The sequence below is a fragment of the Delphinapterus leucas genome, chromosome 4, assembly GCF_059928025.1.
Source record: "Delphinapterus leucas isolate spDelLeu-1000000601 "Yukka" chromosome 4, BTC_Dleu_Yukka2, whole genome shotgun sequence".
NCBI classification, from domain to species: domain Eukaryota; kingdom Metazoa; phylum Chordata; class Mammalia; order Artiodactyla; family Monodontidae; genus Delphinapterus; species Delphinapterus leucas.
The window spans coordinates 120,384,186-120,456,274 of NC_143132.1; the positions used below are offsets into that span (position 1 = coordinate 120,384,186).

The 72,089-nt window shown below is 42.9% G+C and overlaps 2 long non-coding RNA genes across 2 annotated transcripts; one reads left to right on the plus strand and one right to left on the minus strand.

Annotated features, from left to right (window-relative positions):
• The first annotated feature begins 27,337 nt into the window (after positions 1–27,337).
• On the plus strand, positions 27,338–44,555 carry LOC149749415 (uncharacterized). The gene is made up of 3 exons (XR_016393119.1): positions 27,338–29,023; positions 29,670–29,733; positions 30,250–44,555. It is a non-coding gene; the product is annotated as an uncharacterized LOC149749415 (long non-coding RNA).
• Positions 44,556–59,985: 15,430 nt separating this feature from the next.
• LOC115802696 (uncharacterized) lies at positions 59,986–66,416 on the minus strand. The gene is made up of 4 exons (XR_004023221.2): positions 66,031–66,416; positions 65,040–65,119; positions 64,680–64,772; positions 59,986–64,427 (listed from the first exon to the last, which is right to left on the minus strand). It is a non-coding gene; the product is annotated as an uncharacterized LOC115802696 (long non-coding RNA).
• Between the last annotated feature and the right edge of the window lie 5,673 nt (positions 66,417–72,089).

Here is a 72,089-nt window from a genome sequence, read left to right on the forward strand (position 1 = left end):
ACCATCTGCACCTGACTGTCTGCCCTTCCTGGACCTCTGTTCCAGGAGCCCATACCCTTGGTGTGGTCCTCAAAATTTATATCTTTATTAGAAGCCGTTAACATTGAAATGTTATTTAATATTCCAGAATCATATCTGAATATCACTTTTTCACTCATAATACACATTGAAAAAAATTTTCACCAAAAAATTTTCTTTAAGAATTAAAAAACTGGAAGATCATTTATAACCTAGATCAGTTGTATTCCTTGATGCAACCGTAAGTCCATGTTTGGTCTTATACCATGATACACACAAATACTTGGACATTGAAACTAACAAATAATATGACTGTAGAGCATCGAGTGTTCCTACTGCAGAGGTACCAGAAGGATGTATTATATGTATTAACATTTTTTTCAAGTTGTAAAGAAAGTATTTGAACTCAGCATCATTTGAAGTGTGATAGCACATAAACAGGATATTTAATTCCAGAGAAAAACCATGCATTGGCACCTGCTAACTAGCCAAATTGTGGTGTGTGTTTAATAAACTGTTACTTATATTCCAGTTTTACTTTTTGACCAGTGTGCATTTAAATGCATGTCTTAACTAGATGTTTTTTAATACAATATTTATTTGCTACTCACCAAAGACAATATCCCTTGAAACTCAGCATGGAAAGTGACAGAGAGGCTGAGAAGTGAGTAAGTTGTCAGTACTGATGACTTTATGGTTAGGTTTGTGGACAGAGAAAAAAGCAGGAGAAAGTCATGCAAAACAAACGATTACCTGTCAAATTCTTTCTTTCTTTTTTAAAAAATTTAACATTAGAGATCAGAGCCCCCCCAAAATGAATTTTTTTTCCTTTCTGCTTTAAAGCACTCTCCCCTAGTTGATGTTTAATGCTTACAGTGACCACAAGGGACACCTTTGTTTGCATCCATGTAAGCGGCCTTCATTTAAGTTTAATGTTATAGCCCTGGAGGGCAATTCATTTATTTAGTTGCCTCTGGTCAAAATGGTTCCTGGGCACTTTAGAGGAGTATTGATCATTCAGCCGCTAAATTATTTGCAGAAAGGTAGATGAAACCACTTTGTGTCTTTCATAAAAATCATTTCAATGACAGTTGAAAGAGTTTTTTTTACACCTGCCAATGCTGCCTTTTATGTCTATGTTCTACTTTCTGCAGAGTTTATCTATCTTCACTCCATCATATATTTAAATAGCATAGGTCTCAGTGATTACGGTAAAACTCACGAGGAAATGTGGGACTCCCATGGGGGAAAATTTCAGTTGCTTTTTGAGGTAGTTATTAGAGCTGTTCCCAAATATTCCAGCCTCCTTCCTTCCCGACTCACCATAGGACTGTACTTCCCTGCAGTGGGAGGTTGGGAGTGGTCAGGAGACTTGCTCTGATGCACAGATGGATGTGGAAGTTGTGTGTGTCACTTCCAGACAGAAGGTTTAAAAGCCAGTGTGTGCCTTTATACATTCTCTCTCCCCACTGCCATCACAACCAGTCTCAATCCAGAGACTGGCTTACTTTTCAGCCTGAGTCCCAGACAGAGGACCATGAAAAGACCCCTCTGACAAAGCTCCTGCTGACATTTGATAGACACGTGGCATAATTATAAATCTGAGCTGTTTCAAACTACCGAGATTTGGGGGCTGTTTGTTATGGGAGCATAACCCACACTCTCCTATTTCATCTTTTTTTTTTAAGTCTCAAAGAGAAACTACCTTGTAAGTGCCAATTAAAAGGCAATCTTGTTTCACAGTAACCAAATGAGAGCATTAGCTCTTATCTAAATTGAGCAAATTAAATAAAGTTTTGTATTTATATAATGACCCAGTTGCTTCTCCCTATCAGTAATCTTTTCATTCTTAAATAGAAGGAGAAATCAGGGAAGATTTGGGGCCACAAACTGTCATTGCCACTTTCATTTTGAAATTTTTTTCCATGCCATTTTATTACTAAAGAACACACGTCCCTGGGTAAGTCACTTCATTTTTCTAGACCTCGGTTTCGCTATTATGGAGAAGGAAGGTGTTGGAGGAGACTTACTGGATGATCCCTGAGGTATCTTGCGGCAGTAACATTCTGTGCTTAATGCACAGTTCACAGAAATCAATAGGAAAATTAAGTGGAAACTAGAACTCAGATCTTTCAGCTCTTCTTCTAGTTTCTGAAAAGTGTTATCAAAGCTTAAAATAATTTTGCTATGAGACTATATCCTTTTATGAGAGAGAGGCCTAAAGTGAAAGAAAGAGGATTTTCAAAGAAATAAAAATGTTGGAAATTTCTGGGTTTTTTTTTAAACGTTTTATTTTTTGTTTGATTTTTTTAGTGAATGTTTACATATAATCTACATCCGGAAAAATGCACAAGTCGTAAGTGAAGAGCTCGGTGAATTTTCACAAAGTGAACATGCTCTTTTTCTTTTCATTGAAGTATAGTTAATTTACAATGTTGTGTTAATTTCAAGTATACAGCAAAGTGATTCAGTTACACATACATACATACATACATATGTATGTATGTATTCTTTTCCATTATAGGTTACTACAACATACTGAATACAGTTCCCTGTGCTATACAGTAGGTTCTTGTTGTTTATCTATTTTATATATAGTAGTGTGTATCTGTTAATCCCAAATTCCTAATTTATCCCCCACCACACCCCTTTCCTCTTTGGTAACCATAAATTTGTTTTCGAAATCTGTTTCTGTTTTGTAAATAAGTTCATTTGTATAATTTTTAAGATTCCACATATAAGTGATATCATATGGTATTTGTCTTTCTCTGTCTAACTTACTTCACTGAGTATGATAATTTCTAGGTCCATCCACGTTGCTGTAATTGGCATTATTTCATTCTTTTTATGGCTGAGTAATATTCCATTGTATATATGTACCACATCTTCTTTATCCATTCATCTGTCGATGGACACTTAGATTGCTTCCATGTCCTGGCTATTGTAAATAGTGCTGCAATGAACATTGGGGTGCATGTGTCTTTTTGAATTATGTTTTTCTCTGGGTATGTACCCAGTAGTGAGATTGCTGGGTCATATGGTAATTCTATTTTTAGTTTTTTAAGGAACCTCCATACTGTTTCTCCATAGTGGCTGTATCAATTTACATTCCCACCAACAGTGCAAGAGGGTTCCCTTTTCTCCACACCCTCTCCAGCATTTGTTGTTTGTAGATTTTCTGATGACGAATGGATAAAGAAGATGTGGTACATATATACAATGGAACATTACTCAGCCATAAAAAGGAACGAAATTGGGTCATTTGTAGAGATGTGGATGGATCTAGAGACTCTCATACAGAGTAAAGTAAGTCAGAAAGAGAAAAACAAATATTGTATATTAACGCATATACGTGGAACCTAGAAAAATGGTACAGATGAACTGGTTTGCAAGGCAGAAACAGAGACACAGATGTAGAGAACAAATGCACAGACACCAAGGGGGAAAAGTGGCGGGGAGTGGTGTGGTGTGATGAATTGGGAGATTGGGATTGACATGTATACACTAATATGTATAAAATAAATAACTACTAAGAACCTGCTGTATAAAAAAATAAATAAAATAAAATTCAAAACAGAAGAGAAACTGTTCTCCACAAAGTGAACACACTCTTGTAACCAGCCCCCAGAAGCCCTCTGTGCCACTACCCCGGACACAGGGTTACCACCTTCCTGACTTTCACTAGGCTGACTTCTAACGGCAGAAACTAGTCTTGCTGCTTTTTAACATCACCGAAGAGCACCACATGCACTCTTTTGTGCCTCCCCTCCTTAGTTAATGGTAGATTCATCGGTGTCTTTGCCTGAAGTTGTACTCTGTTTATTCTCATTGCTCTGTAGCGTTCTACTGTGTGGATTTACTGCAGTCCGTCCATTCCACTGTGATGGACACTTGGGATGTTTCCAGGTTTGGGCCAGTATTTTTTTTTTTTAACATCTTTATTGGAGTATAATTGCTTTACAGTGGTGTGTTAGTTTCTGCTTTATAACAAAGTGAATCAGTTATACATATACATATGTTCCCATATCTCTTCCCTCTTGCATCTCCCTCCCTCCCACCCTCCCTAGCCCACCCCTCCAGGCGGTCACAAAGCACCAAGCCGATCTCCCTGTGCTATGCGGCTGCTTCCCACTAGCTATCTACCTTACGTTTGGTAGTGTATATATGTCCATGCCACTCTCTCGCTTTGTCACAGCTTACCCTTCCCCCTCCCCATATCCTCAAGTCCATTCTCTAGCAGGTCTGTGTCTTTATTCCCATCTTGCCCCTAGGTTCTTCATGACATTTTTTTTTCTTAGATTCCATATATATGTGTTAGCATACGGTATTTGTCTTTCTCTTTCTGACTTACTTCACTCTGTATGACAGACTCTAGGTATTAATAGTGGACATTTTAATGCATGGCTTTTGGTGGATATTATTTCCTTATATCTTCAAGTTTAGGGTTCAGGAGGTAGACATCCTTAGACCTAAGCAAGAGGATCTGGCTCTGTTGCAGAAGATTGCATTTTGGAGCATCTCACTAGGAATAGAGGGGAGTAAGCAATTCTGGAGTCCCAGGTAGGAGAAGGGAGAGAGGGAGGGGGTGGAAGTTCTGTGGAGTTAGAGGATTGAGTTCTACTGTTCCCAGCAGGAATGCTATATCCCTTTAGTTTAATCCTTTGAACCCTCAGGCAGTGACACCATGTGGAATTCCCTAAAAAGCATTTCCCGGAGCAGCATTGTTGTGTCAAAGTAGGAAGTCAGCAAAAAAACGGTAGATGCTTAGAAGAAAAATATTTTTTCTAGACTTGCTATTCAAAATGGAAGGAATCTGTAAACAAACACAGTATGTCAAATACTAAATAAAAATGCGTTAAAATTCATAAAGGAGAGGGAGAATGTGAGCAGCTGCTAAGCACCTGATTCCCTTTCTGATAGATCTTGAAACTTGCAGCCTCCCCAAGTCCACCACCAATCCCATCTGGGGTGTGTAGTCATATTAAAAAATGGTAACATACCATTAAGTGTGATTTTTTTATTTGTTTTCTCCATAAAACCATGAAATTATGAGAGAATAAGTAACAGGCAGCAGGCCCATAAGCTTGTTCAAATGTCATTCTTGTTTTCATTTCTGAAACTTGGGTTTTTTCTTGGCCTCCCAGAATGCAAAAGCCTTCTGCCATCAAACCCATCCCAGTTCACCCTGAATTTCTAACTCCTCTCTTTCGTCATGTTTTCTTTATGCATGTTTGGGTGAATTGACGCACTAGCTATTGGCCCAAAGAAAGCAGTGGTTTAGTTAAATTAATGTAACTTATTGAGTTCTTTATGTACCTTCTCCCTAATCCTCCCTGCAATTTTGAGTGTTATGGTCTCAGTTTTGCACAGGAGAAAAATGAGGCTCAGTGACCTGTGGCTTAAAAGATGCAAGATCGAGGTTTGGACATGAATCTGCACTTGACTTGCATCTTTCCACCGGGGCAGGGGTATGTCTGTGCTGCGACTTATATTCTCAACCCAAAGCTGTAGAGATTTAACAGATTGTGCCTGGTATCCTTAGAACACTGTTTTTTATCTGAAGACTATTTTGGCCCCCACGGGACATTTGGCAATGTCTGGAGACAAGCAGGAGGGGGATACTACTAGCATCTAGTGGGTGGAGGCCAGGGACACTGCTGAACATCTTCCAATGTGTAGGACAGCCCCACGACAAAGAATTATCTGGCCCCAAATGCCAATAGTGCTAAGGTTGAGATACCTGCCTTACAGGGGTTTTGTGCATCACAATGATGTTTATTAAGCTTAAAAGAGTGATAAATTGCATTTAAAGGGGGCAATGAGGGATAGTTGAAAATACATTAAGCGTCAGAAGATCTGTGTTCTGGTCCCAGGTCCACTGTTAACTAGCCTAACTTTATGAAAACAGACTCTGTAAACCGCAGTTACCCTATGACTGAATGATGATAATAGTATCTGTCTCACCTGTTTATTTATTTATTAATCCAACAAACTTGAATGTATTACCCACTATGTGCCAGGCACTGTATTAGACACTGAATATGCAGAAAGGAACAAAATGGTCACTGTCCCTACCTTTATATAACTTAGTGGAAAACAGAGATAAGAATTATGAGGTGCTCTGGTAATCTAGAGAAGGGACACATAATCTAGTCCCGGGCAATCAGAGATGTGACATGTAAGCTGACAACTGGAGAAGAAGAAGTTAGGTAGGCAAAAGAGAAGGGAAGAAAGTAGAGGATACAGTGTTTGCAAAAGCCCAGAAGTGAGAAAATGCATGGGACCATCAAGAACCTGAGAAACGTTCAGTATGACTAGAGTATAGAATTCGATGGGAAGAAAGAGGCATGCCTGGGGAGGGAACCCCTGGTCAGCTCTTGGAGGATTCTGTGGGCCAGGCTAAGGAATAGCAACTTCAGCCTGGGGCAGAGGGGAGAAAACGAAAGGTTTTAAAAGCAAGGGGATGACATGATTACATTTGAGTTTTAGGAAGATCATTCAGGCTGCAGGGTGGAAAATGGATTCTAATGCTAGGGACTGGGAGAGTAGGTGGAAGTTTGCTGCTGCTGTCCCAGCAAGAGATCATGGTGGCCTCAACTGGGGTAGAGGCAATGGGATTGACAGCTGCGAGTGCATTTAAGAGAAGATCAACCAGTTCCTGCTGCTGAGGGGTTGACAGGATACCTCTGTCATGGAGCAGCAAAGCTTCCAGAATGAGGCATGACTGCCAGTGCTATGTCTAGAAGCTGGAAATATCGATTGGACTCTATGAGGACCTGTATCTTTGTCTCACTAATGTGAAGTCTTTATGGTGTCTGATTGGCAGAGCCTAGGTCACATGTCTGCATTCAAACTACAAGGGATGCTGGGAAAGTGAGTATCTGGCTTCTCCCTGAGGAGAAAGCCATTAACTTAGGAAGGATGTTTAAGAAAGAAAGACAAATATGCCCTACAGTACCAGTGGAAAGTGATTTGTTAGAGCCTATTTAAAAGCAAACCTGAAAATATCTTTCAAATTAAAAATAGTCTTCCTCTTACAAACCCCACTTCTCAGAATCTATTCCATAGAAGTAAAATTCCCCATACATAGCGAATATATGCATAAGGATATTATAGGAACAAAATGTTTTGCTATTCTTAGTGGCAAAAATTTTGTAACAAAGTGAGTTAGAGCTAAACCGCCTGGGACTGGGATTCTATGAAAGGCTGAGAGGGACATGCTAGGGCACCTCAAATAGTAACCTCCTCATATTTCACACAAATCTTGATTCATAGCATCTTCCGAGGAACGAGAGGAGGAAGGTTTTTTTCTTAGTTCCACTGACTCGCCCCTTTTTCTTCAACAGCCCTGTCCAGCTCCAAATCACTGAATATTTTGCTCATAACAGCAGCTTCACTCAGGAATGAAGTGACCACTGATAGCTGGGAAGGTACCGAGCTTTAGTTTACGCAGCTTCCCACAAAAGTCTAGCTCCTGGTCTTGGATCAACCTTACATCACCCTTGGGCCAAGCGATTCTCTGTGACCTATCCTGCAGGAAGCAAGGTACTCACAGCGAAGCCCCTGAAATAAATCCCTGGGTCTCAGCTGAAACTCTTCTGCCTACAATTCCTTGACTCCGTGGGTAACAGCTTGGTTGTAATAGTTTTGCGGTCTTACTCTTCTTGGGCTGCTGTAACACAATACCAGAGACTGGCTGACTTAAACAACAGAAATTTAAGGAATTCCCTGGTGGCTCAGTGATTAGGACTCTGTGCTTTCACTGCAAGGGTGTGGGTTCGATCCCTGGTCGGGGAACAAAGATCCCGCAACTCAAGAGAAAAGAATTAAAAAAGAAAATTTATTTTCTCACCGTTCCGCCCCTCACTGTGTCCTCACATGGTGGAGAGAGGGAGGTGTGGTGTCCCTTTCTCTTTTGATAAGGGCAGTAATTTCAGCATGGGACTCCACCCTCATGACCTCATCTATACTTCCTAAAAATCCCACCTTCAAATACCATCACATAGGGGAGTTAGGACTTCCACATATGAATATTGGGGGTACACAAACATTCAGTTCCTAACATGGTCTCTGAGTGTGGTCATCAAGAACACAAGCTTTGGGGTCAGACTGAATCCTGGTTCTGCCACTTATACCAGCTATATGTCCTTGAGCAAGTTAGTTAGCCTTTCTGTGCTCCAGTCTCCTCATCTATAAAATGGATTAGGTACCATATCAATTTCATAAGGTTGTTATGAGGATAACTTAGCTAACACATGTGATATGATATAGAGCAATGTCTCAAATGTACAAAGAGCTCAAAAATGTGATCACCGTCATTCCCTTCTCAATCCAGGTATGTATTAAGTTAGTATCTTCCCCAAGTACTCAGCCTGGTCGAAGTACTCCAGCAGCTTTCTTTCTCTCCCAACCTTTGTTTGATCCTTTGGTTTAAAAACAAAACAAAACTGTATTTATTACATAAGCAATATTATAATAATGGGGATTCATAAAGGACACATGGCTAAACTTCTTGAGGGAAGGAGGAATTTCAGGAATTCTCTAGATCCAGCCCAGTTTGGGAATGGTATGGAGGGTGTTCTACCCCAGTACTCTTCTGTACTTGCAATGTTGCTATTTTCCATTTTCTAAAGCTCTATTTAACCATCGTAATTTGTGGCTTTCTTCAAAGCTAAGTATAGAGCAAGACATAATAACGCAAAGTGGTTCCTGCTGAGCTGAAATGAGTAGTGTTCTCTCCCCAAATTCTCTTGCGAGCTTTAATAACTTCTTTAATTTCTCTGTTATTTTCCAATAGTGTATACCTGTTCCAGAAGTACTCATTTTGGCTTTCCTAAACTGGCTTTCCCCTGCTGGGAAAACGACCAAATTATTCTGCTCCCGTCCTGCTGCCACACCTCTATTTTTTGGTTTTCAGCTCTCATTCTGGGTTTATAATCAATTTAGCAGTTGTTGATCATGGTAAGAGGCTATAATTGAGTCAGCACTGGAGATTGAATGACTTGTCAGGACCATCCATATGCATTGTACTTGCTTAGGAAGTAACAGAGTAGATTGCAAAGTAAAGTTAGCTTGGGTCACGTTCTTTGTTTTTTGCGGTTTTTAAAAACTTTTAATTTTATATTGGGGTATAGCCAATTAAAGATGTTGTGATAGTTTCAGGTGCACAGCAAAGAGACTGAACCATACATATACAGGTATCCATTCTCCCCCAAACTCCCGTCCCATCAGGCTGCCACGTAACACTGAGCAGAGCTCCCTGTGCTATACATTAGGTCCTTGTTGTATCCATCTTAAATAGAGCAGTGTGTACATGTCAGGGTCATGTTCTTTGACTCCATGACACACTTCCTTTTTTTGTTGGTTTGTTTTAAAATTTAAGATTACCCTCTAACAGAAGGGAGGAAAATTTCCCTGTCTCGGTTGCGGCATGGACACTATGTTTAGACTGTGAGCTCTCAGAAAGAGCAAAATATTAATGCTCAGCATGTCATGGGAACTCAGAAAACATGAATTCAAATCTACAGGGAGAAAGAAAGTGCCATGCTTGAAAAAGACAGTGGGTTGGTCAGTGGTTACCATATGGCTGCTTTTATAGATAATGTGTAGCTATGTCTGTTTCTATATTCGGATTCCTACGAGAAGAAGAATGTCTGGCCATTTCAAAGTACCAGTGTAAGAAGGGTAAGGAACTGGAGCTGAAGTTTAGGATGAAAGTGGCCAGAGAGAACTGCCTCCTTGCTGGAATGTGTGGGGCTCTGGAGTACTTTCCGGGAAAGTCTGAGATACTCTTCTACCCACATTCCCTCTGGACCCAATTGCCTACAATTCCCTGAGCACGTTGTGTTCTTCAACACCATCGTGCCCTTGTTTGCTCTGCCTGAAGCATCTCTTCCCACAGGTGCACTCATTGCCCCCACCTAGACCGCATTCAAATGATGCCAAGTCTTCTCCAGCTAGAATTAATCCCCTTCCCCTCTGCATTCTCATAGCTCTCTGTTCATACCTCTCGTACTTACCACACTCCAGTGTCCATGCTTCTTCTAAAATCAGACCCAGAGTGATGGATTTGGGGAGAATAATTTATTTGGGAAGAGATTCCAGGAAGCACTGTGACAGAGTAGGAAGTGAGACCAAGAAAGGAGAAAAGCTAATAAAGGGTACCTTAATGAGCAGGTTACTACTGTGAGCATCTGGGCTCAGCTCCATTGGGGACCCCCTGAGAGTCTGAGTGGCATGTGCTCAAAAGTGTTCTACTGAAGGGCAAGGAACTGCCACCTTCATTTGATGTGAGTTGTTCTGGAGATGTTATTTCTCTGATCATTCCAGCCTGCCTCTAAGGTGCTGAGCTACTCCAAGGCTAAAGAATGCCTTCATGTGAAGTGATGCTGGAAGCCATAATTCCTGGTGGAACTATCCAGAGTGGGAGGAGGGGGAGCCCGAGGGGATATGGACTTGACAAAGACAGGCTGCTACAATGATTGACAGTTGTGTAAGCTCTTGGAAGGCAGGGAATGAACTACACTCATCTTCATACACCCCAAATACCCAATATGCAGCCTTGTACCTAGTAGGTGCTTAATCACTGTTAAACGAATGAAGTTAATTAATATTTAACATATCTGATGAACCAATGATGCATTCAACCAATATATATTGAAATACTGACCATGTGCCGGAGAGTAATCAGTCAGGCCTTGTCCCTGCCTTTGGGGAGCTGACAGTCTCACAGAAAAGACGGGCAACCAATAGTTACCGGGAGGGGGATGAGTATATTGACTGACATCATCAGTGTACTTAGCACTCCTTGGTACCCCCTCTATCACCCACTGGTACAAAGCCTATCATTCGAGTCTCAGCAGATCAGATTTTTATCTTCTAAGTTTATTTTTCAGATAGAGAGTAGGAACAGAGACTAATTTTGATAGAGCTTTTTCGACGTGATTCCACATTCTGGGTTGATGGACTTGGACTTGGATTTGAAATAGACATAAAAGGACATGATAAATGGAAATGTAGAAATACAAATTCCTGATTCCTTTCCATTTTTTACTTGAAAAGTGATCTGTTAAAATAGCAAAGTAGATTCTTGATTCAAGAAACCAGAAGAAAAAGGTTATTTTCTTGCCTTGCCTGATAAATAATACTCAGTGAATGCTGAAAAGAAGCTCAGAAATGGAAGGAAAAAGTGTCCCCCAAAGTGGGCTTATCTGTTCTGATTTCAATTTGATATGAGGAGGCTGAACAATATAACCAACAGAACTTTTGACCATAGTATTTTAGTTTTCTAGAAATTTAAAAAATAATGCCTTTAAGGACTTCCAGTTTCCAGCCTGGTATGTAAGGGCCTTGGTGTTTACCCAGATGAAATGAAAACTTATGTCCACACAGAAACCTGTGCACAGATATTTATAGCAGTTTTATTCATAACTGCCCAAACTTAGAAGCAGCCAAGATGTCTTTCAGTAGGTGAATGGATACAGAACTGTGGTACATCCAGATGATGGAATATTATTCAGGCTAAAATAAAATAAGCTATCAAGTCAATAAAACGACACAGAGGAAACAAATGAATATTGCTAAGTGAAAGAAGCTGATCTGAAAAAGCTTTATACTGTATGATTTGAACTAAATGATTTTCTGGAAAAGGTAAAACTATGGAGACAGTAAAAAAAAAAAAAAATCACTGGTTTCCAGGGGTTGTAAGGGAGGGAGAGATGAATAGGAAGAGCACAGAGGACTTTTAGGGCAGTAAAACTATTCTGTATGATACTACTGTGGCGGAATTAGATACATGTCCTTATAAATTTGTCAAAACCCGTAGAACGTACAGCACCATGAGCGAACCCTAATGCAAACTATGGACATTAGGTGAAATGATGTTTTAGTGTAGGTTCACTGATTGCAACAAAAGTACCACGGTGGTTTGGGATGTTGATTGTGGGGAGGTTGTGCATGTGTAGGGATACGGAGTATATGGGAACTCTCTGTACCTTCTGCTCAATTTTGCTGTGAACCTAAAAATTAAATTTTATTAATTGAAAAATGATTGAATTGTTAGAAATACAAACCTGTATTCCGCCAAATTAAAAAGAATTCTTTTTTTGAATCATGGTACAACTAATTAACTTCTGGGTGACATAATTTGACATGAGAATTCATGGTGCCTTTTTACATTTATATTTAAACTAAATATAATTCAATAAAGTACTTATTATGGATTCTACTGCCACTCACTTTGACAAGTACTATTGAGAAATATTAATCTTAAAATACATAGTTCAGAGATGCTAGATCATCTTTATTCATGAAATTATGTTCCCAGAAACAGTCCAGATTTCATTTACACAATTTGTGCTTCCCTGCATCTCATTCCCACATTTGTATTCTCTGCCTCTCTTCATAAGCATAAGGGCTCCACATAATGGGACGTGATTTGAAATATACATTTAGAGAATGGTCCTAAATTGCTTTGGATTGTCAGCTCAGAGTATATATTGGTGGGTAATTGTTAAACTATTATATATTATTCTAAATACAGATGATAACTGTTTTACCAGTCTTATCTATCAACAAAGAAATTTTATCCACAGGGAGATTAGGCAACTGAATGATCATCTTGTGTCAGACTTTGCAAGAATAAAAGAATGCCGTGAATTTGGGGGCCAGCTCTTGCCTAACTTTCCCTTAGATTCAGAGAACATTTCATTAGTTCTGATGACTTACCCTGAATAACACACACGTTTTTAAGTGAGATCACCAAGACTTTTGTTTTTGTTTATCTTTTCTCTCATTACTTTGTCTTTGACGAGCATGCATTAAGGATGTAATAAAAACATTTTTAAAGGGGCAGAATTTTTATTTGTTTGTTTGAAGAGCTTATGAATGAGAGATTTTACTCAGGAATTCTTAACAACTTCTGCTCCATGCTGCCCCTAGGCAGTCTGGGGAAGGTTATGGACACCTTCCCAGAGTTAGAACTGGAAGAAGAAATGTTTACTGATTTGAATAGAATGTAAGCCTGGGATCATACCCTAAGCTGAGTCAGGCAATGAATGAATGAATGAATCACAAACAAGAGAAAGGAAGCTGGTAAAGGATTTTCCTGAAGCTCATGAAAAGCTTCTGATGGAATCCCTGCTGCTTTGTTACAACAAATGTTTTTTTAGGAAGCCAAGCTTATCTTTTTCATCATATGTACATTCCAATCAAGACATTTTAAATATGAAACATCCCCATTTTCAATAAGGCTGGTTTAATTTGCAGACATTCACAGAAAAGAGGTTAGACCCTGACAGATGACATTGCTCCAAGTGCGTCCCTCCCAGTTGGGGTTGCGCAGGACTCCAAGCTGAGCACCATCAAAGGTCCTGCCGGGGGGTTTATGCCTTAAGTACATGAGAATGACCTGGCCCTGGTATTTGGCAGGGCCTCAGGGTATCTGGGGGCAAGACAGGAATTCACAATGAGAAAGTTACTTGGGGTCTGTGTTGGAGATCCTTTCAATTAAAGCATTTAACATTTTTCACAAGCAACCTCTGGGGATTCAGTCACTCATCACCAGCTTTGATGGACGGCAGGCTAACACAGCAAATGGCTCACCCAGGTCACTTGCAAATACCATCAAACTCAGATACTCTGCCTTCTCTAGAAATCTCCCCACGCTTCTGATAGGGACATAGGTCAAGAAGCTTTAAGAAATGTTGATTTCACTTAAATAAGTGCATAAATGCAGTTTTCAACAGAAATTATTCCTGTGGCTTGTTTTGGTCAGAACAATGTTCATTCATCTTGTGGTCTCTTCATAAACTGGGCAGCAACCTGGTATCAGGAGCAGAACAGCCCAGCTACTTATTTTGTGACTCTAGGCAAATCACTCACCTTCTCAAAGCCCACTTTCCCTCATCTCTGCAATGGGAGTAAAATACCCGGCTCATAGTTTTCATTCTGATTCAAAGGAGGGTCCTAGTCAGTACCTAAGTCACTATTATTTATGAGTCTAACTCGAAGGAGCCATATGTATGAATGGAGTTATCTGTGTTTCTATATGTGTATACATTTGTTAAGTACATTATCTATCTACCTATCTATCTATCTATCATCTATTTATCTATACATATACATGAGCCAACGTTTAAGAACTGAAAAATTGCATACAAAAAGTGCAGATTTCCTGTTTCTTTTGAAAGTAAAATTAGAAAATCTGGCAACATTGGGTAAGTGGTGACGACTCCCTGAGCCATGGCAAGTACACACAGTCCCCCCACTTCCTGGGCCACGCCCCTTCCTCTGTCACCAGCTCTTTGGTCATTTGACGGTGCCATTTTCTATCGGTGCCTGCCACCATCCCGCCCTCTACCACAGGTCTTGGGGCAAGAATTCTTCAGAAAGGCAGAAGCAGACTCCAGCTTAAATAGAGCGGGGATGGGTATTTACTTTCAGTGATGGACCTCCTTGTTCTCTCAACTTGGTTAGTTAAACTTAGAAGAGGGATTCGGAGGAGATGAGTCAATTCTTTAAGTTAAAAGTTACCTCTGGGGCTTCCCTGGTGGCGCAGTGGTTGAGAGTCCGCCTGCCAATGCAGGGGACGCGGGTTCGTGCCCCGGTCGGGGAAGATCCCACATGCCGCGGAGCGGCTGGGCCCGTGAGCCATGGCCGCTGAGCCTGCGCGTCCGGAGCCTGCCACAACGGTGAGAGGCCACAACGGTGAGAGGCCCGCACACAGCACAAAAAAAAAAAAAGTTACCTTTGGCCTAACCCTGTTCAAGCAGGCCCTCTGCTTTTCTCCATAGCTGCCCGGCTGAGCAAATGGTGTTGCTGGAGATGGGGATGAAGCGATGGGTCCCTGGGCATATTTCAGCTCTGACACTGCTTCTCCAACAGGGCAACTCCATCCTTAGGGAGTGTGTTGGTAACTTGTGAGACTTTTTGTTTTGACTGTCACATGATTGGAGGGTACCACTTGCCTTCAGAGGACAGGGTGAGGGTAGTAGATGCCCTGCAATGTACAGGAAAATGCCCCACAATAAAGGATTTGCTGTATCTCCCACAGCTTTGGAGTGTTCTGCCAGATATTCGTATAGGTGAAAAACATAATGATCTTAACCTAGAACCCACCTCCATTATACACACTAATACAAAGTGCTCTCAAATGATTTTAATAAGCACCTCCTTTTCTAGGAGTTCAGGTACCGTACAAATTGAGGGAACAGTGTACTTTCTTTGTTCAGAAATTTACCAAGTATTGGTCTCCATTTCAGAAACTATCTGAAAGCATCACTGTCCAATGTATTTGAGGTGACAGTTCAACCAACTGAGTCAGTCTGTGGGTATAGATGCTTTATTCAGGGTGTCTTTACCTATAGTGGTGAACGTCTGATTACTTCATTAAGGATAGTGTAGGCAAAAATTTGTACTTCAATGAAAAACTGTGTGCTATCTACAGCACACCGCTCTGAGTTATCTGATTCCATGGGAACAATTCTACAACTCTGTAAAATGTAGATAAGTGATAACAATGCAAGATAATTTTTGTCTGTAGACATCTGTGTTCTGTCCTGTCTGGTAGAGGTTCAATTAACCTCTCTTCCCCACTGCTGACGAAACTAGTTTTTCCTCCATTTATACATCATTTCAATATTCCCAATTTATAAATATATCCATTCTTTCTCTCTGGAATGGGTTATAACATTTGCCTGGTTCCTCTTTATGAGTTAATTACCATAAATACATTTTTTATCTGGGCGAGGGTCATGATTTTATCTGTTTGGTTTTTTAAATTATCTTTTAACAGTTGCTTTGCCTGAGTATTTGCAAATTGAGAAACATCTCTTATTGAAAATTACTTTCCTTAGTTCTTTTATAACAAAGTGTTTTATTTTTTAATGTGTAATATTTAAATTTCATTTCAGGATAATAAAAAGAGCATTCAAATATGTGTTATAAAAGGGAGCATGGGGTCTGAAAGGATTGCAATCACAGATTCCATCAGAAATTCTCTGAACAAGCCCATATGTAACTGATCAACTGGGTCATTATTTTTCCCAGTCAGACAGAAAGTTCTAGAGCTCCAAGCTATTTAGAGAAACCAGTAAGCTGTAAATTGTTTTGGGAACCACTCTCCTTCCCCCAAACTCCAGCTTGGTTTGGAGAGATAGAACAGTTATAAAGTAGCCATTTATGGGTACCAATGACCCAAGTTTCTTTTTTCAATATTTTCCCCCAGATCGTGAAAAGCCAAGAGTATTCCCGACAAACTGCATTGTCTGGCTATCTTAGGTAATATCAAAAAATATTAAATAAAGGCACTTTCCCTTATTCACCCTTCCTTGATTCATATTTTTTCATCCCAAAATGGGAACACCCCATGAGTGCTTTCCCCACATCACCTCCAGGGAATTCTGATTCTGACTTGCAGCCCTGCAGTAAGTCTTAGGCCCAACTATTGTAATACATGTATCTGGTGTCACATTTTAGAATCCAGAAAGCGTGGAATTTCAGGCTGAAATTTCTTTAAGCTCAAGAAGAAACAGCGAAGTGGCTCACCCATCTAGACGCCATCAATTTCACCCCTAGCTGCAGGCTGAGAATGTCTTCAGCTGACAATGATGAATGAAAGAGAAAAAAGATCCACTCCTGGCTGTTTACTACCAAGATATCCTTATTTCAAGATATCACTTTTCTTTTTATTAAATAAACACTTATTCCCCCCAAAATACAGAAAAGCTTGGCAAATAAAAATAAACTTTAGAAAATTTATGAGCCTGGTTTATATATTGCTTTATTTAGAGGATAATTCTCATGTATTTTTTTCTTCCACCTACTAAAAGGAACATGCATAATAAATGAAACTAAGCTTGGCAGGAAATCCGTCAATAAGGTTAATTTAAAGTGTAGGCAAGATTGCAAATCTCCATATGGATATCAAGGGGTTTGTTCTTGTTTCAAAAACCAATTGACTCCCAGACATCTGAACATGCCTCTCTGAAGAACCACCAGACAGAAGGAAATTCCAGCAACTTAAACATCCACGTCCACATCCTGATGGTACGTTCTCCGAGAATTCATTTTTAGGATCACTTAAAACACAAAAGTAAGGCTTAGGCTAGATAGTGGGCCATTTGCCATAAGCAGGCACGCAGGACTTGGGCTGCCGGGGTTCTAAATCTGGCACCATTACTCACAAGTTCTATGACTTTGGATAAGATATAAAAATTTTCTGGGCCTCAATTTCCTCATCTGAAAAACAATGACAGCATACAATGCTGTATAACATCATATATCATATATATGGTTGAAATAACTGTATTGGAATCCATAAATAATTCTTAGCATTGGCTGTGCATTCTAACAATTATGAAATATTTAAGACAATTTTTAAAGTATCGTAACTGGTGAGGGGGGATATGTGCAGAAATACGGGAGAGTGTAACTTTAGAGATTATTTTAGAAGAGCAGCTCTTTTTAGAGGAGGTAAGGACATAAGGCCTCAGAAAATGGTAGAAATAATTTGTTTTTCAGCATGAACAAACTTGGTTCTCTGCAGAGCTTTACTATTTTCTTGACCTAAGTCCTCCACCAAAGAGGACTTAGGACCGGGGAGGACTCTGACCCCTGGGTAAAAGACAGCTTTCCTGCTGATTCCATCGGGATTAAGTGTGTGCATAAAACATGAAAAACAAGAATCTTGGGAAATGAAGGTCTTAAATGTTTGGAGTAGTAAGACATTTCCTAACACCTTAATGTTTTAATCCACAAACTGAAGAGCACTAAGGCAAGGAAAAGAAATAAAACACATCTAAATTGAAAAGGAAGAAAAAAAGAATCTCTTCACAGATGACATGATCTTATATGCACAAAGCCCTAAAAATTCCACACAAAAAATACCCTGTTAGAACTAATAAGCAAATTTGTCAAAGTTGAAGGACACGAAAGCAAGACACAAAAATCAGTTGTGTGTCTGTACACTAACAATGAACAACGTAAAGAGGAAGTAAAGAAACAATTCTGTTTATAATAGCATCAGGAAGAATAAAATACTTAGGAATAAATGTAACCAAGGAGGTTAAAGACTTGTACACTGAAAACTACAAAATATTTCTGAAAAAATTAAAGAAGACACAAACAAATGGAAAGACATCCCATGTTCATTGATTGGAAAACTTAATATTTTAAGATGGCCACACCACCCAAAGCAATCTACAGATTCAACACAATCCCTGTCAAAATTCTAACAGTGTATTTTGCAGAAATGGATAAATTCATCCTAAAATTCATATGTAATCTCAAGGGATCCTGGATAGTCAAAACAATTGTGAGGAAGAAGAACAAAGTTGAAGGACTCACACTTCCTGATTTCAAAATATATTATGGAGCTACAGTAATCAAACAGTTTTGTACTGTCATAAAGACAGACAAATAGACTAATGGAATAGAACAGAGAGCCAAGATATAAACCTTTGCATAAATGGTCAAATGACCTTTGACAATAGTGCCAAGAGGTGTCCTCTTCCCAATGGGGAAAAGGTAGCCTCTTCAGCAAATGGTGTTGGAAAAACGGGATAACTACATGTAAAACAATGAAGTTGGATCCTTATCTTACACTATACACAAAAATTAACTCAAAATATAAGACCTAAAACTATAAAACTGAGGAAAAACCAAAGGGGGAAATTTTCATGACATTGGATTGGCAGTGATTTCTTGAATATGACACAAAAAGCACAGGTAACAGAAGCAAAAATAGACAAATGGGGCTACATCAAATTTTAAAACTTTTATGTATCAAAGGACACAGTCAAGAGTGAAACGGCAACCAGCAGAACAGAAGAAAATATTTGCGAGTCATATATCTGATAAGGAGTTACTATCCAGAATATATAAAGACCTCCTACAGCTCAGCAACAAAACATCAGATAACCTGATTTTAAATGTGCAAAGAACTTGAATAGTTGTTTCTCCAAAGATGAAATGTAAATGGTCAGCAAGCATATGGAATGATGCATAATGATGACTAATCATCAGAGAAACACAGATCAAAGCCACAATGAGATATCACCTCAAACCCATTAGGATGGGGAAAGAAAGAAAGAAAGGAAGGAAGGAAGAAAGAAAGAAAGAAAAAGAAAGAGAAAGGAAGGAAGGAAGAGAAAGAGAGAGAAAGGAAAAAAGAAAAGAAGTTTTGATCTTCATGCGGACAAATTGGAACACTTGTGCACTGTTGGTAGGATTGTAAAATGGTGCAACCACTATGGAAAACAGTTTAGAGGCTTCAAAAAATTAAAAATAAAACTACCATATGATCTAGCAATCCTACTTCTGGTTATACATCAAAAAGAACGGAAAATGGGGTCTTGAAGAGATATTTTCACACCCATGTTCATAGAAGCACTATTCATAATAACCAAGAGGTGGAAGCAAACCAAAGGTCCATCGACAGATAAATACATAAACAAAATGTACTATATACACATAATGGCATATTATTAAACCTTAAAAAGGAAGAAAATCCTGTCATATGCTGCAAAACGGATGAAGCTTGAGGACATTATGCTAAGTGAAACAAGCCAGTCACAAAAATACAAATACTGCATAATTCCACTTATATAAGGTATCTTAAAATAGTGAAATTAATAGAAACAAAGTAAAATGCTGGTTATTACTGCCTGGGGGAAGTGGGAAAAAAGGCGTTGTTATATAATTGGGTATAGTTTCAGATTTGCGAGATGAAAAAGTCCTGGATATCTGTTTCACAACAATGAAAATATATTGCTGAACTGTACACTTAAAAATGGTTAAGATGGGGCTTCCCTGGTGGCGCAGTGGTTGAGAGTCTGCCTGCCGATGCAGGGGACACGGGTTCGTGCCCTGGTCCGGGAAGATCCCACATGCCGTGGAGCGGCTGGGCCCGTGAGCCATGGCCGCTGAGCCTGCGCGTCCAGAGCCTGTGCTCTGCAACGGGAAAGGCCACAACAGTGAGAGGCCCGCGTACCGCAAAAAAAAAAAAAAAAAAAGTTAAGATGGTAAATCTTATTTTTTTTTAACACAATAAAAAAATGAAGAGAGTTAAATGAGATGCGTGTGAAGGATTTGTGAGGGTGCTTGGCATGTAACAAATGCACATTAAATACTAGCTATTAGCTATTAATGGGGTTATCAAATGCAAGTTCTCCAACATGGTTCTTTCTGTACCACCCCCTCCCCAGCCTTTTCTCCATAGGTACAATGTGTTCTTTTTCAATCTGCACTTGTATTCTGTCCTGTTTCATAGCTACGTTTATACCTTCATACTGTCAAAGACAGGAGCAATGAATTGTTGAACACTGGGTTCCCTGCTGAGTTCTACCCACTGCTAGGAATATAGTAGATACACATATTTTTAAAAGTTAAGATTTAGTTTGAAGTCAGGGAGCCTGATTCCTCCAGCTCTGTTTTTCTTTCTCAAGATTGCTTTGGCTATTTGGGGTCTTTTGTGTTTCCACACGAATTGTAAAACTTTTTGTTCTAATTCTGTGAAGAATGCCATTGGTAGTTTGATAGGGATTGCATTGAATCTGTAGATTGCTTTGGGTAGTACAGTCATTTTCACAATATTGATTCTTCCAATCCAAGGACATGGTATATTTCTCCATCTGTTTATGACATCTTTGTTTTCTTTCATCAGTGTTTTATAGTCTTCTGAGTACAGGTCTTTCCCCTCCTTAGGCAGGTTTATTCCTAGGTATTTTATTCTTTTTGTTACAATGGTAAGTGGGATTGTTTCCTTAATTTCTCTTTCAGATTTTTCATCATTAGTGTATAGGAATGCAAGAGATTTCTGTGCATTAATTTTCTATTCTGCAATCTTACCAAATTCACTGATTAGTTCAAGTAGTTTTCTGGTGGCATCTTTAGGATTTTCTACGTGTAGTATCATGTCATCTGCAAACAGTGACAGTTTTACTTCTTCTTTTCCAATTTGTATTCCTTTTATTTCTTTTTCTTCTCTGATTGCTGTGGCTAGGACTTCCAAAACTACATTGAATAAGAGTGGAGAGTATGGACATCGTTATCTTTTTCCTGATCTTAGAGGAAATGCTTTCAGTTTTTCACCATTGAGTAACGACGTTTGCTGTGGGTTTGTCATATATGACCTTTATTATGTTGAGGTAGGTTCCCACTTTCTGGAGAGTTTTTGTCATAAATAGGTGTTGAATTTTGTCAAAAGCCTTTCCTGCATCTATTGAGATAATCGTATGGTTTTTATTCCTTAATTTGTTAATGTGGTGTATCACATTGATTGATTTGCATATATTGAAGAATCCTTGCATCTCTGGGATAAATCCCACTTGACCATGGTGTATGATCTTATTAATGTGTTGTTGGATTCTGTTTGCTAGTATTTCGTTCAGGATTTTTGCTTCTATGTTCATCAGTGATATTGGTCTATAGTTTTCTGTTTTGTTTTTTTTTTTTTTTTTGCGGTACGCGGGCCTCTCACTGTTGTGGCCTCTCCCGTTGCGGAGCACAGGCTCCGGACGCGCAGGCTCAGCGGCCATGGCTCACGGGCCTAGCCGCTCCGTGGCTTGTGGGATCTTCCCAGACCGGGGCACGAACCCGTGTCCCCTGCATCGGCAGGCGGACTCTCAACCACTGCGCCACCAGGGAAGCCCCCTATAATTTTCTTTTTCTGTGATATCTTTTTCTGGTTTTGGTATCAGGGTGATGGTGGCTTCATAGAGTGAATTTGGGAGTGTTTCTCCCTCTGCAATTATTTGGAAGAGTTTGAGAAGGATCGACTGCAAACTATGAGCAATCTAAAGTGTAGAAAGTCATGTCATTTACCCACGGTTATGTGGCTGATAAAGTGGCAAAGCCAGACAGGGTTTGTCTGACCAGTCTAAATGCCAAACAGGAATCTCCCTGGCTCTGGGCTTTGTGAGGGTGGAGGGAAGGGAGGTTTGCCATGAAATGGAGAGTGACTCCCTTTTGATTCTGAAGTTCCTACCAGGGCTTATAGGAATCACGCTGGAGGGTGACTGAAATGATCTGAAGATGAAAGAAAGTGAACCACTGGGTCCTCGCCTTAGAAAACCAAAGGGTAATGAACGCTGGACACAGAGTCCACAAGAATTCAGATTTGCTTCTGTAGCCAAATGCCAGCATCATCCTCAAAGCCTAACTGAGGAAATGCTTGGAGCTTTCGGAGGGAAGCACTCCAAGTGTGCTATAACATTAGTATTACTGGGCACTTTCTGAATTCTAGTTACAATTGAATAAATGCTCCTAAGTGCCATTAAGAATGTATTGTATGTTAACTTCCTGGATGAGCTAAGAAAAATACTCATTGTCTTGTCTCTCAGGGAAATACTACACATTCTTAGAGGATTGATCTTCTTGCCACAATTGTAGGGGACAAAAAAAGAGCGGAGAGCTAGAGCTCCCCAGCCCAGCTGAGGGTGCCACTTCAGTCCTCCCTACCGCCCCACTCCCCCCCGCACACACACACATAGAGCTCGTCACCCCAGCTCTCTTCCTCAGCTTGGAAGTTTCACTGAGAAAGCCCAGTGTGGTGAGGTTGGGAAACACAGCTTCCTGCCCGGTGCCAAATGCACTCCCCAAAGCAGATGGCCTTCAGGGACCTCCAGGTAATGGCTAACTGGGAGCATGTGGCCCCAGAAAAAGGAAGAGGCCTCAGAAAGGGCATGGTTGGAAATCCTTGCCTCCCAGGGGAGCCCCTCAAACCAACCCTCATCCTTTCCTCAGGTGAGTGGGATAAGCCCATCTGCTGATTTCACAGCTGCAAGGTGCTTCCATCGTGGACTGAGTGTAGTGGGTTTCAGCTCCCCTCTGCGGAGTTTTGCCTTTTGTTTGACAACTAGCTGTGCCCGGTACTGTGCTGCTTGGAAGTCCTCACCCTTGGTGTAGTCATTCAGAGACACTTCTGCAGCCTCCTTACCAGACAGAAGTCCCTGACTCAGCAGTGTCAGCATCACCTGGGGGGCTTGTCAGATAGGCAGAACCCCAGCCTTGGTCAAAGTCTACTGAAACCAACTCTGCACTTTAACTGGACAACCCCCCACCCCCGCCGATCCCACTGCCTGCCGGGTGATTTGTATGTGTCTTAGTTTGGGAAGCACTGATCTAAAGTTCAACAGATCCGAGATCACAACCCAGCTCCACCATTTACAGGCAAGTTACTTCACTTTTCTGAGCCTGAGTTGTTGCATCTGTAAAACAGAAAAATAGGTCCCACCTCACAGTCAAGGAGGCAGTGTGATCCTGTACATAAGCCATAATACCTAGCACAAAGTAAGTGCTCAGAAAATGTCTGAGAGTCATGTGGCATTCCCCCCACAGATAGCGTGCACTGCCACATTTGTGTCCTAAAGGTTGTCCCAACCTTCCTGGCATCTTCTGTTTTCAGCCTAAATTCACAAAAGGCTGATTAATAATATAATACTTTATCTGGGGGTGAGAGCAAGAGGTAGCTTTGGTACATCTCAAAGACCACCAATGGGATTCACTGACCATTTTCTCTCCAGAAGTGAAGAAAACAAAATTCAGTCTTTGGCGAGTCAACCACTTTGGTAGTCAGCCTCTAAGATGGCCCTAATTAGCCCCTAATTATCTCCCAGTCTTCATGCACCTGTATGTCCCCTCGCACTTGAAAAGGGCTGACTGTTTAACTAATAAGACATTGCAGAAATGACAAAGTGCAGCTTCCAAAGGTAGGTCATAAAAGACATTGCATCTTCTGCTTTGCTTTCTGCTAGATCACTCATCCTGGAGTAAGCCAGCTGCCATGTCATGCGGATACTCAAGCAGCCCTAAGGAGAGACCCACGTGGCAAGGAACTGAGGCCTCCTCCCTACAGCCACTTGAGTGAGTCATCTCAGAAGTGGATTTCCAGCTCTAGTCAAGCTTCAAAAGACTACAGCCCTGCAGCCCCAGGTAGCATTTTAATGACAATCTCATGAGAGATCCTGAGCCAGAACCACCGACCTAGGCTACTCCCAAATTCTTGACCTGCAGAAACTATGTGAGGTAATGTTTATTGTTGTTTTAAGTCACTGCGTTCAGAGTAACTTGTTATGCAAGAATAGATAACCAATGCATCCACTATATGTCTGTCGATGGGCATTTAGGTTGCTTCCATGACCTGGCTATTGTAAATAGTGCTGCAATGAACATTGGGGTGCATGTGTCTTTTTGAATTATGGTTTTCTCTGGGTATATGCCCAGTAGTGGAATTGCTGGGTCGTGTGGTAATTCTATTTTTAGTTTTTTAAGGAACCTCCATACTGTTTCACCATAGTGGCTGTATCAGTTTACATTCCCACCAACAGTGCAAGAGGGTTCCCTTTTCTCCACACCCTCTCCAGCATTTGTTGTTTGTAGATTTTCTGATGACAAATGGATAAAGAATGTGTGGTATATATATACAATGGAATATTACTCAGCCATAAAAAGGAATGAAATTGGGTCATTTGTATAGACGTGGATGGATCTAGAGACTCTCATACAGAGTGAAGTAAGTCAGAAAGAGAAAAACAAATATCGTATATTAACGCATATATGTGGAATCTAGAAAAATGGTACAGATGAACTGGTTTGCGGGGCAGAAATAGAGACACAGATGTAGAGAACAAACGAATGGACACCAAGGGGGGAAAGCAGGGGCAGGGGGGATGAATTGGGAGATTGGGGTTGACATATATACACTAATATGTATAAAATAGATAACTAATAAAAAAAGAAAAAAAAATTGAATTGAGAGACCAGAAGAGAGAGCCCTCATATCCTGCCATGATAGTAGAGCCCAACAGGAAAAAGACTTCTCTTCTTTCTTGGCAATAACTCAACCAGTGAAAACCGATGGACTCTTTATTTACTCCAGCCCTCCCAACATCCTTTCCCCTTGATAAGAGTTCTCCTTTCTTCACTGTGCTGGGACTTGCATGTGACTCACCATGGTTACAGACCCCAAATTACAATTCTCTGCTGATCCCAAATAAACCCATTTTTGCTGGAAAACTACCTGGCCATCTATTTATTTTAGGTCAGCATTTCAAAGCAATTTTCTTCAGTATTGAGATCCTATAAATTATTTAAAATAAAAATTTGGGAGAAGAAAAAGCATGTTAAAAAAAATACGTCCACTATAGTAGTCAAGTATCTATACATCTATATCTACCTATCTGTCATCTATCTATATATCTTTCTGTGTGTATAGGCTTTACCTACAAAATTCTCATATCTAAGATCAATTGAAAGGAATAAAAAGCAGAGAATAAAATTCTCTTTCACCCTCATTTGGTAAAACATTCCAACAGTTCCAGGCAAGCATAAAGCATGAAGATCCAAGATAAGAAATGTTAGCTGGGGGGCCCACTTCCTCCCCACCTCCCCTTAGGTTTCCATAGAAGGAAAGGATTAACCACTCCATTTCCCAGGAGGAGAGAGGAGGGGAAAAAAAGTTTGAGAGTTTCCCTTCCAGGAGCTTCTTTTGTCCCTCACTCTCTCTTCCCTGGGCTACCAGACTTACCTGAATGGTACGTTTGGGAGAAGGAACTCAGCCCAGTGTCCCCACTACAGGGGAAGAGGCTGACTCTGCAACTCCACAAGTGAGCTTAGAAAAGCGGATCCTTGTGCGGATGGCCCACGGTGGTGCAGCCCTTCTGAGGGAGCTGTGCAGAGTCTTAAATTAGGTGCCATGTTAGGATGCATGTGCCATGTGCTTAATCTCTGTCCTCCAAGCCAGCTTTATGAGTAGCAAAGTCTCACTTTGATCTCCATGTATGTGACTTTGTGTCTACCTCTCAGTGGGCGCCAAATTTGGAACAGGAAGGAAGGGGTGTTATCAGCCTCCGAAACCTCGGCACGAAGCGTACACTCAACATCGCTATGTTATTCTAAATTAGTTTTTCTTCCTCAGTCGTCCTCCACATTTTCCGAGCTATCGCTTCCCCATGCCACCACCTATATAAGAAAGCTGTGGTGCATCCTAATTCTGGTCTCACTTTCTCAACATAATTCCTTATCTTCAAAATCTAAGTAGTGCACAGTAGAGGGAGAATCTAGGTGGCTGAGGAAGTCAGACCATCTCGTTAATCATAATAACGATAATGACACCTACTAGCACTACTGTACTATTTATATGTAGAGTCTCTCCTTTAATCCTCACAGTAACTCTCATCACTTATTTCCATTTTATTGAGGAGGAACCTGAGGCTCAAAGTGATGGTTCACATGGGAAGTGGCAGAACATCCTATGGTTTGTATGCATGTCTGGCTGGCTCTCAAGTCTCTGTTGTTTCTAATATACAATATTACATTTTAAGCCCTACTTTGGAGCCCAGTCCTTAATTTAAGAAACATTATTTTAGATGGCTTGGAAAATTTTCTTTAAGTTTTATACCTTGTTAATGGTAAGGTGAAGTACATTTTTAGGATCGTTATCAAATTTGGGAAGTTCTCTCCCAAGTTTCTTTCATATATAAGCTATAAAATTTCAGAACATTTCAAGTTTTCTTGGGTAGTGACTAGTCTTAAATACTCTTTAAATTAATGACCCCTATTAACTAGTTTGTTACTGATGCCCAGGATGTAGTGGCATATTATTAGTTTTTGTTATCTTAGTTGATGTCAGTATTTTGTGTGAAACTGGCAAGAAATTTAAATCTTTTTCAACGTGGTTGGATATTTTCCTTTTTATTAATTTCATGTTCAAGCTGTCCAAGAATCCATTTCTACTTTTATCTGAAATTTATGTCTTTCTCTTAATCATTTACTGCTCTTGGTATAATCTAAACACTTTTTTGCTGCTACTTGCTTCTTTAAAAAAAAAAAAAATTTCTATCACCCTTGCTAGAGTGGAGACTAAATATCTTTATGTTCCCCATATAGAAAGTTACATTACAAAATCACTGCCATATAAAAAGCCAAAAAAATTGGGGGAAATGGTTCTATTGAACCAGTCTTTTAATAAATAAAAATAACTTATTTTTCTGGAAAATAAAAGAAACATTATTTTAAATTCAATCAGTAGAGTTTCAGAGAAGCATGGAATTTCTGGACTGGAAAGGTCTCTGGATATCATCAAGTCCTACCCCCATACCCCTTCATTTACAGATGAGGAAACTCTCAGAAAGATTAGATCACTTCCCAATAGTTTAATGGCAATTTGTAAAAACTATGGGTAGTCCAAACTGCTTACATGATTACAAAGTTAACTGTGCAGAGATTTTATTCCCCAAGGTCTCTTATTTGACTATCCAATTGTTGAAATATGCCCTGGATGACCAACTCAAATGTATGGCTTGAGCCCAGGAGAAACAAACTGAATTTATAACCCAAAAATGTGCTATTCCCCCCACTCCTGCCCAATTGTTTTGGGAGATAGTTTTAAAGGGGAAACATATAATTCTTTCCTAGAAGAACAGAAACATTGGGTTTGTCTCCATCCAAGCTTTGGGTTTCACATTTTATAGTTAGTTATGGGATGGTGGTATACACAATGAAAATTTATTTTCTAGACCCAAAGAGAATTGCATCCATGTCACAATTACAGATGTTCAAGAGGGCTAGTTTGTCTTGGATGCACACTCTGACATTTTGTAAGCATTTTGGATTTGGTTCACATGGGAAGCTGTCAATTACTGCCACAAAACCAATCTTTCTTAACTAGAAATACACTTAGAAACTCCATTTCTGACACTGTCAGGAATTTTCTTGGCATTTTGCCAAGAAATATCACTTACTTGGGAAGGAAAACAACTCCCATATTTTCTGTTATAAATGACCCTTTGCCACGCGAGGAAGCACATGCCTATGCTGTCCAACGCTGCTGGGCTCTGTGTGTACCACGGGGGCCGGTGAGCCTACTGCAAGCCCAGGCTTAGCCCAATGGGGGACCAGTTGGAGATAAGGTGGGGCATTCTGGACTTCACCTTTCTGTTCTGGTAATACTGCTATGCCTTGCCCCAGTGACCAAACTTCAGATGGTCCCTGGCGCCTTCCCTTGTCTCCTTCTTCTTGGCCCAATGCCCTCTTCTGATGCCCTTCTTACAGGATCGTTCCAGATGTAGTGCAAAGCAGCGAAAAGAGCACTGGCCTCGAAGTCAGACGGTCCCAGGTTAGGTTTCCACGCTAGGATCCATCACACTGGTTGGTGACCTTGGAGATGTTTCTTTAGCCTCTGATCCTTGATTTCCTTACCTGTGAAATAGGGATAAAATACCTAATATGTAGAGTTGTTGTGAGGACTGAAGGAGATGGTATTTGTCTAACGTCGAACACAATACTTGGCGTGTAATAGGTGTCCATAAGTCAGAGTTCTCCCTCTTGGTTACACTTTGGAATCACAGGGAGCAGTTTTTAAAAATACCCATGCTCAAGACCCATGACCCAGGATTTGACTTAATTGTCAATTTTTAGAAGCTCCCCATGTGAATCTAATATACAGCCAGGATCATGCACCCACTATTATAAATGTTTCTCTCTCTCTTCCTTGCTTCTCCAGTTCCTTATAGAAGTGAAAATTTAATCATGAATAATCTAGAACAGTTCTATTTCTGGAGTCTGACTCAGGACATGGTACCCCAGGTTCACAATCTTTGTGACGTATTTAAATTATTCCCTGGTACATGGTTACTATAACTGCACATGTTGAATTCCTTCCAGTGTGTCTAACATTTTAAAACGTTTGTTAACATATTTAAATCTCAACTAATCTTAATTTATCCCTATAAGTTATATTATTGTCCCCATTATACAGAGTAAGAAACTGAGTCATGAATGTACATTCATTTTTTTCAACAAATATTTATCGCATGCCATAATTATGTGCCAGCCACTGCCTCTAGGTGATACGTCGAAGGGATACCTCCAGTTGAATGAGCTTGCCTGAGTCACAACATTTTAAGAAAGCAAGCAAGCCCGGACTTAACCCCAGACTGCCTGACTCAAAGTGCACTTTCCACTACAGCTCTTTGCCACACAGTGGAACTTCTCAGCCCAGTAGCAGGTACCAGAGGGGTTCTTATTTATTCATTCATTCATCCCACACCCTCCAGGCGGTGCTACTCACATCGTACTCTGCCTGAATGATGCTCCAGGGAGTTGTGCAAGCCAGCGGCTTCTATCACTGCCATTCTACAGATAGGGAACCAAGGGACGCTGAGCGTCTTAGGATCACAGTGCTAATAAGTGCCTCCCAAGCCTCAGGCTGGTTTGCAAGCTTCCAAAGGACAAGGTGTCCATCTTGTGTGTGGGCCATTGCCTTATATGCTGTAAGGGTTTGAGCCACATTAAACAACAGCTGAGCAATGCCTGGCTGGGCCCACCTGACAGAGTCAGTGCCCTGAGGGGCTAGGACAGGTAGTGAGTCTCATTGTGGATTCCAAGCGGATGCCAACCCTAAGCGTGTGGTGACTGTACGTCTCCATGATTATATTTAGCTTGTATTGCGTCACATACTCAACCAAACATATTAAAACACTACCTGCATCCAAAGAACTAAATTTACAAAAAGACGGAGAGAAAAGGGAATGTGTCGGGAGGAAGAGAGTGAGTCTCTTCTTTCCATGCTGGTTTGGAGTTCTGGTTTGTACTGAGAGTTGAGATCAGGTACTGAATCAATACTTAATGCTTTTTGTTTTTCTTTCTGGTAGGTACAGTGGAAAGACACAGCCTTGAGAGGGTGATAAGGTGGTTCTCTGTTCACTGATTTCTCAGGTACATTGACCTGGGGGCAGCCAGCAGCCTTGATCGGGTGAGGCCAGCCTCATTCAGAAAGGCTAGAACGCTGGTTCTCCAACTGTAGTGTGCATCAGAATGATCCAGAGAGCTTGTTAAGACACATATTGCTGGGCCTCATTCCCAGAGTTTGTAACTTATTTGCATTTCTAACAAGTTCCCAGGTGATGCTTTTGCTGCCTGTCTGGGGACCGCACTTTTAGAACTTCTGGTCTCCGAGAACAAGATAGTTCCATGGATGCTAGAAGGGGTCCAATCTAAGACTAAAAGGCAAGGGGAAGCAGGGGAAGGGTTCACTACTATTTATGTAGAAAATGAGCTGGCATGTACATAGACTATTTCTGGATGGTTATAAAATACCACGAACAATTGTTGCCAGGGGTCGGGGGGCAGGGCACTGAGGGTCAGGGGTGCTATGTTGATTGTTCTCTGGGTCTGTCCCCAACCCCAAGAACACCTCAGCTCATTTTCCTTTCTCTACTCTGTTCCTTTCAGAGAGTCTGTCCTCCACAGCTGCCATCATCCAGTTCCCCTTGATGGTTGACTCCCTCTTGGATTTGGCCAATGGGAGGCACCAGCAGGAGATCTGAGTGTGGGAAGAGAGAAAGACAGAGTGATTTCTTCCATGCTCTCTCCCCGCTTTGTTGCAGTGTCTGGAACACAACTAGTCGAGCTCTCACTGGGCTCCACTAACAACATTTCCTTCTTTGGCTGTGGCTAGTCTGCACATCCCTTTTTGAACCCCCTTAACCCTACCCGTACCTCTGTGAGTGACCCCTCTATTAACGTCTCTGAATTTGAGCCTTCTGAAGGTAAATTTTGTTTCCTGACTCCGAAAAATGGGAAACTTACTAGTTACTGGGTATCCTTTAAATATTTTGCCACGTGCCTATAATATCTGTTCAAAAAATACAAGTATTAAAAAATAAATCATAGAAATGAAAATTCAATCTTGAATAACCTAGATCAGTAGGTTCCAAAGAGAACCACAGAAGAATTGTTCTAACCTCAGTGCCTAATGTTCTCTCATCTTGTTTCGCTTTAATCAGATGCCAGCAAGGAATCATTATTTATATTCTTTTCTTTTTTTTCTTTTTTTTTTTTTCGGTATGCGGGCCTCTCACTGTTGTGGCCTCTCCCATTGTGGAGCACAGGCTCCGGACGCGCAGGCTCAGCGGCCATGGTTCACGGGCCCAGCCGCTCCGCAGCATGTGGGATCTTCCCGGACCGGGGCACGAACCCGCATCCCCTGCATCGGCAGGTGGACTCTGAACCACTGCGCCACCAGGGAAGCCCTATTATTTATATTCTTATACATTCCAGCCCTGTCAGTATAGCTAAGCTGAAAGCTATACTGGACAGGGACTGCAGCTGACGTCTCTTTGCAATGTGCGTGGTATCTGAGTAGCCAGGGTATAATACGGTTGCAAGAAACTTTTAGCTTGGGAATCACATGTGCTAAATTCAAATCACATCTATGCTACTTGGTTGTTTTGATTCCGTGAGTCTCCTGTCCCTCTTAGGTCCCTAAAGGGGACTCATCACATCACTCAAAGGGTCTGTACTGTTTGGACATGGCCTCCTGGATGCCATAAACATTAATACTTTTACATTCTTTCATGAACCTAAGAAGCAGAACATTAAACCCTTAGCTGTCTTCATTCCCATATATGTACACAGCATACCCTTACCCCATGCCCAAGTCACAGCCCTACTGGCTGGAGGACGGGTGGTCCAGGGGCCGAGCATGCGAAAACGCTTGGACCTAAGGCACTGAGATTTAGAGGGCACAACAATTGTAAATAATGATTTTGAAAGCTTAACATCTAGTTAGCAAGAGTAATGGTTTAAAGTGGAAAGCCGCCAGATGGTGTGCACTGTTAATAATGCCCATCTGTTTGTCTCAGGTGACAAAATGTCTCCTTATAGCTCTGGGGGTCAGGTATGGGGTGAGGCAGGTTGAGGTGCATGTTGCTGAAAATAATACTGTGTAACATTTTTATATAACCATATTAAGAAAACCTTGAATGCTAATTTATTTTAGGTTACAGACTATCTGTTGCATCCAGGAGACCATGTCAGAACTTCCTGCCTCACACACGACCATGCCTCTAGGAGCATGGACATGCCTGGCTGTAGGCAGGGCTGCCTGTCTCCAGTGTTGCACTGGGTCACTCCTGACCTTCTGCTCTGGTTCTGGTGACCTTGGCTTGTGAGCCTCTTCACCTTGACCTGGCTTCCTGACAAGGGCCTCAGGTGCTCTTGCATTAGAGGTCAGTTTGCATCTGCTTCTCCACCTCGACCCTGCAAACTCTCCCCACCAGTGTCACAGCTGCAGATTAACAGGGGTTCCCTCCTTCCTCCTCGGGCCCTCAAGACCAGGTCACCTGGATGCCCAGCCTGAATGCTCTGGCGGGAGAGGGGACTGCACACTGAGCAGCTTCCTAAAATCTCTGAGGTGCAGTTTCTTCACCTGTAATGATACTTCACTGAGGGGTTCCAGTGAAGACTGATGTAAAGCATCGGTGGAGGGTGGTGATGAGGGCAGAGCAGGGCAACCCGCCACCACAGCCCTGGTGCAGTCTGCTCACTATTTTCATACCCCAAGCACACTCCTTCCCTTGCTTTCTGTCTCACCTGCAATGAACACCCTCCCCTTCTCACCACAAAGCTCCAACTCAACGCATCCCCTGTAGGAAGCCTCTTTACTATCCACACCCACAGGGATTTCCAGAATCCTTATAGGCGTAGCATCCACCTAACTATGCTTTGCCTTATGCGGCACTCAGTTATCTTCACTTGTGCTTGTCTCTCAGATAGGATAGAAAACTCTGGAGAGCCATGTCTTCTGTGTCTTTACACCTTCTTGCATGGTGTGCCTGACACGGAGTTGAGAGGACAGAGCGAGTTTAATTATTTTACTCACTGTGTAATGCATCTTGCCCTATTATTTCAGTAGTCCTCAACCCTCACAATGCATTAGAATCACCCGGGAAACTTTAAAATACGCAGATTCTCAGGCTCATTTCACTAGGTCTAGAAAGGAGCCAGCTTTGGATGTATGTTTAAAACCTCCCCCAGTGGGCTTCCGTGGTGGTGCAGTGGTTAAGAATCCGCCTGCCAATGCAGGGGACACGGGTTCGAGCTCTGGGGCAGGAAGATCCCACATGCCGTGGAGCAACTAAGCCCGTGCGCCACAACGACTGATCCTGTGCTCTAGAGCCCGTGAGCCACAACTACTGAGCCCGCGTGCTACAACTACTGAAGCCCATATGCCTAGAGCTCATACTCCACAACAAGAGAAGCCACTGCAGTGAGCACCGCAACGAAGAGTAGCCCCTGCTCGCCACAACTAGAGAAAGCCCGCCCGCAGCAGCAAAGACACAGTGCAGCCAAAAAAAAAAAGAAAGAAAGAAAGAAAGAAAAACCCTCCCCCAGTGAGTTTAACTAAGGTGCAGCTCAGAGCACTGTGTGAACAAGGATGAGTTTGTCCTCAGCTGTACTTACTTCCCCTGCCACTTCAATTTGTCTGCTGGCTGCACTTTCTCCGTTTTAATATTTCAAATTATATCTTACAAGTTAAATTGCAACCCTCAGCTCCTTTTTGATATAATATACAAGGAGTCATCTTTAAGGCAAGTGTAAACTTTCTGCCATTACCTCACTGGGCAGAGAGTCAAGCTGTAAAAATCCAGCCGAGTAATTTCTTCAAACTGAGACTTTCATTAATCAGTGAGCCGTCCTCCAAGCACCTGTGTGAAGCCAGGCGGTCACCATTTGTAACATTCTGCTTCCTTCCCCCAAATAAACCAGACAGGAGAGCTAGCAATCAACAAAGACCGAAGGTACTTTTACCTATTGGGAGGGTCACCAATAAGTAATGATAAAAGAATAGGTAAAGAGGGAAAAAACAAGAATGATGAATTAATGAGGCTGTTATGACAAAATGATTTACTGGCAAATAGGTGAAAGTGAATTAATGAGGCTTTGATGGCATTTACAAGTTTCATTTCCCTTGAGTATCTCAGCGAATTCAATACCTCCTGAAAAACTTTTAAGAATATTCTATTTTGAAGACTTTCTGCTAACAAGACAGGAAAAACAGCCTAGAGAAATATTTTGCTCATTCACTTCTTCCTGGTTTACTGCAGTTTTAATTACTGGTAAAATGAAACTATGAGGTGAAAAGAAAACAAAGCTATAATCCACAGAACTCTTAAGGAGCCAAGGTGATTTAAAATGAATATTTTTGTAAGATGGTTAACTGTGAGGCAGTGTACACTATATTAATGGAACTGTCTCTAAGTTATGTTTTTCAAAAATTTCCATCAGGCATCAATAAGTTTTTAAATATCCTGTCAGATGAATTTTCTTAACAGTTGCTTTAAAGGGAATTCTGTTTATCTGTTCAGAACAGATAAGAGAGCCGTTATACATTTTATAAACTGTGGAGCTGCTTTACTGAGGATTTATTACTTCAACTTTGTCTCTGCAATATACAGTTAAACTAGGCTCTAGAATTAAATAATTTCCTTCTGCATCTACCCAGTTATATTTTTCATGAGCAAAATTTTCATTATTCATGAATCTTTGGTATTGAATGGGTTACTTTTTCCTTGGAAATCATTTCAGGACATTGTTTTTATTAAAATTTGCCATTTTTCTTCTACAGAGAAGGCCACTAGGTGACACACACTGCTCATACACACAGAACTTTCACACGTCTTAATTCTTCCCTCTAAAAGATAAACAGAGGCCAAGGATAACCAACATTGAACAAATCATCCAATATGAAGGAAAGTGACCCCCAAACAAATATACAGCCTGAAGGAATGTAGATCAATGAGAGATGATGAAGAGAGCAGAAGAAAATGTTGAAACAATTAGAATTCACAGCCTCTAGGAGAAGAGAGGAGCTATTGCACACATACAAAAAAAAAAAATCAAACCTGGAAAAAAGGAAGAAGACCAGGGGAAAGAAACATGGGCTAGAATGGTTGGCTTCAAGGAAGAAGTGGGTCTTAAAGCTTCTTTACATGTTAGGGGTGAGCATTCCATAGTGCAGGGACTGTATAATCAAAGGTGTGGAATCAGGAATAAGCGGTGTGTCTCAAGGACAGAAAAGTCACTCTGAGATTAGACTGAGAGTAAGGATAAATGTCGACCAGTTGTGGGAAATAAGAATGGATAAGTAAGATGAAGCCACACTGATGAGGGCTTTGACATGGGGATTTTGGATTTGGTTCCATAGGCAATAGGTACACTGTAGCTGGGAGTGAGGAGATGGGGTGGATGTGAGGTTGGGAGCTGGGCTATCGAACTGCAGTTTCCATAGGCTTCTTCAGTTTAGTGAGGGGGTAGAGAGAGAGAAGTCAGAAAGATAGATTGAAGTTTATAGGAAACATCCAAAAGCTAAGTGATGTTATCTTAAAATAAAAATTTACATCTAATACAATTCTTAAAAGAAACAGAAAACTGGGTATTTGCCTCCATAGTCTCTTGTTTGATTCTCACTAATACCCTGAGTTTTTTTTTTTTTTTTTTTTTTGCGGTACATGGGCCTCTCACTGTTGAGGCCTCTCCCGTTGCAGAGCACAGGCTCCGGACGCGCAGGCCCAGCGGTCATGGCTCACGGGCCCAGCCGCTCCGCGGCATGTGGGATCTTCCCGGACCGAGGCACGAACCCGTGTCCCCTGCATCGGCAGGCGGCCTCTCAACCACTGCGCCACCAGGGAAGCCCCTGAGTTAATTTTTTAAATAGCATTTCAAAAAAAAAGCATCATGACAATAATTATTGAGAGATCACTGATGAGCGTTGTCTCTAGAAAAAACTCCTCTCTACACAGGAATGGTTATGATTCTGCCACTGTTTGGGAAAAAATTTAAACAGCACTTTTATGCTTTACTTACATAGAGAAGCATTAGAACATAGTGGTCTGGGTTCAAATTCTACCTATGCCATGTTAGAGAAGTCATTTAACCTTCCTAAACCTCAGTTTCTTTATCTGTAAAATGGGGATAATGATGATTAGAAAAATATCTGTCGCATAATCAATGTTAACTGTTATTATCCTGTGAGGTAAGTGTTATGTTTATAGACTCATTAGAATATTGGCTGATTAGAGCTAATTTATATTAGAAAGAATATCATCATTTATTGTGGTGGTAAACGAAGAGTTAAAGGATGTTGTAAGTAACAATTAAGTAATGAACTATGGGAAACGTAATCAAAGGCACCATCTAAGGACAAAGCGCCATTCTTTGGTTCTGCATCTATTGTAACTGTAGTATTATTAATAGTAATAAAGTGCTGGGCTTCTATAGAACCCAGGACTTGGAAACAAAGCCAAGTGACATATGTATATATTTATTTAATGGTGGGAGACCCGGCACATTTGGCGACAGGCACGGTGTTCCACTCAGCGGGATGAAATGTGTGCCTCACGCCAGCTTCTTTAGAAGGACTGTTATTCATCACAGCTGTAATGTTCCCTTCAGAAAGCTCCCGCCAGAATGGAAAAGAAGCATTGGCAATTTATATACAAAAGCCAACCCACGTTTGGCTTTGCGAATTCACTGGGAAAACTGTATGCAGCCTGTTAGTTATTCATGGACATGCTCTGGTTTCTGATGGAAGTGCTGTGGTTTCGTTTGTTATCATCACAGTAAAATTAGAAAGCAGCAAAGAAAAATTAAAGGACTGGCATGTAGACATCTTCTAGCCGACAAATCGCTATGCGTAAGTTTTCGTGGTTCAGTTGCCATGTAAAAACAGTCATAATTCACACAGCCCTGTGTCTGGAGTGGGCAAACTGGTCTTTGTCCTGACTGTTCGGCCGTGTCCCCACCTTCCTTTATACAGTCATCCTCTGCCTTAGGAATACTCAGCGTGCCCTGAAGAGCTACTGAGGGTTTGGGTCGCGCTAACACCCTGCCTCTCACAGCAGTGTCTTTTTAGAACATCTCTTAACAGCTAATGAAATGGTGTGACTGAAAATATAAATGTGCAAATTGCTTCACAGCTGAACCTTGATTCAAAAGGAACATTATCTCCAGTTAACCTTTCAACCAGAATAGTTTCCCACCCCTTGGTTAGATAGGTGCCTAAATCTAGACACCAAGATTTCTCCCCAAATAACATACGATTTAACATCCGCAGAGGGATGATATTCTGTTTTAAAAGCACATTCACATCTACCATCACGACTGATCTGCACAAGAAGTGTGAGAGGGAGACAAGCATCACAATGCCCATTTTATAGATACAAACACCAAAGTCCAGGAAAGTGAACTACTTTGCCCCACATTTCCCAGCTACTAGGAGGGGCAGAAGTAGGGTTTGAATCCAGGGCCCAGTAAAGGGTCCAACGCTTATGCCACTTTCCTGAAATGTGTTTTGCAAGGGAAATAGGACTTTGTCTCCTATTATGATGAGTTAAATCTGAATTTATTTAAATGATAAAGAGTAAGAATACATAGTTTCTTTTAGTCCCAGCCAGAAAAGCAAGCACAATACTGGAATGCTTAAGTATGGAACATATAAGAAATGTGATGCTGTCATTTTGTTGACTGATTTTTTCCCATGGGATCAGTTCTGTACTCATTTTAGTTCAACCAACCTAGAACTGGGCAAACGCTATGTAGCAAGCAATGTGCTAGACATTGAAGACACAAAGGGTTAAATTCCAGCCTTTGTCTCAATAGTCCTTTGTGGAGACAGACAAGCAAACAGGTAATACCTCACAGCACTCTGAATGCTGTGATAGAGAGGTACACACAGGCAGCTAGGGGAGGGGTTGGGTGTGTCAATTAAGAAAGATTTTCTGCAGAAGGAAACATCTAAGATTAGTTTTGAAGGATGAATAGGAGTTCTCCAAGCAGAAAAGAGGGGAAAGGCATTCCAGTAATGTTCAGAGACATAGAAGACAACAGGAGTAAATACAGTTTCTGCTGACAGACACAGGGGCACTTTAAAGGGGAATAGCATGTAATCACAAAGATTGCATTGTGCTTGCCATGTGCCAGGCTTCTACACGCTTTACATGTACAAACACATTTAATCCTCACACCCACCCTGGGAGGTATGTGAATGTGTCATCCCCAGTTTTGCAAACAGACAACTGAAGCAAAAAATATTAAGCAACCTGGCCGATAGTCCATGGCCCATACTTTCAACACTGTGCTATACTGCCTTTCAAAAATGTGGGCATATAGCAGAGAGAGGGGGAAAGGGAGAGGGAGAGGGAGAACACAGGAAGCTTCCAGACAAACAGAGATGAGAAAAATTTTTGAAAATTTATAAATTTTAGAAAAAAATTAAACCAATAGAGGGGTTTTATCCTGGAAAAGTGGGCCGAGAAGGCAGATGAAGAAAATGAAACTCAGTATTATTAAGGAGCCTACAAATTAAACTCAAGTAAGAATTTTCTACTGGTTAGAAGTAAGCCACATCAGACCTGCATCATGCAGGGGGCTTGTCAACGAACCTTCCTGCAGGTTCTGCTCCCCATAAATGTTTGGAGTAGTTAAAATCCTGCCAGGTTATTAGGGCAGCACATGAGGAAGGTACATGTGTTTATTGGAATGCGTGAGCCCTTTGAGTACAGATGTTCAATAAATATTGATAACAAATCATAGTTAACGCTACAACTAAGGTTAGTAAGATTAATTGGAAACACTTTTAATGTTACCATAGTTGTTATGACTCATGGCTAACAGGTGAAAATTCAACAAGTAAAGTTTTACCCTTTTTCTCACTTTTAAAAACGTTAGTGTAGATAAGCTGTCACTAGCTAATAAGAAGTTCAAATTTGCAGTCTACTTCTGTTGAGGAAGAAAGAACTTTGTGATATGTATTCTAATTGCTAATCTTGCCATCATTTTATCTTAGTTTTTCAATGCTAATTTCCTCTCCATATTCACTATTTCCCTTTAAACAATTTTACTGCACTCTATGTATCTTTGAAAATGCCCACAAATTCTTTTGCAATGAGGTAAGGTATAATTAAATACATACATAAACCAGATGTTACTTGAAGACCCGTTGGAGGGTTAGTTAAAATTAGTTTACCCCTGATTGGAGGACCTCAAAGAATTCCCATGATTTCCACACTCTTGTGGCCCACATCAATTCAGGCCCACTTATTCACTTTTCTACTCATTCTTTCAACAAGCATTTACTGACCATCTACTACATCCCAGTCATTATTGCAGGCAATAGCATCACAGCCACAGGCAAGCCCCTGTTCCAGAGGAACTTACATCCTAGTAGGTGAGAGGCAGCCAAAGAAGTAAACAAAAATAAAAGAATAACGTGCAAGAAAAGATAGTTTCAGGGAGTGAAAAAGTTTGATGAAGAAAATGAGACAGGGCGGTGTGAGGCCCTGTGATGCAGTGAATTTCCCCTGGGGGGTCAGGGAAGTCCTTCCTGAAAGGTGACCTCTGACTGGGACCCAAATGGCTAGCTGGGTGGCCTGCAGATCTTGGGGAGGAATTGCGGATAAGACAACCACCAAGGCCAAGGCTCTGAGGTCGGGCCGAGCTGGACGTGTTGAGGCAGATGCAGGGAGGCTGTGTAGCTTAGGTTCGCTGCACTCGGGAGAGGGGCTGGTGATGAAGATGAGTGGCCAGCTGGGGCCAGGTCACGACAGGCTTTGTGAAAGGCAAAGGGAGACGAGAGTTTATTCTTAGTCGGGGTCGGAAGGCATCTGCTTTATGGTTTTTAAAGACCACTGTTTCTGTTTTGTGGAAAGAAGATTGCAGAGAAGCAGGAGACCCATTAGGGGGCTCTTGCAATTGTCCAGGGGACAGAGAGTGGCCCTGGAACTACGAGGTATTGGGCGCCAAGATAGAAGTACAGTGGATCCTTGAACAACAGGGGTTTGAACTGTGCAGGTTCACTCATGTGTGGATTATTTTCAGAAGTAAATACTACAGTACTACATGATCTGCAGTTAGTTGAATCCATGGATGCAGAATCACGGATGTGGAAGAATCTCGTATACAGAGGGCTGACTACAAATTATATGTGAATTTTCCGCTGCGTGGAGGGTGGGTGTCCCTAACCTAGGTACTGTCAACTGTAGATGGAGGCGGATTCAGTTTTAGAGATGCTGAGAGAGAGGCAAACCTCCCTCCTCAATCCCCCACCCACTCCCCTTGCTGACTTCTGCAAGAAATTCAATTGCACCAAAACTGTAACTTTTGGAATTTTACTTAAGATTTAAGGAGCCAGAGGGAAGGCCTCACTTTGGGGAACGTAGGGGCATCTTTGATAGGGCCCCCTTTGTCTCACTCTGCCCCCCTTTAAGGGTCTGTGGTGCCCACCCATGAGCCCTCCTCTCTATGCAAATCCTCTGGCACTTGTAATCCTATCCCCACTGCCAGCTGCCACAGAGGGAGCAAGCCCCTTTGCCTCAGTGCTGGTTGAAGATCCTTGCAAACGTATTAAATCAGATGGAAATCCACCCACAGTCCGCATTAAATATTAGTTACATGTGAGTTGATTTGTGGCTGACTAGGTGATATGCTCTTACAGTTTGTAAGCATTTCATTAGACATTTATTTTTAATTTCTGGTTTTATTTTTCCATAATCGATTTTCTTTTCAGGCCTTGAACATTCTGTGGGCCATTACAAAGCTCGCGTCCTCTGTGCCCGTGGAGCTTCGTGATTCAAACGGCCGTGACCTGACCTGTCTGTCTGGCCAGGCTCACTGGCAATGTGGTGAGTGACTATCTCCTCGTGACTGCACACGCACACGGAAGTACAGACTGCAGTGTCAGCCGGCTTCCGGGACCCCGCCCGTGATGTCAACACACATTTCCCCACACACCTGTTACAACAGGACTTCCTGAGCCATCCACCTTCCTCTTACTCACAGGTTCGTCTCCACTCCACACTCTTCCACTCCCTGGACTTTGGACCTAGAAAGGTCAACTCAGAGCTTGAGGTAGTAGAAATTCTGGGCCTTGAATTTTCCATGGCTCACTAGGGGTGACAGACAGCATGGCCTCCACTCAAAGGCCCTGAGGCCAGAGACGGGAGCTGAGGGTGGAGCGCAGGCTGGGAAGAGAGAGGAAAAGGATTCAGGGCCCCCCCCAGGTGCAGGAGTCTTGGGGCAAAGAGATGGTGACAAAGCCGGGAGGAGAGGGAGAGAGTGGAGGGGGCAGGACCACAGTGCAGGGCCGAGGCTGGGAAGCTGCTGGGAGGACAGGCCGGCTCCTGGTAGATTCTAGAAGGCAGCCTCATCTCCTTGGCTCCAGTAGGCACTGCAGTTTGTGTTTCAGCAATCACACAGCTCACCTGGGCCCACCCTTCCCGGCATCATTCCCACGCCTGTCCTCCCCAACTTCTTTGTCCAGCTCCTCTCAGAGATACAAGGGGTGTCCTCCCCATGTGTGGAGACTTTCAGACATGAAAATCACAGCAGATTTGGGGGCTGAACATGTTAGCTCTGGAGCCAGACTGCCTGGGCTCAAACCCCGACTCTGTGCTCGATCACCTGTGGGTGTTGCCGAAACTCGGCCTCTGTTCCCCAGTGCTGAATAGAAACACGGAGCCAGAGTTTGGGGCAAAGTAGAAAAGAGTAGCTTTTATTGCTTTGCCAGGCGAAACGGGCCACAGCAGGCTCATGCCCTCAAAACTGTGTGTCCCCCCTGAAGGGGGTAGTGGGGAGACTTATAGTGTTCAAGGAGCAGGGTGTGATCGTCTCATGGGCATTCTTCTGACTGGTTGGTGGTGAGGTCATTGGAAGTCGGCATCATCAAGCCCGTCTGGGGTCTACGTGCTTGTGGGCAGTGTACGGTTACCTTCTTCCACCTGGGGGGTTTCAATATCCGCAAAACAGCTCAAGAGACATGGCTCAGAATATTATCTATAGTCCTTGAGGACGAACTAAAGGTCCATGACTTTGTTTAATGGCTAAGGTATTATTATTTTGTCTTGCTTGACTGTTTTCCTCTCTTTCTGCATTTTCTCACTTCTCTGATTAAATTTATTCTCTGACTAAAGTTTTTCTACAGACAAAAGGCAGGCAGAGGACATGGGTGGGGATCTATTCTGAGAAGGCCTCGTAGGGTCCTGCTCGGTTACATGGGCCCTGGGCCTACTTCTTATGAGGCCTCAGTTTCCTCAGTTGTAAATGGGATGAATGGAACAGGAATACTTCCCACTTCCGCAGCTTGTCGTGATGTCACCTGCAAAGTGCCTAGCATATGAGGACTCCACAAGTGCTTCGTTATTGTTGCTTTAAAGTACTGTCAAAACAGGATCACAAAATTGTGGCATATATTAATGTTTACACTAACAAGTTATGATTTTAACTCAAAAAACACAATGGTATATAACTGTGCTATTCTCAGGTAATTACAAGTTCGTTTGTTTTTCTTTAATTAATTCGCAGCACCTGAGAGGTGGTGTGGGCACATCATGGGACACAGATTAGAGGTGAATGAGAAGCATCTGTGTCCTTGACTCTATAGTAAGCCTCATCTGGACATAATGTCATAAATCTAAATTTGAGATCCTTTGCGAATGTTTGTCTCCAGGCCAAACGCTTTTCCTTGTCCCTCTGTGACCCCCCCATTGCCACTCCCATTCATATCTTAAAATGACTACAGCAGCTAAGTGTAGGAGTTGGATTAGACTCCACTTCCTAGCTCTCTGATTTCAAAATTAGATTAACAGGGTACGAAGAGATATATTCTATTATATTCTATAATTGGGAGATATATATATATATCTTAAGATGCAAACGTAGAGGGAGAAATGATGCAAGGCTAAAACTCATATGTCCTATAAACAACTGAAGTCAGACCAGTCTTTGAGGAGGTGAAGGCCCACAGGTCCCGGCCACAAGAGAACTGTGGGAGGAAAGGCAAGCTCTCTCTACCGCACAATTTTGTTATAACTCATCTTGTTTGTGTGCCCAGCAGAAGCTGTGTGTAAGACTAGCGAGGAGTGGACGATTTTCAATCAAACGGCACTTCAGGGCTACAAACATGACTCTAAATTACAGCAGCCCACAAAGTAGGACACTGAGGGGGACACAAAGTGAACCCCGCCCCATGGTTTCCCCTGGAAACACCAGTGCGTGAAGGGCTTTGCGGCTGCTACCCAGGGAATGCTGCTTGCAGATCTTTAAAAACAGGAGCCTTGGCAGCTCTCTGGGCAGCTGAGATGAAAGCCTACCTAGACTGGAGCAGACTGGCTGACCTTTCAAAGGCCCTTTTATCCTTGAGCGCCTGCTTTTGATGTGGTGCTCAGTATATTTCAACTTCCTATCAAGAAGAGTCAGGGATCATATGAAAAATAATGTCGGGCTCTACACTCATTCCCTCATGCATTTTTAAAAGGTTTTATAAATGGATGAATATTAGAGTCAGTCGATAAATAATAATTTCAACAAGATGAGAAATTTAAATTTGTCTGTTTTGCAAATCTAAGAGTTCAAAATTCCTATGAAGGAATACTTGAGGGGGTAAATGCCATTTTTTAAAGGTGGGAGACAAGTCATTGTTGATCCCCCCCATAGTAGGAACAAAACACATTTTTGTTGCGTGAATGAGCTATTAAGGAGCACAGCTTTTCATGTCTTAATGTTTATTATTTTGGAGGAAATAAAGTCAATGGATAATGATGACAACTTTAAAAAATTAGCTGACATTTATTGAACGCACTTTATCTCAGTTACCTATTGTTGTGTTAAAAACCGCTACAAAATGTAGTGGCTTAAAAGACTATTTCATTATTTCTTAGGATTCTATGGGTTGATTGGGCTCAGCTGGGTGTACTTCTGCTCCACACGGTGTCTTTTGGGGCTGGAATGTCCAAGATGGCTATCTGGAGCCTTGGCCGGGATGGCTGGAATGGAACAGCTAGGGTTTCAGTGGGCATTTATCTTTCTCTCCGTGGGGGGGGTGGGGGTCTCTCCAACAGGATCGCCTAACTTCTTTATATGGTGGCTCAGGGCTCCAAGAGCAAATGTCTCAAGGGGACAAACCCCTATGCGCAAGCACTGATTAAGACTCTGCTTCCATACCACTTGCTAGTAACCCATTGGACAAAGCAAGTTATCCAGCCAAGTCCAGAGTCAGTGTGGGAGGGCATTACACACAGGCTTAGTATTGGGAGGCATGGTTCACTTGAGGCCACCAGTGTAAGTCAACTACACAACCCACTTGCCATACCTGTGTTGGACATTTTACATTAATTTATCCTCTTTAAAAATTAAAATACCCTATAAAGTGGATACTACTTATAATCTTCATTCTAAGATGAGAAAACAAAGGCACAGAGAGGCTATTGACTTCATTACCCAAAGTCACACTGGTGAGAACTGACAGAGCTGGGATTGAATTCAAGCCATCTAACCCCAGAACCTGAACTCACAAGTCTTAAAGCAGAAGCAAAAGAATAGGAAATTATTAACTTCCAAAAGTAAATAATATCTCAGAAATATTTAGGTAATACTTGATTTAGAAGTTTATACATTCAGTAGCATGTATGAGAATTTTGTCCTCCTTTTTTTTTTTTTTTTTTTTGCGGTACGCAGGTCTCTCACTGTTGTGGCCTCTCCCGTTGCGGAGCACAGGCTCCGGACGCGCAGGCTCAGCGGCCGTGGCTCACGGGCCCAGCCGCTCCGCGGCATGTGGGATCTTCCCGGACCGGGGCACGAACCCGTGTCTCCTGCATCGGCAGATGGACTCTCAACCACTGTGCCACCAGGGAAGCCCTGTCCTCCTTTTTCTAACAGAGGTCATATGCATCTAATCTCCTAAAAGAACTGTGAACCAGGAGAGGTAAGAGCACTGGCTTGATGAGTTCCATTGACCTGGGTTAGAAATTTTCTTCTCCTTACTCACTGAGTCACTTGATGACTTAATTTCCTCAGCTATTAATTGGGAATGCTAATCTCTAACTTGCAGAGTTGTGGTGAGGATTAAATGAGATAATATAGTGAGCACAAAGTACCTAGAATGTTCTTGATGTATAGAAGGTGTTCATACCTATGTATACGTACGCATACTGGACAGAGCTAAGTGTGATGGTACACATGGGGAGCAGATTTTAGGGGATTCATGCTCTCCTACATGGGCTCACTGGAGAGTAATTAGGGCGGTGAGTTTTAACCATAGCATAGGCTGTTATGCTCACCCACAGCTGGGAGGCATGGACCAAAACAGAGTGGGAGAAATTACAGGTCTGAACATCCCAGCCCAGAAACAAAAGAAAAATAAGACACCACACTCCCCAGAAGACTCATGGCTGGTATCCTCACAGAACGAGTCTAACTGATCCAACCCAACTTGACCAGGCTCTATGATCTGCAAATTTAATCCGGTTCTAAGAATCTTTGGGGGCATCCCCCAAATTTGGAGAGTCAGGTACTAGCTGAGTACAGATCAATGATCTAGTCCTGGTCACCTTCCAATACAGAAAACTATTTTGACTCTAGTGAAGATGTGGAAAAGGGGAGAAAGAAAACACAGTTCATCACGGGTAACTTTCCAAACCTTAGTTTCCATTGTCTGGCTATGCCCACAGCTGTCTGCAGGTTTTGAGGCAATTTACAGCTGGAAGAAACAGGACTCCACATTTCTTCCCTCGGGGTTTGAATGATGGCTTTTTCCATGGTATTATGGTCACAGTTCTTCACATGAGTTATGGCAGCTTTAAATTACAGCCACAATATTATGGGAAAAAGGATAAATCCCTCACTGCCTTCTTTTATCTCCAAAGCAGTTGGGAAATGGGGAGGAGGCCACTTACCCAAAAGGAATAAAATGATGTTGGGGGATGTGTCTCTGTCAGAAGAGGCAGCTGGCAGCCGGCTTTGCTGAAATGCTCTCAAATGCTAACACGTTATTATACAAATCTCTCTTTCCCAGCTGCACGAGGAAGGACAAAGTAAAAGAGGATAAGTGAGGAAGATGAGACCAGGGCAAACCCTCTTAAAATCTGCTCATTCCATTTAGGTCACTGGTGGTAACTGCGCAAATACTGCTCTCCGAGGACTCAGGGATACTCTCTTCCCAAAGCAACTTTTTAGTTTTTTAAAGGTAGTTTCCGATAATCCCTTAAATGTGTTTCTCACTATCTTACATGTCTGAGTAATCGCCGGGCGTGGTGCCTCACTACCATGGTATGATTTCCAGCATATTAACTAGGAAACTCGTGTGAGTTAATTTAACCTCATTAGGCTCAGTTTTGTCATCTGTGAAATGGACACCACAGCACATACATCGCTGTGTTATTGGGGTACAGCCAGAAGAAGTTGTTTGCACCTTCCTTTCTCTCACCTTCCAGACTATTCACTCTGCATCCCACGTGCCCCTGAGATGGATTCTCTCCTCTCCATCATCTTACTGACGCATTGTCTCTCTCTTGAACCATGGCAGGGTCCTCTAACAGGTTTCCCTACCTCGGACAATAGAGAGATCTCCAGAATGCATACTGACCGTCCTTTGCTCGTTCCTGTTGGCTGTAGCGTAAGGTCCAGACTCCAGAGCAGAGCGCCCAAGTCCCCGAGATCTGGCTGTGTGGATCCCCCTCTTCTGCCTCCTCCCTCACCTCATTCTCTGCACACAGGTTCCAACTTAGTGAGATGATTGGCAAGTAGCATGGCCTTTGAGAGAGGAAAAAAATCTATTTGTCAGATGGCAGGATTGAGAATCCAAAAGATTCTTGCAACTGTGTGGTCAAATGAGCACTGGCCAAAGCTGAAGTTTTGGGTTGTAGTTTTTGTACGGATTTGTGTTTGGACTACATATCATTGTCCTTCGAAGACCTTTAGCAGCCAAGGTTTCTTTCTGAACACGGTACATTCCCTTGTATTCTTCCCCCAGCTTAAGAATGTGTCTGCTAATTATAATTTAAAAGAAAAAGCAAGCAGTATTCCCTTGCTTTGATTAAAAAATTCCAAGGGGGCTTCCCTGGTGGCGCAGTGGTTGAGAGTCTGCCTGCCGATGCAGGGGACACGGGTTTGTGCCCCGGTACGGGAAGATCCCACATGCCGCGGAGCGGCTGGGCCCGTGAGCCATGGCCGCTGAGCCTGCGCGTCTGGAGCCTGTGCTCCGCAACGGGAGAGGCCACAACAGTGAGAGGCCCGCGTACCGCAAAAAAAAAAATTCCAAGGAATTCTAGTCCTGGGATGAGTCGGAGGTACTTTGAGGTGAGGGGAGCCAGTTCAGTGAGTGACAGCTCCGATGTAGCAGTGTGGCACACTGTTGACACTTCTGGGGTCAAACAGCCTCCCTCCATGTGTGCTCCTTCACTGGCATTACCAGGGTTTCAATCTCAGTATTTCGAGGAAGAAGGAAAATTATCTGAATGGAAGGCTTCATGTGCTATGCAGAAAAGAATCAGAAGCTGAAGGGCAACTCTGAAAACCACACAAGAACAAGAGACTTCTACTCAGCAATAAAAAGGAACAAGTTACTGATGTGTGCAAAACCATGGATGACTCTCCAAAGCATTAGGCTGAATGGGAGAAGCCAGACACTAAAGGTTACATACAGCATGACTCCATTCATATGATGTTCTGGAAGAGGCAGAACTTCAGGGCCAGAAATCAGATCAGTGGTTTCTGGGAATGGAGGTGGGGGGAAGGGACTGACTCCGAAAGAACAGGAGGGAATCTGGGGAGTGATGGAGCTGTTCTGGGTCTGGACTGTGGTGTTATTACAAGACTGTGTCAAAACTCATCTAACTGTATACCTAAAAAGGGTGAATTTTTGAATGCAAATTCAAACAATTTGAATGCAAATTATACCCCAGTAAGCCTCACTTACACATATGCACACACTCAGGAAGATTCTGATCAGCTGGCTAGAATCAGGGCTACCGGGGTGTCTAGGAAATGGCCACTGGGATGTCGCCTGTGTTATACATTATGATTTTGTGGCAGATTTTGTTTATAAAAAGAGTGGTGCTGCTAAAAACATTTAGAAGCCACTGGATGAGATTAATGTCAGTGGGGGTGGCTGAGGCTTCTTAAGAAAGCAATGCCCTGTTGTTTTTTTCAGATGTATCTTACTACAAGACAGAAACCAGAAGAGGGGGGAGAAAAGGCTATATATACTTACTTTCTCCAAGAAAACACCCAGAGTGTTTTCTTTCCCTGGAATTGAGTCTCACTAAGAACTCTGTGCTTCTCTGCACTAAGGAGTAGAGGGTTGGAAGCCATCTGTCTTTGCCAGCCTGGACCAGCCAGTTGACGAGTGCCCCTTGGTGTGAGCAGGTGCAAGGGAGTGAGGCCTCTGTTCAGCCCAAACCAGCACCCGACGGGCTTTCATCGGGTGTTGGGAACACAGCAGTAAAAGGACTTTGGAAAGTTTGTCGAGCCTGGGAAGCTGGCTGAACAAACCATCCCTGAAGCTGGGGTTTGGCTCCAGGTACCAGATGGCTCTCGTGCGTTCACCTCCATAACTCCTCAGTGGGAAAGCCCTTCCATGGGCTGGCATCCCCCCTTACCTCAGTCCCCACATCTTGTTCTTGGCTTCCCCCGAAACTCCCAGTTCCCTGACCCAGCCCTGAAGGTGTTCATGTTTAAGTAAACTGTTAGGATTTGCTGAGACATTCTGGGACTAAGGATAATCATCGGAAGATGAAATTCCTTCTTCCCAGCCTCTCTGCTTCACGTCACAGGTGCAGGCGGCTGGGTGCCCAGTGGTCCTTGAAGTCCAGACCTCCTGTGTCACCCACCCTGCCCAGGACTCAGCCCCCAGGGCTCAGGATGTGCCCTAATCCGACTTCATCTCCACCCTCCAAACCTTCCTAACCGCCTGGGGGAGTCGCCAGCTGATGCAGCTCCCATCAGCGGCCCCTCTTTCACGGCTCCTTCTCTCCCCAGATGCCATGCCAGTGACGGCTCCCCTTCCTTGTCCCCTCCAGGTGTAGGGCTGCTAACAGCTTCTCTCTAATGCCAGTTCCCACAAGCTTCACCCCTTTATTAGTTCCCTAGCCCTGACCACACCTACCTGAATAGTCCTTTCATCACGTTCTCTTCAGCTAAACCCTTTCATGGTTTAATCTGATTTCTATTAGGACTGTGGCGCTTACAACTCCCTGTCCCAAATTCTATGATGACTTCTCAGTGGCCTAAGGATAAAACCCAAACCCCCTTGTGCCCTCTCTCCCTGACCCTTTCTACTACTACTCTCCTCTGGTCCGCTAGGTTCCATGCTATTCAAACACTTTTCCATTTGGGGCCCTTTGCATCTGCAGTTCTGGAATGTTCTTCCTCCATATGTTGGTGCAGCTGCCTCATTCTCATCATTATGGTGTTCATCAGGTGTCCCCTCTTCAGAAAGGTCTTTCCAGGCCACTCTAGGATACAGCCTTTCTCCCCTAGATGTCGGTCAGGTCGTGCTCCTTTTTGTTTTTTGAAGAAAATAATTTACTCATTTTAAAACCAGGGAATTGACATGAAAGTAGCAATATGGATACATGATCTAAAAAAAAAACAAAAGACAGGTGGAAGGAGGTGCTCTGCTGAATACGGCTGTTAAGTGCAGGGAGTGGCACAGAGTCAGGTGATGACTCCATCCCATTACCCCATTTTACTTTTTTAGCTTTATCGCTATCTAAAATCATATAACGTATATTTGCAGATGTGTTTGTCGCCTGTCTCTTCTCCATGCTAGTGTTAGTTGTGCCTTATTTACTGCTGCGTCGGTCAGGATTCCAGCGAGAAATCAATGATGGCACACTCGAACTGAGTCACCATTAAGAGTGTTTCGTAGAGGAACCATTTAGAAAGATGAGGGTGACAAGGGGCTTGTGACACCGGGGTAATCAGAGTGCTCGCCAGAACTCTGAGAAAGAAGGTGACTGAGTGGAGAGGGCTGGGCTGCCTGACAGGAGCTGCAGCCCTTGGTTGCAAACCCACAGCAACCTGGCAGCGAAACGGGTTTGCTGGCACTCCCCTCCTCCCAATCTCCTGCCAGTGGGAAGCTGGAGGGCAGAGGTGTTGAAGCCATGCATACGGGTCTGTTTCCTGGGTCACAGAGCAGGGTGGGAAGCTCAGAGAGGGCCTCTGAAGGAGCAAAGACATGCAGCACAGCCAGTGGCCTTGCTGGGTGCAAGACAGGGCTTGGTATCAGGCCTACCACATTTCACGGCCCCAGGGAGCACCGTTTACCTGGTGCAATGTGGCAGCCCTGCCTGGCGGTAGCATCTCTGAGCAGGAGACATGGAATGCATCCATGAATTCCCGTGGGTTTGGCTCCAGGTTCCGGGGACTGAATAGGGAATGTTTAATCCCTCCATCACACAGGGCCATCAGGACAGGGAAAGGATCAGTGCGTCTTGGGCTTCCTTAACACAATTACCAAGTTCTCAGCCATGGCCCTGTAAGACGGAGAGAGAGAATTCCTGTGACTGGTAGGCTTGGACGTTCCATGCCAAGGACATTTCTGAAGTTGGAGAACAATATCTATTTATGTGCAGCATGGAAACGGGAGCTTGTTTTGTATTGCGTTTGGAGGCAGAGAGGAATCAGGTAGCAAGCTGGCAACATTTCTGATTTTTCACAGGCTTGGTGGGGGGTAGGAACAAAATCATCCATCTACAGGATTAGTGGCTGAATGGGGACGAAGCCAAGTCATTACACACTGCTGGCCATCAACTTTTGGCAAGGTGGGGAGCCACTGCTGTGACATGTGGGGAGTAGGTATATCTAAGTGGGTTTTAATCAGAAATCCCCCTCGAATGCCTACTAGGTATGGGACGGGGCAAGAATTTGCAACGAAGTGAAGAAAGAGAGTTTGCCTTTAACCACAAACAGCAAGAGGAGCTGTAGGTACATGATTGAGACCCAATTACAAGAGGACATATTCCATCACTAAGGGTGGAGTGGGAGATGCTTGTCCAAAGGGTTTAAACATTAAGCTAGAGAATGATATGATGGGATGAAAACTGCTGCTGAAATAGATTTCCCCGTTTCCTCAGTGTAGGACAGATCAAAAGAGTAGGTGACCTGGGATGGTTGCGAAAATAGAGAAGCAGGGGCAAACAGGAAAGACTGTAACCCGGTCATCCTGCTTATGCCTGAGGGTTGCACTGTTGTGTGAACACAACGAGTTGCAAAGCAGCTGTGAGCTCTGTGCTGCTACCTTTATCTGGTACTTTCAATTTCCCAGCACACCTTTCTGTTTGATCCGTCCTATACCACTCGCATGAAATAACGCATCATTGCCTTCGGTCGCTTTGCATTAGCTTTGTGACAAAAGGAAACCAATCGCAGAGGCGTGTTAATTTCGAGTGGGAATTCTGCACCTCCCCCCCCCCACCCCGCCCCACAGGGGAAGCTGCAGCAGGCTTGTTGACTGATGACACACTGATCCAGCAAGAAAAGAATAAAGCAAGGAAGTACATGTCCTCTGGAGACAGTAACTTCAAACTCATAATGCTGACACTTGTTCTTTCTTGCCATTAGCCACCCTGAGGCATAAGCTGATAATAGATTGAGAAATTACTGTCTATGTGAAATTGGCATTTGATCAGGTGGCTCCTTATTCACTCAATATTGATGGAGCCCTTAGCACGTGCTAGGCATGGAAGATACCAAGACGCATAAGACGTGGCCGATGCCCCCCATGGAGCTCACAGTCTAGTGTGTGTGGGGATGTGGGAGCCTGAGCAATGCTGTGATGGTGAGACTCACAGGGTGTTGTGGGACCTAATGGGAGAGGCTGCTGCTAGAGACTGGGGCTGGGGCTGGTCAGGGTGTCTTCCAGGCCCACTCTCCACCCTGCTCTGTGCCCTGGGGCTGGCTCGTCGGGACTGCATCAGTAGGCCCCCACGCCTGCTGTGTCCGGTTGGCTTCAGCCAATGAAGAGATAAAGCAAAAGATGAGTGGAAAGGAGAAAAGTCTGGGGTGCCAATTCTCTCTGGGATTTCTCCTCTCAGGATCATTGCAGACTGGCTGCATCTGTTCCTGAAAGATGCAGCTCCTGACAGGTAGCCCTTGCCACACAACTCTTTCCTTGGGGTTCTAGAAACCGTCTCTTCCCTGGTCCTTTCTAGCCTCTGGGATGGTAACAGTACTACTAGCCATGGGGTACTGCACCATCAATTTCTGGTTTCCTTAAACCCCCCTCACACCTTTATAACTAGTCCCTTTACTAATTCTCCCTAAGTGCTCAGTGATAACGTGCTCTCTCCTTCCAGCTAGATCCTGACAGATATGGAGTGTTTCCAGAAAGAGGTGATGCCTGAATTGAGTGGCAGTGGTGAGCAGAATCATTTGGGTGAAAAGGGAGAAAAGGTCCAATCAGAAGCAACAAGCAACCAGTGCAAAGACACGGAGGGAAGTGAGATCACAGTGTTCCAGAAGCCAGGGAATGATCACTGCACTCTTTTCCCTTCATGCTGACATCCACTTGGACACCAAGTCCTGGACTTTCTACTCCCTCACCATCTCTCCAACCTGCCCACTTCTCTCCATCTCCACCACCTCCATTACTATACCAGCTTTGGCATCATTCTCATATGCCTGCTAACAACCCTCGTCACAGCCTTCAGGGTAAATGCAAACCCCTGGGCAGGGACCCCGGCCCCTCCTCGAGGATCTGGTCCCTGCCTACCTGTCACCTGCCCCAGCCAGACTGAACCTGCTGCCTCGGCCCCAAGGGCGGAGCACCCTCTGCCTTCACCACTCCACCTCCCCCCATTTGTTCTCTAGGCTCACCGTCCTCATCCCAAGGGAAGCCTCTGGCTTTACCCACCTGCCCTCAGGGACGAGCTCTCCTCCCTGTGGGGTTAGGTATCATTGCCATGTCCTGGGCTCCCATAGTACTGCATGCTTTTCTGTATTTTCGTCCTACTCACAGAATGCACAATGTTCCTTTTGCTCTTCTGTCTCAAGCTGTAGGCATCTAAAGATCAGGGACTGGGTCATCTTCTTTATACTCTGGCATGTTACACAGAGCACGGCATATAGTAGGTGCTCAATTAATGCTTGTTGACTAATGAAGAATGACCGTTAGTTCATTCACTAGGAATGGAAAGTGGTGAGCAAGGGAGCGAAAAGAGAAGATAAATGAGGTGAGGATGGAGGCAAGCCAGAGCCACATGAGAACAGGCCTGACAGGCCAGGTTGGAGAATATGGGCTTCATCCTGAGGGCAATTGGGAGCCATGGAGGGTCTTAAACAGGGGTGAGGACCAGACCAGATGGGCATCTCCAGCAGCACCCGTGAGTTAGACAATCGTGGAAGACTAAGATGACAACATTGGGGACAGGAGGCATGCCGGTCTTTGCCGAGGCAGGGCAGGGTGAATGGAAGAGGGATCCCCAATGGAAGAGCCTTTGAGTCCATGGGAATGAGTAGCTGTGCCTTAATTTCATATGCAGAGGTAGGTGAAATTCTGGCCAGGGTCTTGACCGTCCATTCACAAAACATAGAGCCCCTCACCGCTTGTAAAACCTCAGCCCACAGAATAGGAGAAGCCTACAAGCTTGACTTGGGGCACAGGAGTCAAGTGCACAGGCTTTGGAATCAGGCTGAGTATGAAGCTTCACAAGGGCAGGGACTTTGGTTTGCTCATTTCCTAGTGTCCAGGACAGCGCCTGGCACACAGCAGATGCTCGAGAAGTATTTGTGCAATGAATGAAATCCCAGTCCCACCATTTATTAACCGTATGAGTTTGGCTTTAATTTTGTCCCAGGATGCCTGGGTTACTTTTTCTGTAAAATGAGAAATAATTGTAGTAATTAACACAGAGGGCTGGTGTGGTGATTACATAAGAGTAATTCACATACGCGGACTCCTCGGACTATAGCAAACTCTCAATGAATAGCACAAAAGTAAAAACCTGGCCGATTCCAGAAGGGGAATTTCCCTCTAGCATCACATTTCTTTTAACTTTCAAAACTCAGATGGGCACCTTATCCATCAGGCACAGTTCCTACAAAAAGATTTTATTTCTTTTAAAATCAGAGGGGAAAGTAATAAAATAATGATGAATATGTAATAATAAATCCAGCCTGGATTAAATTAATTTTTATATCAATGCAGTTTGTAAAATATAGTTTTAAGTCTTTTCTTTAAAGTGGAGGAAGGCCCCAGGAAGGCAAAAATGCCTAATGGCCAGGAAAATCATCTGTTCCTATTTCTCTCGTCATCCTACTCTTACTAATCCGGTGGATAATTTGCTTCAAAACTTGATTATTTAAGCAGCTACTATAAGGCAGATACAGTGCTATGCAGAATGAGGTCTAAAGAAGAGGGAGAGAGGCTCTTTGAACTCAGGGTTCTCACCAGGCACAGTCCTGGGCGACGGAGAGGCATAGGAGGAGAAGAATAAAACGAGGGAATAACCCAGAGAGAAGTACTGTTTCCTCAAAAAGCTCATGATGTGGATGAGTGGGAAGTTCCTACCACGTGATCCGAGCAGGCTGAACTCTGTGTGTCTGGAGGAAGGTGACACAGCATTGTGGTACCATATCCAGTTTCCAAGGTAGGAGCCAGAAGCTAAAAAAAAAAAAAAAAATTTAAATATATAGTTGATAAGACACAGCAGTAGAGGTATAACTTTCCCTCTTGATACATTTGTAATGTGTCATGTCAGAATTAATCTTTTTTTTTTTTAAATAAATTTATTTATTTTTGGCTGTGTTGGGTCTTCGTTTCTGTACGAGGGCTTTCTCTAGTTGCGGCGAGCGGGGGCCACTCTTCATCGCGGTACGCAGGCCTCTCTCACTGTCGCGGCCTCTCTTGTTGCGGAGCACAGGCTCCAGACGCGCAGGCTCAGTAGTCGTGGCGCACGGGCTTAGTTGCTCCGCGGCACGTGGGATCTTCCCAGACCAGGGCTCGAACCCGTGTCCCCTGCATTGGCAGGCAGATTCTCAACCACTGCGCCACCAGGGAAGCCGCCAGAATTAATCTTGATTTTGCTGAGACACCTAACGTATAAGCTCGAAAGAAAAACAGTAATAATGTGTAAAGTGTAAAGACATCAATGACTATCCAGATAAAATTTCAACCACTTGGGCAAACAGGAAAATAGAAGGAAATGATCAGAATAATACAGTAAGTGTTCCATCATCTCCAGGATGGAGTGCTATGGAAACCTAGCTATGGTTTATCGCTAGGGGATGGAATTGTGAGTTATTTTACCTTTGTTTTGCTAATCTCTCTATTTTCTTCTATTTTCACAATGAACACCTGCAAATTTTGTCTCTAAAAATCAATACAATTTTCCAAACTCAACTGTACAAACTATTATGTCCCACATTGAGGAATTTCTTTTAAGAGAATAATTAGAGGTACATGATGAGGTCGTTTACAAAACTGAAAAGTTGAAGTAAGCTAAATATTCATCAGTATAGGATTGATTACATACATTTTAGTTTACCCTCACATGGTCATTAAAAATTATTATTTAGAGCTATGTTCATTGCTGTGGAAGACATTCACAATATATTGTTGAATATAATGTATAAAAATGTCTGAAAAGAGTATGTGTGACATCATTTCTTTTTAAAACATTTAAAATGCTCTTTTAAATTTTTTTTTTTTTTGGCTGCGCCTGTGCAGCAGGTGGAATCTTAGTTCCCAGACCAGGGATCAAACCCGTGTCCCCTGCAGTAGAAGCTTGGGGTCTTAACCACTGGACGCCAGGAAAGTTCCTCTTTTTTTCTAGTCTTTTTAAACTTTATCCTTTTATTCTTTATTCTTTTCTAACTAGAAAAAAACCAATCAAACTATTTCTACTTTTAAAATTAGAGTAAAAGAAGATTGTCAGTTTTAAGAAACATTTCCCCTGAACAACATTTCTCTCATTGAAATCCAATGTGATTTTGAAAGGATACCCCCAAAATGCCATTGCCACAGATTTGACATCTCCAAGGTTTACCAAATCATTTCCCCATCAAACCTGCTTCCCCTCCCAGCTTCACTTATTGTAACCATTCTTGAGCTCAGAAATTCAGGCACTTGTTTCCCAGACCAATGAGATGCAACGGCTGTAACAACCTCATGGCAAAAATGAGGGTGTGTTTAGGATGGGCTGAAGGGAAAGGTGTGCTGGGCAGGAGGAAGGCCATGGACCAAGGCTAGGAGTTGAGAATATGCACATCGTCTTTGGAAAATAGCGGTGAGAACTTGGTGGATGAGTGAAGAGTTTGTGAGGGGAATGGTGGGAAGTAAGATAAAGTGGGCCAGATAGGAGGGTCTTGTATATCAGACCGAGGGGTCTTCAGTTTATCTAGGTGATGGGGCCATTGAGTTTTTGAGTAGCAAAAAGACAAGAGGTAATTGGAGTTTTAGAAAGACTCATCTGAGGGCTGAAAGCAGAAAGATCAGTTTTGCTACTTACTGTTCATATTCTGGGATGAGAAGCCTCTGGATTAAGACAGAAGCAGTGAGAGAGGAAAGAGTGACAAATGAGAGACTTTCTGTACTAGTCAGGGTTCTCCAGAGAAACAGAGCCGGTAGGAGAGAGAAAGTGAGAGAGAGAGAGAGAGAGAGAGAGGTGATAGACTTATTATAAAGAATTGGCTCATGTGGTTATGGAGGCTACTTCTTCTATGGAGAAGCCCCAAGATCGACAAGCTGGAGACACAGGAGAGCAGATCGAGTAAGTACCAGCCTGAAGGCCAGTAGGAATCAAGACCCAGAAACAGCTGATGTGTCTGCTCAAGTCCAAAGGCAGGAAAAGACCAATGTCCCAGCTCAGAGGCACTCAGGCAGGAGGAATCCCCTCTTACTCCCTTGAGGTTTAGCCTTTTATTTCTGTTCAGACCTTCCATGGATGGAATGCAGCCCATCACAATTGGGCGGGGCGATCTGCTTTACTCACTGTACCCCCCATTCAAATGTTAATCTCATCTAGAAACAACCTGACAGACATCTTAGAATAATGTCTGGGCATCCTGTGGTTCAACCAAGTTGACACATAAAAATTAACCATCATGCTTTACAAAGGAAAAGCAATTTACTATTTGCCTTTAGGAGGTCCGCCTGCAAGGAGTATGCCCTCAGGCTTGTCCCACCTCTGGGGAGACACACCCTCTGACCCCTTTCAAACATAAGCCAGACACTCTTGCATCCCATAAGAGCAATGGCTGTGAGGTCAACCCCTGAGCCACTGGTCAGGTCTCACAGTGGTGGCCATCGCCCATAACCACAGGTACATGTGTCCGGACACCTCAGAACATCCCAGTGAGCAGGAATTATTGTTGTGTTCTCCTTCTACCCAATTTAAAGATAAGGAAGACTGATGCCAGAAACATTTAAATGACTTGCTAAAAGTCTCCCAGCTATTAAGTTGTAAAGCCAGGACCAGGAAGGGAAATAACCTCTTGAGCACCTACAATGGATTAGGCAATAGGCCAGCTACTCATTATGCTTTATTGTGGTTAATCTTCACAGTAACCCTGTATGCTATTATTATCCCCATTTTACAGATGAAAACACTGAGGCTTATAGAGATTAGGAATCTCACCCAAAGTAGGCAGGGAGACTTAGGATTGGAGCTCACGTCTGTCTGATTCTAAAGCCCTATGCTGTGATTCAGTGGTATATGACAAGTCACACGAGAACAGAGGAAAAAGTTAAAGATGACCAAGGGCAATAAGCCAACCCAGTCCAAATGATGGGAGTAAATGAGCCAAGAAATTCTGATTCACTCTTCAGTGCCTAAAAGGGTAAGCCCCGTTCTCCCACTACTCAGCCCTGCAGTTTAGCCAAGACCTGTCTCCTAGCAAGTTCCCTCTTCCATCCCACACACAGGCCTGTGTTCAAATCCTCTGTGCTACTCAGAACCACAGAAGGGCTGGACTTTTTTGATCACACCGGAGAGGAACTCAGTTGGGATTTCTGCTTTCAAAGGAACTGAAAGCAGAAGTCCCAGCTGTCAGAGATGCTTACACTTTGTACGATTCCTATTCCCTTAAAAACCAAGCAGCCCTAACTCACCGGCTGTCTGACTAATTAGCAGAATATTCTTTGGACTGACAGAGCTCAGAAGCCTCCAGCAAAAAGGTGAGATCAGCTCTTTGGAACGGCTTTTTTTCTCTCTTACAGGACAAAAGGTCTGAAAGGAATGCTTTGCGGCGGAATTTCAGCAGGGTCCTAAATATAATTTCTTCAAGGTGGAGAGATGAGTGGATGAAGAAAAACAAAAGAACTAGAAACTCCCTTGGGAACTTGTTCATCTTTTCTGCTGGTTTCTCTCCTGTGCTGTAGAGGAGGGACGAGAAACTAAAAGTCAATAGGTTTTGTTAGGACCACATTGTTCAGGTCTACGTTGAAATTAGACATCTGTTCCACCCCTCACCTGCATTTATCTAGTTTCCTGAAGGTTCCATTTATAATCCTAGGATCTAGCTACCCCAAAATTTGAAAATTAAAAACAAAAAACTCGGCTAACATTTGTATGACATAAAAATGAATCAGACCAACCATAATGAAAGGTATTCTGTCCCAGTAGATGAGGCTTTCCTATACCCTATACACCCAGGTCATGTGTACATTACCTACATTGGTCTACACTTTTCCCAAAAATGTGAACAGAGGGCTCTCTATGATCCCCACAAGAAGCAATATTTTATTTTCCTGAATCATACCTCTGAATTGGCACTTACGTCCACACAGGCAAGAGGAGAAGGCCTCTCAGTGAGACTAGGGGACAGAGAATTGTGTGCCTTAAGAGGGGGTTAAGTGCATATTCCTCTCTCTCCAGCTGATTTGCCTCGTCCCTACGTGCGGGCCCCTTTTGAGACGCCCCAAACAGAGTGCAGTTTATGGTAGACCTCCAATGGATAGGTTAGAGTCAGAGCCCGAGAGAGAGGTCGGGGAGATCGCTGGGATGGCAGCAGAGAAAAAAAAGCCAAATGCGGAGGAACATCTAAACCCCGAGAACAGGCTGCTTCTGCAGTCCCCATGATAATGCTGACTTGGATCTGATTTTGCCACCGAGTTCCAGTAGGGCGGGAACAAAGCCCAAAGCGGTGTCAGGTGGCTGCAGTGGGAGAGGTGGCCGCGGCCTGCTGGTAGCTAATGAACTGGCCGGAGCGGAAAGAGAGAGCATTCAAAGAAAGCAGAGAGTGGCGCCCACCACATCCTGCCAAGGCCTGATACGCCTGGGAGACAATGGGTGAAGCTGCAACAATTACCAGCAGCCCTCAGCCCCTGGGCGGTGGGTGGCACTGACCTATGGCACAGCTAAGCTGTGAGTGCTTCTTTATGATGTTCCTCTGTAGTTGACACTCTACGTCGTAAAAGACACTTTTCTGTTCTTTGCCTCAAGAAGTCACCCACCTAGATATGACTCCGTGGTAATGATTATAAAGCAGAATATACGTATTTAATGTATAGGTAAGCAAGAAGCCAGGGTCACTAATCTTCATGCTTGTTGCATGCTTGTTGCATGCTTGTTTGCATGGTTGCAAACAACCATGCTTGTTGCAAAAACCGTGCAGCAGTTTACAGAATGCTTAGTGCTAAGGCGGCTCCAGAATTTCCAAACAGAAGGGTGGTCCAGGGGGCCAGTATGTTTGGAGTCTGGAAGCTGCATCTTCATGGCTCCTTTCACAGTACCGAGCAAACCTCAGTTGTCCGTATCAAAGAGCGAGTGGGGACTTTAGTCCTAACTACGATCCCCATCCCCCCAGCCGTCCTGCTTAGCTTAATCCTTCATTTCATCAGGATCCCCAATCTTATCCCACTCCCCGCAAGGAAAGCCTTGTTCGGTGTTAGCATTATACTCTCAAATCAACTTTGCTGATTTTCAATATGTTTACTTCAACCTCCAATTTAAATAGCAATACAAGTCAGCCTTAGCTCCTCTCTTTTGAACCCACCCTCTCCTTTCCAGCCCCTGCAGTCCCAGCTTAACATCAGGTCCCCCTCAGCTCCCTCCTAGACTATTGTAAAATCCTCCCACCTTCCTCCCATTCATCCTGATGCCTGAAGGGACTCCCTTAAGGTGTATTTGAGCCAGTCACTCCCCTTCTGGAACAGTTCTCTGCAGTATCCGGTCTGAATTCCCGAGCGTGACATCTCCAGGCTTTTATGATGTGACCCCTACCTACCATTCTTAGAAAAATGAATATAGTTCTTCCCATTTTTGCGGAGGTTAACAATGTAATGAAGGCCTTTGTAAAGGACCTCCAGGATTAGGGCCTGCTGAGCACTCTTCAGCATTTTGCAGCTGCCCAGACTACTTCCTTTTCCAGGGAGCAATCTCCGCCCAAGAAACAATGAACTCCCTTAGGATCTTCCCAAGGTCAGTCCTACAAGGGGGTGTGGCTTCAAATCAGGGCAGGTCACAAAGACATTCCTTTCCCAGGTAAAATACCTTTACCCTGGTAGCATTTGCATTTTAACATTGGAGAAAATACAAGCCATGAAAGAGGAATAGAAATACTGGGGAGCTTCCGTCTCTTGGTAACGTCAGGCCACTGAAGGAGACTGCCTACCTGTGCAGTTTTCCTTTGCAGGTGACTTTTTCCCTGGGATGAGTGAGTGCTTTTTTGAACCCTAACCAAAGAGTTCTTTGGAAAAGCAGCCTCAGTGCCCCCGGGGACTGAGAGGCTGAGGCTGCATGGTGGATCCTGGTCCCAGGAGCACATTTCTTCCGAAAGATCACGCTGGGGGGCCTTCTACCAGGAACACTTCTGTGCCTTCTCCTGGCACCACCCACGCTCAGCCAGCTGTCTTACTTTCTCAGAAGCTAGAGAACAATCTGGAAGGGCCAATTTTGTGAGTTTTCTCCAACCTCGCAGATGAATTCAACAAAACCTTTAGCAGAGTACAAGAAATTCTGACCCACCTCCCATCTTTTTTAGGGAAGCTCAAAAAACAAACCAAACATAAAGTAATGGCATTCTTACCATTCACTTTCCGGACATGGTTACTGGCCTTGCATAGCTTATGTTCGGTTTTTGGTATGAGCTGCTGCTTCCAAAGGGAAGCCCTCACCCCAGGGGACTGCTCTTAAGTAATATTCAAAACCACCATCCCTAGAGAAGTCAGTAGGATTTATTTTCTAGAAGACCCAGTTCCTGAAATGAGAGGCCTCTGTAGCCCATCATAACTCCTCCTGTAGGCTTTGCTCCCTTCACCCTTCCCTAATACATCAATTAAAACCATGTCAAAAAATAAAAGCAGAAAATCCCATTCAGTTTGGCAATAATAACAATAATAATAATAAATGTATTTTTCATGTATCTGAAATCCAGTAGTAATTGGTGTTGCAGGTCAGGTTTGATCCAGCTGCTAAGACAATGCCACTAAAGTCATCACTCTTGGGTTCTTACAACATGGGCTCCACATGACACAAGCTGCAGCCCACCTGGTCCCATACCCTCCACCCCACGGATACAGCCAAGGTGAGGGATGGGTGCACAGCCTCAGTTACTCTAATAACTTAGCATAAACGTAAACCATCCCGGTCTGTTCCAGACCATCCCCCTTTGGTCCCTTCCAGTTAGCTGCCTAGCTTCCAGCTCCAGCCCTTAACGAAGGGAAACACTGGTAATGAACGTGATATCTGCTTTTCCACTGAGGGCTTCTCCAGCAAGTCACCTCTTTGCATTTCTCTCTAGGCAGCCCATGCAGAGACGAGCTCTAACCAGGATAGGATGAGAATAAGCCCCTGAAAGCAGGGCAAAGACCTGTTTTCCTGTTCAAGTTCCCCAGATGCTCATGTGGACTCCCTTCCTTCTTTGTAGGCATATGGATTCATGAGCCTCTTCATGTCCCCTTGGGGCCCACTGCCCATCCCTGTGTGGTGTGCCCTAGTCTGGGCACCATCTCACCCCACTTCACTCGTAGGCCACATCAGAGCTCAGCCTGACGAGCCCACAACTAAGGCTTCCTCTGACCCTCAGTAACAGCTCAGCCAACCCTGGGAACAGCTCCCATGTTTGTGCTAATTCTGTGAGCTGCATGACTGATGGGTCAATCAAGGTGCAGGTGCTCCGTGTACCTGCCTGAAAATCTGCCCGTCCTCCCCAGCTCTGTCGCTGGAAAATCTCAATCGGCACACATGAGTCCTTTCCTACTGGAGCCCCATATCCACTCCTTGACTTTTTAAAAAATTTATTTTATTTATTTATTTTTTTGGCTGCGTTGGGTCTTCGTTGCTGCCCGCGGGCTTTCTCTAGTTGCGGTGAGCAGGGGCTACTCTTCGTTGCGGTTGCGGGCTTCTCATTGCGGTGGCTTCCCTTGTTGCGGAGCACGGGCTCTAGGCGCTCAGGCTTCAGTAGTTGTGGCACGTGGGCTCAGTAGTTGTAGCTCTCAGGCTCTAGGGCACAGGCTCAGTAGTTGTGGCACACAGGCTTAGTTGCTCTGCGGCACGTGGGATCTTCCCGGACCAGGGCTTGAACCAGTGTTCATTGGCAGGCGGATTCTTAACCACTGCGCCACCAGGGAAGCCCCACTCCTTGACTTTGAAGCATATGCAGCCTCCCCAGGCACAGTGGTACCCCAGGATTCTGGCCCATGAAATTCCCTAAACCAGTCTCCTGTCTAATCTAATCCTAAAACCACTTCTCTTAGATTGACCTCTAGCTCCGTTCAGTATATCCTGCTTTCCTTCCAGCCCTCTTCATTTGCTTTTCCTCCTAAAAGCCAGAATATTTCATTAAAATTTCACATTCTACTGTCTTCTCCTATATTCCCATCCCAAAATTGCTGAAGAAAAATATTTCGCACCTCCCTTTTAATGTTTAATGTACAAGTAGTATTCTTTCCTCTGATCATTAACATATTTGAAAATCCGGCTTTATATCTTTCCCTGCATCTCATTGCTCTGTGGTGCCCGGCACTAGAGAATATAAGGCTGGCTCATGATCTGATCCCCATTGTTCTACTTTGCACAAAAGATGTTTGAGACTTTAGAAGGGCCTAAAAAATAAATTTCCTTCCTTTGCATTGAGTCCTTGGGTAACCTTTGTATACACCTGTGTTATTATAGGTGAGCATCAATGCAGGGATTTTCCGAAGGAGATATTTGGATAAAAACAAATATAGTGAGAAAAGAGGGGAATTCCCTGGTGGTCCAGTGGTTAGGACTCCGCTCTTTCACTGCTGAGTGTGCAGGTTCAATCCCTGGTCAGGAAACTAAGATCCCACAAGCCACGCTGCGAGGCCAAAAATAAATAAAATAAAATAAAGGAAAAAAGGGATAAAATATTGCAAGCAGCCTCTTATTTTAAAAAAAAGAAAGAAAAGGAAAGGGAACCCTTGTACACTGTTAATGGGAATGTAAACTGGTGCAGCCACTGTGGAAAACAGTATGGAATTTTCTCAAAAAACTAAAAATAGACCCAGCAATTCCACTCCTGGTATATATCCCAAAAAACCGAAGACACTGATTCAACTGATACATGCACCACAATGTTCAAAGCAGCATTATTTACAATTGTCAAGACATGGAAACAACCTAAGTGTCCAACAATAGGCGAATGGATAAAGAAGATGTGGTATATATATATATATATATATATATATGTGGTATATATATATATATATGGTGAAATAATACTCAGCCGTAAAAAAGAATGAAATTTTGCCACTTTCAGCAACATGGATGGACTTGGAGGGCATTATCCTATGTGAAATAAGTCAGATAGAGAAAGACAAATACTGTGTGGTATCGTTTATATGTGGAATCTAAAAAATACAACAAACTAGTAAATATAGCAAAAAAGAAGCAGACTCACAGATCTAGAGAACAAACTTGTTACCAGTGGTGGGGGGAACATAGGGGCGGGGGAGTGGGAGGTAGAAGCTATTGGGTGTAAGATAGACTCAAGGATGGATGGAAAAACATGGGGAGTATAGCCAATATTTTTTAATAACTGTAAATGGAAAGTAACCTTTAAAAATTGTATAAGAATAAAAATTTTTTTAAAAAACACAGCGGACACTACCCTTTCTGAAGCTCCAGTCCTGGAAGTGCCTCTTGCAGTAGAACTCTAGGCTGGGGAAGAGACTCTTAGCACAGTGTAATTCAGGAGACAGCCTAGCAGGAAGGGATGGTGGTAACATAAGAACTGAGGGCTTGAGGTGGTTGAGGAAAGAGAGTGAGCGTGAGGGAGAGAGTCTGTGGAAGATGCTGCCTGCCCACCAGGGGTGGTCACGAATGTGCCTGATGCCCGTGACCATGGCCAGGATCCGTGGCAGCTGACTCGACCGGTGCCACCACTCCTGAACCTTCTCCCCCTGGTGCTCTCTGGATGGACTGGAAACGTCCTTGTACCTGAAGTGAACAACTGTTTGACCCTCCTCTGAGTCCCACCTCCCTTCTCTAAGAATGGCCAGGATGTAAGAATCAAGGCAGAAAAGTTTTACTAGCCTTGAAAAGAGTCAAAAAAGTCTGCCAGCCAGAAATGATGTCCAATTATCTCTCAGCCTGTTTGTCAGTCAGCATTTACAGAGCTCTCCATATTCACAGCATGGGGAGCTGATGGCAGTCAGCAGTTAGCAGTCGGAACAGAGAACAAGACTAGGGTCATGGGTCCTGTTTTCAATTCTTCTTAAGATCCTGATTCATAGTCTGAATGAATCAGCCCCGAGCCCACTGCCTACAGGTCAAGACCTCCTGCACAGTTGCAGGGCCGAATCCAAAACTTGACATCAGCTCCTCCTGGCCTATCAAGCTTGAGTCTGCAGCTCTCTCCTCACAGCAACGGTTTCTCCTTTCCTCTCATGAGTCCTGGCAGACACAACAAACAAATCAAATCCTAAACAAATGAGAATGCCAAAGCTTACTTGACCATTCAAAGATCAATGCAATTATAAACATCTCTGTACTTTCGACTGACTGCTTCATTATTAATATGAAAGTAAAACTCGTTCTGAGCTCTCAATGTGGTAAGTGTTCTGTAATGGCATTTACTGACATGGCCACGATATTGAACACTTGGGAACAGATATAATAAATAAAGCATGTTACAAGTATGCTTACTTTAGGTTTGATTACTATCCAGTCGGACAAGCATGAGTTTGAACGCCGCTTTGCCACTTGTTTGAGACGCTTCAATTCTCTGAGCCTCAGCTTCTGCATCAGAAAAACAAGGATATTACACCAGCACCTAGGATTGTTGCAAAGATTAAATGAAATAAGATTTGAAAAAGGCCTAACAGAACATTTGAAAATGTAACACTTGAAAATATAACGTTCGAAAATATAAATAGTAGCTATTATTTGCGCTGTGTTAAATAAAAGTTGCAGCATGATGTAATCAGGAGATCCAGATAAACAGAGGGACTCTTAAAAAGGTTTTTTCTTCCTTTTTGCAGTCAACAGTGTTCATTGGGTACATACGCTGTACCAGACGCCATTCTAGAAGCAGGAAATACAGTAAGGAACAAGACAGGCAAGGTCCCAGCTCTCCTGGAGGTTACCTGAGAACGGCAGGGAGACAACAGAAAAATAAATAATTAATAAAGAAGATAATTTCAGATATTAAACAGGGTGATACAATAAATAGACAGCAATTGGTGGGTTATCAGGGACTAATTAGGGAATAAAGTTCATAATTGAGGTGACACCTCACAGAAGGAGGAGCCACAGGAATGTGTGTGTCGGGGGGAAGATAGAGGAAATGTCAAGTGCTAAGGCTTGAAGTGGGATCAAGCCTGGTCTGGTTGGAGAGAATGGAGACAACTTTTCTTAGAGTGTAAGGAGGGAGAAGGAGAATGGTGTGAGATGAAGTTGGAGAGCTAGGCAGGACTTTTGAATTCCTAGCTCAGCTCTGCCACCAGCAAGCTGTCATGCCTTCGATAGAGAGCTTGAGCTCTTGGAGCCTCAGTTTTGCCATCTGTAAATTGGGGGGAAGTGGTGGACCTTGGTATTGTTAAGGCCCTTTCAACTCTATGATTTGCACAGTATATAGATTGAATGCTGTGTTACTCTTTCTATGATGACAACACTGGGGTCAGTTATAACTCGTGCAAACTGCCTGGTTTTGTTTGATAGTATTTTGATCTTTAGGAAAGGGTTACCCCATAAAACCAACCAGTCCCCACGATGTGGAACGCTTTACTCCCCTGATCTCAAAGCATCCTTTGAATTCGTTGTGGCCAAAAGACTAACTGACCACAGATGGTTTTTGGTTCCTGGTTTTATTTTTGGCAAACCACTAGAAGCTTACAGACAGTACCAGGAACCTAGTTTTCAATTTTTTATTTTAATTGTTCTGTACTGTGTCTTCTTGACATGTTTCCAAACAACTGGGGAGCATGTATTAAGACACACAACTGAGTTTAGGAAAACTTTAAGACAGTTTCTGTTTTGTTCAATAGCATTAACTCACATGGAAAATCATCCTGAATGGTCACATGAGTGTTGAAATGCTCTTTGTAAATCTTCATCATCTGGAATATGAAGAAAACTTTAACAATATTCTAGTAGCAGTCTCTTCTCTGGGGATTGAATATGCAGTTGGTCCACCACCAGGACGAATTTACCTTTAGGAAATGACAAACCATTCACCATCATCACCAGTGACATTGCTAATTTAAAGTCAGAAGAGACAACTAAATAAAATTCCAAGCCATCCAGATCAAGATGGTTTGCAATCATCTGAGATGCCTCTAGGGCAACAAATTTACACCAAAACTATGCTGATCAAATTAGTAACTAACTACCCTGCTTAAAAGGCATTTTTCAAGTCCTGGTAACTTCTTTGGTGAACTACTCCAGAACTTAAAAAACAACAACAAAAACTTTCCAAGTTCTTCCTTATGCCTAACCTGAATCCATTATATTGATTCCCAGGTTGTTCCCTCCAATTCTGCCTATGTGGTGGAAAGTAAGCTGGTGCTCTTGGCCTGTTAACCTTTTAAAATAAATAGCAATAACAAGCAACACACATAATGTTTACTAATCTAGGTTCTTGACAGAGTACTCATTTATTTTATTTATTTTTTAAATAAATTTTTTTTATTATTTTATTTTATTTATTTATGGTTTCTGGCTGCTTTGGGTCTTTGTTGCTGCTTCGTTGCTTTTCTCTAGTTGCAGTGAGCGGAGGCTACTCTTCGTTGCAGTGCGCGGGCTTCTCATTGCAGTGGCTTCTCTTGTTGCGGAGCACGGGCTCTAGGCACACGGGCTTCAGTAGTTGTGGCACGTGGACTCAGTAGTTGTGGCTCGAGGGCGCTAGAGCACAGGCTCAGTAGTTGTGGTGCACGGGCTTAGTTGCTCCACAGCATGTGGTATCTTGCCGGGCCAGGGCCTGAACCCGTGTCCCCTGCATTGGCAGGCGGATTCTTAACCACTGAGCCACCAGGGAAGCCCCAGAGTACTCATTTAATACTCACAACAATCCCATGAGGTAAGTACCGTTATAAACCCTACTTTACAAGGAGGAACACTGAGGTGCAGAGGCGAAACTGAGGCAGAGCTGGGATTTGAATCCATGGCATTTGACTCCAGGGTCCGTGCTTTCAGCCACTCCACCATTTTGCCTCTCTCATAATCTACCTAGGTTGCTCTTCACAGATCTACGTCTTTTTTAATTTAAGTGATTCATGAAGAGAAACCAGAAACATTCTTCTTTTTTCTCTCATATTTTAATAAATAAATGTATCATTTCCTTCTTCCTGAATGGAAGCCTAAGATCTGTGCTTTGTCTCAAAACTTTCAGAAAGCGTGTTTGATTTATTCATGCTTTGTCCTTAATGGAGAAAAAGCCTTGCTGGGTCAAACTAAGCCCATGCATCTCCCACCATCTGATTGTTTCAGAAAGTGCGATCCAGCACTGGAGTTACAGTCGGAATTCTGCCTGTCCTCTGGGAAAGCACAAGAGGCCACAAGATTAAATGCATAGCTGAGGCTGGCAAAGTGGATTGAAGAAACCTGATGTGTTGTTCAGGTTTATACAAAAGCTTTAGAGACAATCTGGCTTTTCCTCTTCATTAAAATAACTGCTCTAGGCAGAGAGGTGGTAGCTCAATATTTCTGTCTATCTGTCTATCTACACCACACACACACACACACGCACACGCACACGCACACAAACACACACATCTTCTTTTTTGTGTTCCTTATTGTAACTACAGTTATATTGTGATAATTTCCTGTTTAGTCTCCCAAGTCTCCATCATAAATAGAAGAGCCCACTCTCCTAATTGTCTGTTTCCTCAGCAAAATTCCAAACTAGAAACCTAAAATAGAGAATGTATATAATTTAAGTATATGAAAGATTATATTTGATATCTATCTATCTATCTATCTATAATGGAACTGTATTTCAGGCCACAAACTTAGTGGCATAAAATATATAACTTTGTTTAGTCTCTTTATAACCATACTTGGTATATCTTATGTGGAAACAACCTCAGTCGAGGGAACTTTCCCTCTCCCTCCTAAGTTGCTGGGCCCAGGTATTGGGTAGGAGGGGGCATCTGGTCTGGGTCATTGTCTATCCAATGATGGCTATTCCTCCAATGAATAAAATCCTCATTCCTGTCTGCTATCCCATTGCCCATGCAGGGAGGCTGCAAGGCTCCCAGGGTTTGGCGCTGTCAGAGGTCAGGGCATAGCTCTGTGAGGCCGCCTGGGGCCATGTACCCAGCACTCCGGCACATGCAGGTGTTCCAGGTGACCCTGTGTCTGGCTGCCTCCCCAGCCTTCGAGTGGGTTGGAGGGGCAAGGGAGTATAGATGCTCACCACTTTCAGTGCCTATGATCCCATCTGGGTTTTTTTTCCACCGTTTTCTTCACCTTTTGCCCCGGGGCCTCCGCCTGGAGGAGGGAGCAGCCCTTGGTAGCCCCCTGTCAAGGCACACTAGAGTTTAGTTAACCTCCCCTCACCTCCTCTCCAATTCTCTTCTTTATGCTCGCTCCCTAAACTGTGGATCTTTGGGGAAATGATGAGTTGAAGGGAAGGCTCACTCTCTAGGTTTTTTTTATGATTGAGCACTTGCACTTTTGAGAGCCAAAAGCCTTTCTCTGCTATAGGAGTTTTAAGCTGAGGTCTGTGTCTCATTGACGGCAACAGGCAAAAGGAAATGGAATGTGAGATACATTGGTCTTTTCATCCAGTCACGTGTACTCATTTAGGAGTATGTGATAAAGGCCTACTATATGTATCCCAACATGATATATACATAGATGTATGTAATACGCAAGAAGTGTATTTACACATATAGGCATGATTCACCCATGTGGTTTTAGCCTAGGGATTGTAGCTTTGGGGAAAAATTAAACCGTGGATAAATACTTCTATCCAGTTGTTTTTTTAATTTATTTATTTATTTATTTATTTATTTTGGGCTGTGTTGGGTCTTCTTTTCTGTGCGAGGGCTTTCTCTAGCTGCGGCGAGCGGGGGCCACTCTTCATCGCGGTGCGCGGGCCTCTCACTGTCGCGGCCTTCTCTTGTTGCGGAGCACAGGCTCCAGACCCGCAGGCTCAGTAGCTGTGGCACACGGGCTTAGTTGCTCCGCGGCATGTGGGATCTTCCCAGACCAGGGCTTGAACCCGTGTCCCCTGCATTGGCAGGCAGATTCTCAACCACTGCACCACCAGAGAAGCCCTTCTATCCAGTTTTTAAATATTTAAGTCACAGCATTTTTTATTTATGTTTTTAATTTAGGGTTTGTAGGATGTTGGGAGAAATGGAGAACTAGAAGAGTAGAAAGATGATAGATAGATAGATAGATAGATAGATAGATAGATAGATAGAGACGTAGAGGTAGATATCTCACCACCAATTGCAGAAGCAAGAGTTTCTGACTCAAGCATGCTGTAATAATCAATGCATATAACCCTAGTCATGTCATTTAGCTTAACTAACAGTCTCATTTTCATCATTAAGAGTTTAAAAGTGTTCAAATACATGGCAAATATAAGATCACAGATTTCAAGTAATGAAGTTGACTGTGCTTGAAGTTGAAAATATTGGCTTATTCATGAATAAGACATTTTAGAACACTAATCAGACATAAAGAATTCCCAGTCCTTGCACCAGATGCCACAATTCAGTATGTTTTTCTTGGTATGAAATTGCCTTCAAGATGACTCAGACACACTTAGCAAAAAGTCAGATCATATAAGATCTTTCTAACAAACTGTGTGAAAGGAGTTATTGAAAAGGAAGCAAATCAATCTTTGATTGGATTGGGCACATCTTTAACTTATTACTACTAGTCTAAGGCAAGAATTTAATTTTTATTTCTCCCTAAACATGCAAAGAGAAGTATTCCTCCTGTGGTAGTTTTTGATTACCTGTGTGGAGGGGACAGCTGCTTAGAGAAAAGAGACCCGCATTTTTCTGAATAGCCTGAACCGTGAAGGGACAATATTCCTCTTCCAGGTTGTTGGACAGGAGCCTGTTTTTGTTCCTGGATGTGTAAACATATTGTCACTGTAAACCCTAAGTGATAAGATTCATGGAAAACATATTCTCAGGGGTTACCTGGGACAGACAGTAGGTGGAATCCTAGGGGAAGTGGCCTGAGGTAAGTGTGGCCACATTTAACAAGTAAAAATACAGGATGCCCAGTTCACTTTAAAATGCAGATAAATAGTGTAAGTCCCATATATTGCATGGCACACCCCTACCAAGGTGGAATCATGTGAAGACAGGAAATGGCCACTGGGCAAGGACTCAACAACCAAAAGAGTAAACAAGTGATCACTGAGGCCATTCTAGCCTCAGAAAATAGCGGAGAGCCAAATTCCACCAAATTCCACCCCCCCACCCCAGGAGGCTGGCAAACTGAAACAGTAATGCTAACATGAGCCTACCTTGGAATTAACCTGAGCAGGTCGGCACAGCATCCAAGCAAGACCAAAGTGGGACAGAAAAGGAACAAGGGGCCTGTGTACCTAGGTTGCTGCGTCTGTCACGCCAATCTGTGTCTTTTCATTAAGTTTTCTTTAAACCATGGTTTATAACCATGAATTCAATTTCTTTAATAGTTATAGGACTATTCAAATTATTTCATATTGGATGAGCTGTGGCAGTTTTGTATTTTTCAAGGAGTTGGTCCATTTCATCGCAGTTGTCAAATTCATGCATGTAGAATTCTTCATAGTATTCCCTTATTGTCTTTTTGATGTCTGCAAGGTCTGTAGTGATATCTCCCTCTTCATTCTTGATATTGGTGATTTGTTTCGGCTCTTTTTACTTTGTCAGTCTTGCTGGAGGTTTGTCAATATTGATTTTTTTTTTTCAGATAACTGGTTTTTTGTTTCAATTATTTTCTCTATTGTTTTTCCATTTTAAATCTCATTGATTTCTGCTATTCTCATAAATATTTTCTTCTTTCTGCTTGCTCTGGGTTTAATTTACTCTTCTTTTTCTAGTGTCTTAAACTGAAAGCTTAGAGACATTTCTTCTTTCCTAATATGTCTCTAATTCTATAATTTTCCCTTGAAGCACTATTTTAGCTGATATGCTATGTTTCATTTTCATTCCATTAAAACTATTTTGTAATTTACCTTGTGATTTCCTCTTTGACTGGTGGGTTTTTTAGCACTGTGCTTTTTAGCACTGCTTTTTAGCAGAAGCCTACATCAGTGTCTACACAGGCAAAGGTGAACGGAGAGGTGAAGCGAGGGGTCTCCACAATCCCTGCGCAATGCCGGAATCCCACTCCATTGAGGAAAATCCTCCCTCTTTTGTGTTGGGGCACTTTTGAAGGCACTTTACCCCTTTCCCATGGCCGGCTGGGTCCAGCCATCCAGGGCCAGCAGCCATCTCAGTGGTCTGTTATATCCCAGGCCCTGGGATATTTATTGTAGCTCAAGGCAATGAGGTTGGGGTGGGAGAGGAGGGTCCAGGTCAGGGACTGAAGAGGCAGGGATGGGCCAGGGCACATCCTGTGGGTCCTGTAATTATGTGTAAATGTCTGTACAGCGGGGCTGCTATCTGCTTTCTCCGTCCACTGGATGTGCATTGATTTAGACTTCTCCACTTGAGGAGACTCTGTGAAACCATCTGATGGTTTGTGTGGAAGAAAAGATAACCTGTCTCCCTGCACACTCCCCATTGGTGTCAATTGAATAAATGTACTTAACTCCCCCCAAAAAATAACACATTAATTTTCAAATATTTAAGGATTTTCCAGATAGCTTTCTGTTACTAAGTTTTAGTTTAATTCAGTTATGGACAGAGACCATAATTTGTATGATTTTAATACTTTTTAATTTGTTGAGGTTTGTACTATGGCCAAGAATATTGTCTATATTAGTGAATGTTTCATGTATACTTGACAAGCATATGTATTCTGCTGTTATATCAAGTGTCCTGAAATTACCAATTAGGTAAAATATATTGATAGTGTTTTTAGGCCTTCTATATTCTTTTTAGTTTAAAACTTTATTTAATTTTTTAACTGAAATACAATTTAATACCATAAAATTCA